Source organism: Chionomys nivalis, chromosome 11, assembly GCF_950005125.1.
Source record: "Chionomys nivalis chromosome 11, mChiNiv1.1, whole genome shotgun sequence".
NCBI classification, from domain to species: domain Eukaryota; kingdom Metazoa; phylum Chordata; class Mammalia; order Rodentia; family Cricetidae; genus Chionomys; species Chionomys nivalis.
In genome coordinates this window covers 16,408,943-16,478,595 of record NC_080096.1, presented here as the reverse complement: position 1 = coordinate 16,478,595, position 69,653 = coordinate 16,408,943, and the positions used below count along the sequence as shown (strand labels likewise).

The window sequence follows — 69,653 nt, the reverse complement described above, 5'->3', positions numbered from 1 at the left end:
AACCCTCTTGCCTCTCCTTCCAGAATACCGGGATATAGGCCTGCTGAGAACGCTAGTTTAGGTGGCACCGGGATGGAGCCAGGGCCTTACCTGCTGGGCAAGCGTTCCACCAGCTGAGTTAGACGGGCCCCGGTTAGGCTTTTATGCTTTACAGAGGAATGTGTTGCTCAACTTCTGTCAGGGTGTGGCACATATTAAGGGACCCAGAAATGGTGAAGTGTTTGAAGTAATCCATACTGCAGAGGGAATGAAAGCCCCACCCCTCAGCCCAGGACCTTTTTTTGGTTTTTCGAGACAGGGTTTCTCTGTGGTTTTGGAGCCTGTCCTGGAACTAGCTCTTGTAGACCAGGCTGGTCTCGAACTCACAGAGATCCGCCTGCCTCTGCCTCCCAAGTGCTGGGATTAAAGGCGTGCGCCGCCACCGCCCGGCGGTTTATTACTTCTTAACTGAAAATCTGTGTAAAGGACAGGGGAAGCATCCTGGCGGGGACAGGTAAACTGAGTCTCAGAGACTACAAGAGTTCCTGCCAGGCAAAGTGCTACGTGGAGACCTGGGACTTTGTGTGTGTGTGTGTGTGTGTGTGTGTGTGTGCGCGCGCGCGCGCACGGTCACTGTGACCTGTGTAGGGATCCAGTGGGAAGGGATAGGGGTGGAGAAACCAAGCCCAACTTGTTTACGCCTATGGTGGGGAGACCGAGTGACAAGCCCAGGATCTTGGAGATTGGAGACAAAGTTTAATTCGGGGGCTCAAATCACGGTTCCCATTTTCCCATCTGTCCAGCGCTCTCTATCCCTGCCCACCTCTCTCTGCTCTTCTCAAGTGGGCTCCCCGCCTGTGGTAGCACGCGTGTCCACAGCTCAGCCATGTGACACCCTGAGGGAGCCACGTAACCCTGGACTCTCTTGGCTGCCTCGAAAGTGATGCCGCAGGGATTGAAAGGCAGGCCTACTTACCCAAGGGACAATCAAGGTGTCCTCCCTCCAAGGGGACTTGCAAGCGGTTCCATGGATCGGTGATACTTTCCCAGCTGGGCAGGGAGGACAGTGCTAGGCTCGGGCTGAGCTTGCTCGCGTGGGTAGCACTACCTGTATATTCAGCATCGTGAGATGGTTTCTCTTCCTCCTCCAGGAGAACCTGCAGATATATCTAAAGAGTACTCAAGGGCCCATTGAAGTCTACCTGTGCCCGGAGGAGGTGCAGGAGCCAGACAGTCCTGCCAAGGAGGCCCTCCCCTCCGCCTCTACCCTCAGCCCCATCCCTGACTTCGCGGAGCCCAGCTGCAGCACTGACCCTGGGATCACAGAGACCACAGCGTCTTCAGGTAGGCCCTCTGTTCCTTGGGAGAGGAGGTGAGCGGAGCAGTGAATCTAATTCTTCCCCGTCCGCACTTGTTGGATACCCAGCATCCCCCGCAGATAAGCCCAGTGTCCCCACATGTGATAACTGTGCTTCTTGCTTTTTTTTTTTTTTTTCTGGTTTTTCGAGACAGGGTTTCTCTGTGGTTTTGGAGCCTGTCCTGGAACTAGCTCTTGTAGACCAGGCTGGTCTCGAACTCACAGAGATTCGCCTGCCTCTGCCTCCCAAGTGCTGAGATTAAAGGCGTGCGCCACCACCGCCCGGCTGCTTCTTGCTTTGTGAAACGTATGTGCATCCCTGTCTCACCAGGAGAGCCCGGGCTGCTCTGGGGTGGCACAGCCATTCATCCCTCTGCTGTGTGCCCTTCGACAGTTTCTGCTTCAGTTTCCTTATCTGTAGGTTCGACAAGAGTAGTTAATGTTTAACTCTCAGGTTATTAAAAGGATTAGTGAACTCAGGTGAGCCGAGTGTTTGACCTGGCAATAGCTGTTACTGTCATTTCTACTGCTACAATTGCTATGTGGTTGGCTCACAGCCAAGCACGTGGCGCTCAATAAGCCACAGTAAGTCATGTCACGTATGTGTTATGAGAGCTGAACCCGGGACATCACGCTTATGCTTCCCAGCACTTCACCCCAAGCCACATCCTCAGCCTCTGGGTGGTTGTTTTTTTTTTTTTTAATTAAAACTTTATCATAAAGAGTTTGTTAATAAAAAACATTATACACTGAAATTAACCAGATCCAAAGTTTATATATCTCAATATACTTTTATACTCTTTTATACTGTTAGAATAGCCAAGGCCACTGAGTGGTGGTGGCACATACCATGCCTTTAATCCCAGCACTCAGGAGGCAAAGGCAACTGGATCTCCGAGTTTGAGGCCAACCAGGGCTACTCAGAGAAACCCTGTCTCATTAAAAAACAAAAAACCCCACAGCAACCAAAACCGGGGGGCTGGGGACTGAGTTGCCAAGACCAAGGGCCAGATTCAGTTCCCAGCACCCGCATGGTAGCTTACAGCCATCCGTAATTGCAGTTCCAGAGGAGCCAATACCTTTCTTGGGCACACCCCAGCACCGTGTGAGCACACATGCGCACGCGTGCACGCACACCCACCCACACCCTCTCCCCATGTGAGGCGTGTACATCCATGCAGGCAAAATATTCATATACATTAACACGAATATAATCTATTTATTTATTTATTTGGTTTTTCGAGACAGGGTTTCTCTGTAGCTGTTGGAGTCTGTCCTGGAACTAGCTCTCATAGACCAGGATGGCCTCGAACTCACAGAGATGCGCCTGCCTCTGCCTCTCGAGTGCTGGGATTAAAGGCGTGCACCACCACCACCCGGCTGAATATAATTTTTTTAAACAGCCATTCTGAAGCTGTGAGCTTCACATCCGATTCCTCACTGAGCCACTGAATGTGTACACTTAGCTACCACCAAAACCAGAGAATTAGAAACAGGATGACCTTTCTAGCTCTGTTCAGTACCTGTAGACTAGGCTGGCCTCAAGCTCACGAGGTCTACCCAGCTCTGTCTCTTGAGTGTTGAGGTTAACAGCAAATGCCACCGTGCCTGGGGGTTTTTGTTTTGTTTCGAGATGGGGTCTTATATAGCCCAGGCTAACCTCGAACTCTCTGTAGCTAAGGATGACCTTAAATTCTCATCCTCTTGCCTTCCCAGTGCTAGACTTACAGGCTTGCACCACTGCACTTCGTGTCTGTGCTGCTGGGCATCAAACCCTGGGGTTTTGTGCCCAGTCCGCAAGCACCTTACCCACTGAACCACATCCCCAACCTGAGTCTTTGTTGGTGTTTTACAAATGTTTTATTTACATACTTACTTTAGATATATTTATTTTTGCATTTACATTATATATTTATTTACATCATTTATTGTCGTATGTGGATGTGTGTATACGTGTGCACATGCATGCCATGACACGTGTGTGGAGGACAGTAGACAACCTGGAGGAGTTGTTTCTCTCCTTCTACCATGTGTGTTCCAGGCACTGGACTCAGATGGTCAGACTTAGTGGCAAGAACCTTTGCCGGGCGGTGGTGGCGCACGCCTTTAATCCCAGCACTTGGGAGGCAGAGGCAGGTGAATCTCTGTGAGTTCGAGACCAGCCTGGTCTGGTCTACAAGAGCTATTTCCAGGACAGGCTCCAAAGCCACAGAGAAACCCTGTCTCGAAAAACCAAAAAAAAAAAAAAAAAAAAAAAAGAACCTTTACCTGCAAAGCCATGTTGCTGGCTCCAGGTCATTTTAATTGTTTGACACAAGGGCTCTAGCCCAAGCTGATCCGGAAGTTGAAGTCCTCTGTCTTCACCTCCCCAAGGATAGGATTACCACACCTGGTTAACTCTGGATTCCCAGAAGGTTCAGCACTTCCTCTGGTAACAGTAGCTAGGGTTTTGTTCTGTTTTGTTTTGCACCAGGACTCCATATTGGGCCCTGGCATCCTATAGCACGTCTTGGAAGGAGTCTCACTCACCTCTATGAGTTTAGTGATGGAAACCCAAGAGGGAGACTAGACTTGATGCAGTTTAGCCAAGGAGGCAGCTGGGAGCAGCACAGTGACTTTACCCTTGGCCCACAGGGGCCCAGGGCTGTGTCCTCAGGCACAGGATCAAGCAGGAAGGGCCCCTGACTGGAGGGCCCACACCTGGCCTGGGGTGGGGGAGCCGGTGGTGGGTGCAGCTAATGAGTCTTGGGGCCAGAAGCCACCTCTGCAGAATGGCCTTGCCTTCTGCTAGGATTCTGCCCCAGGTCACGTGAACAGGTTCTTCAGGGTCTGTAGACTGCATTCCATCTTTGGTTTTTTGGATCCAGATTTCCTTAAGCAGAACCCTGGTAGTTTTTTGTTTGATTTTTTTTTTTTTTAACATTTATTTATTGGTGGTGGTACATGTGCCACCCACAACTTGGAGGAATCGTTTTTCTCCTCCCACCATGTAGGTCCTGGGTTGAACGTGGGTCACTAGGCTCTCCTGCAAGCGCCTTGTCTCAGTGAGCCATCTTGCTAGCCCAAGAACCTTCGTGTCTAAAGAAAGGCAGAACTGGGCTTAGCCCGGTGACAAGGTCTGGTGTGGCTGTTCTACAGGACATAGGTTGCTTCTGTTTCTCTGACATAAAGGTTGACACACTCCAGCCTCGCAGGGCAAATTTGGCTTGTTTTTGTATGGGCAACAAGCTAATAATGGCTTTGAACTCGCGTTTTTCTTTGTCTTTAGTGGTTGTGCTGGGAACTGAGCCCAGGACTTGGCACACCCATCACCGGCTGGTATCTTGGTTTTTACATTTTTCAAGCGTTGGGGAGGGGTCTAGAGAGGAGGCTCAGCTGTGAGGAGCATTTGCTGTTCTTGCAGAGGACATGAGTTCTGTTCCCAGTGCCCTGTGGTGACTTCTTAACTACAGCTTTTGGTGATCTGATGCCCTCTTCTGAACTCTACTGGCACTGCATGCTCGTGGCATACTTGCAGACAAAATACTCAGACACATAAAGCAAATAAATCTAAAAAAAATGCTTTTTAAGACAAGTTGGATAGAGAGCCACAGTGTTACAGAGACCACGTGTGCCCAATAAAACCTAAAACACTGCCCGGCCCTTTACGGAAGTTTATTCATCTTGGGCTCATTCTACAGAATTGAGCTAATGCCCAGAGAGAGAGTGGCTGCTCATGGTCTCACAAGTTGATGGTAGAGCTGGGACCAGAGCCCAGACTCCTCGTTCTTCTCTGGGGACCCCTCCTGTATGTGTCACCCAGGGACCAGAGCTTCTCTGTGTGCCAGCCATCTGTCCCTTTGGGCACCTCCGCAGGCCCTATCTTTGATCCCAGACCTGTGCCCCACCCTGTCGTCCCTCCTGTTACTCTGCCCTCTTCGCTCAGCTGTCAACATGTACGCGACTCTCCAAAGTTAGTACTGCCTGCATGTCAGCGTGTACACGGCTCTCCAAAGTTAGTACTGCCTGCATGTTCGTTGTCCTCTAGGGGAAACAGTAGTAAAGACTTCCCGTCATCTCTCTAGTGTGAGACCTGAAGCCCATAGGCTGGGGTGGAGCTCAGGGGTAGCATTCTGGCTTAAAAAAGAAGGAGGAGGAGGAGGAGGAGGAGGAGGAGGAGGAGGAGGAGGAGGAGGAGGAGGAGGAGGAGGAGGAGGAGAAGGAGAAGAAGAAGATTCTCTCATGAATGTTGCAGGCCCGATTCCCAGGGGATGACACTATCAGACTATGGTTTTTATAAACAATTGATATAGACTGAGCACCTCACCCTTGCAGGGTCTAGTGTAGTTTGGAGCTATTCAGAGTGGACGGAGCAAAAGGTGTTACAAAGGATGGCTCCGGCCTGGCCATGCCCAGCAGCAGGAAGGAGAGCAAGGTTCACCTACCCCGTGGTTTCCACTTCCCCAAATTCTGAGTCATTTCTACTTTAGCCTCCTGGGAAAGCTGGGGCACTGAGTCCACAGCTGATAAAAAGCAGGGCTGGGGTTTGCGGCCACACTCTTCTTCCCACGGTCAGGCCCCTGGCTGTCATCTCAGCAGCGTGCTAAAATTGTGGGCTGCCGGGGGTTGAACCTGGGGCCTATGTGCAGTAGGCAAATACTCTGTTGCCCCAAGCTTTAGTGTTGCCCCAGGTAGTTGTAATTGATGTGTTGTGTGTATGTGTGTTTTGCATGCATATGCATGTGTGGCTATGCATACATGTGCAGAGGCCAGAGCAGGACATCACCCTCTCAGTTGTAGCCATAAGACTGAGTCGCTGGGTCTGATGCTTGCTATTATTTGGCCAGACTGGCTGGCCCGTGAGCTATCAGGATCCACGTGTCTGTCTTCTACTTCTAGGGTTATAGGCACTTGCAACCATGCCTGCCTCTAGGTAGATGCTGGAGATTCGAACTCGGGTCCCCCGGCTTGCAGTGCAAGCCGTCTCAGCCACTAATCTGTCTCCCCAGCCCTTGTTTGTTATTTTGTTTCAGGATTTTGCTCTGTACCCCACACTAGTGATGTGGGCTACAAAACAAACTTAGGATGCCTCCCAAGGGCCAGAATTAGGGGTATAAGCCACTATCCTTGGCACAAAACTTTTGTTCTAGGGTTTTCTGTAAGAATTTAATAGATTGATTGGCTGGAGAAATGGCTTAGTAGCTAACAGCACTGACTACTCTTCTAGAGGACCCAGGTTCAATTCCCAGCACGCATACGGCAGCTCACAACTGCCTGTAACTCCAGTTTCAGGGGACCCAAAGCTTCCCATAGTAAAACACTAATGGACATTTTTTTTAAAGATTTATTTTATTTTTCATTGCTTATTCGCTTATGGGCATGTGCATGCATATGAATACAGGTGCCCACAGAGGCCAGAGGAGGGCATCAGATCTCCTGGATCTAGAGCTACCCACTGTGAGCCGCCAGGTGTAGACACTGGGAAACAAACTCAGGTCTCTGCAAGAACAGCTCACTGAGCCACCTCTTCAGCCTGGGAAGATGCTTTTTTTTTTCCCCCAAAATTTATTTATTATGTATGCAGTGCCTGCATGTATGCCTACATGCCAGAAGAGGGCACCAGATCTCATAGATGGTTGTGAGCCACCATGTGGTAGCTGTGAATTGAACTCAGGACCTCAGAAAGAGCAGCCAGTGCTCTGAACCTCTGAGCCATCTCTTCAGCCCAGAAGGATGCTTTTTTTTTTTTTTTTTTTTGGTTTTTCGAGACAGGGTTTCTCTGTGGCTTTGGAGCCTATCCTGGAACTAGCTCTGTAGACCAGGCTGGTCTCGAACTCACAGAGATCCACCTACCTCTGCCTCCCGAGTGCTGGGATTAAAGGCGTGCGCCACCATCGCCCGGCAGAAGGATGCTTTTTAAAGATAGGAATTGTTGGGGTGTTGTGTGTTGTGTCAGGAAAACTGGAAATGCCGGGATGAGCAAATGGCTTCAGGAACAGGCCACTGCACCCGGCAGAGGAGAGGAGAGAGGAACATGGGATTTCTGTGACTGGTGTCTGAAGAGATAGGGTATCCCCACGCCATCGCATGGACAAGATGGAGGAGGGACTGGCCAGCCAGAGAGCTCAGGGCCACCCATGACTCTTGTCTTTTGTCTCCAAAACCAGTGCTGACGCCCCAGCCGGTCCCACCACCACCAGCGCCATCCCTTGTCCCCTTGGAAACCACTGACAACATGCTGGAACTGTCGCACCCACTGCTGCAACAGACCGAGGACCAGTTCCTGTCCCCGATCCTGACTGCCAACTCCCCTCTGATCAGCTTCTCCCCGCCCTTGGACCAGGACGAATACCTGTGGGGCATGGATGAGGGCGAGGGTATTAGCGACCTCTTTGACTCCTATGACCTTGGGGACCTGTTGATCAATTGAAGAGTCCTGCCCCTGTCTCTACCTCCTCACAGACAGATCAACAGGCTCTCCGCCAGATGGGGGATGCTGGATACTAGGTGTCAGCCCCTGCGTGCGAGTGGCTCCCTTCCAGCCTTCCTTCCGGTGTAGGCCAGCTGGGGAGATGTGGAGGACAGGAGTGAGGAAGTGTGTCGGGGGCTGGGCCCTGATCTTCCTCTTCTGACCTCTGACCCCTTCATGAAGGACAACAGGTGCAGGTGACCATGTTCAGGGAAAGGGTCTGCCGCCTTCTTCTGAGGGGCAGTTGAACCCTGGCTTTTTCAAGAAGCACTTAATGCCTTTGTATTTATTTCAGGTTTGTTTGTTCGTCCGCCCTGAGTTTTGGCAGGGAGATTTGTTCTAGTTTCTCCTCCGACAGGCCCTCCCATGTCTACTGTCTAAGGGAACCCCTGGGCTTCCAGGGGCCCGGGCCAATCCTTGGTCCTTCTTCCACAGTGGTACCTGGGTCTTGAGGAGACTATCCAGTTTGCTTGAATATTAATTGCACTTAGGCCTTGTAATTCTAATAAAGTGCAGGGCCCAGCCAAGGCATCAGCTTAGGGTTCTCCATCTCTTCCCTCCCAGAGAAGGTTCCAATAGCTGTCTTGGGGGAGGTAGCATTGAGGTCCCTCTGGGAGCAGGTAGCCAAGAAGGTTAGCTTCCAGTTGGTTCCCTTGTCTCTCCTGAGCCTCAGAAAGTAAATACAGGCCTTCAGGAACTAGGCCAGAAGAGCCCCTGGGAAAAGCAGGAGGCACAAGTCTTGGCTGCTGGAGGTTACCCTCCTTAGAGCCTCTGCCTCATCCTAGTCAGAGACCTGGGAGGTGGAAGCAGAGACAAGTGTGAGGAGAAACACCCCAGGAGCTGCCCATACTCCCCTGGGGGGATTATTTTGTTTCTTGTTCGCGGTTGTTGGAGGGAGAGATTCCTTAAGGACCAGCCTTCCCAAACCCTCGCTCCATGTCCAATGTCCGAAATGACAGGAACTTGGGGGCAGGTTTGCACCTTCCCGCAATGGAATGCCGAGGGGGTGACCGGTGGGGTGGGGTGGTCTTTACTGCAGACTAGATCTCAGCAGCTCGTGAGGAGATGGCGTGGGGGTCTGGGAGAGCCTTGGGCCTATTTCCCTGTGGGCTGACCATCTAGGGTCCCTGTGGTCCTAATGGGGACAGGAGTCTGCTGTCTCCGTTGCCCTTCCTGGGATGGAGAGTGCTCTGGGCTGAACCAAGGCCATGTGTTCTGGAGAGGTATGCCCAGGAGAAGGAGGATTTTACCCTCTTTCAGGGAGCTCGGGTTTCTCAGGGGCTCAGCAGGGCAGCACTTTTTTTTTTTTTTTTTTTTTTTTTTTTTTTTTTTGTAAGTTTGTAGCATTAAATTGATTTAAAAGATGAAGTTGACTCTGCCAGGTAGCTTCTAGCTGGCTGACTGGCATTTGAAGTTTAGATGCTGGGCTAATATGAACTGATGCCCATTTGGGGATAATTTGTCTTATCCTTCTTAGCTCAACTTTTTGGGCCCCCAAGTGGTCGGCATCTCACAGCTGCCCCACTTGGAATTTGTATACTTTTACATCACGTGTCTAACCTTTCGACCTTGCGATGTGACCTTGTCGTCTATAAAGTTCACAGTCAAGAACCGCACAGTTAAGTTACCAAAAAAGAAATCTCGTGATGTTTTGAGGATGTTTACAGTCTTGTGTTGGGTTGTGTCCGTAGCTATCTGTGGCCCATGCTGCAGGTTGGACATACCTGCTACCAAACACAGGGGCTTAATCGGACACCAGGGAATTCACTGTGCTCTAGACCTGCAGGTGGCCCTCGAGTGGTGAGGGTGCTACCTGGGCTCTAGTTTGATGCTCCTGAGGCTGAACGCAGCTTTGTAGTTCTCAGGTCTCTGCTATTTAGCCATGTGCCAACTCCAAGAACAGAGATGCCTGACCTCTGTGCCTTGGCCTCTGGATGGAGAGCTAAGGTTCTGGGGACAGAAGAGGGCTGTAGTTCCTTTCTGGAGTGAGGCTAATAATACAGCTCTAAGGCCCAGCCCAGAGATGGACAGAGGCCTTGCCACCAGCTGCCTCTTGCTCTCCTGGCTCTCTCTTCAGTCCTGCTTGGTCAAGGGGCTGGATCTCCCAGGACAAGCCCCAGGCTAGTATGGGAAACAGCTCAAGCCTCTTTCTTGCCAATGATACTTGAGACCCCCCAAGTTCCTTAAAGTGCTTTAAAAGAATGGGGTGTACCCCATTTGGAACACCGTTTTGAGCGGTATTTCTTTTAGGCCCCACGGGAACATTCATGCTAGGGTGGGAGAGATGCCAGTCTCTTTTGAGGTGGATGCTTTTCTTCAGGGAGGTTTCCCAGCCTCAGCAGCAAGCCCCCGAGAGCACTTAGCAGAATTAAACTTGTAAATAGCGTTGGAAATGCGCCTATGAAGGTGTCGGGATGAGTCGGTCCCTCCTCCATGGTGACATGGCCAGCCTGGCCAGCCCGTGTGTTGATAAGCCGTGGGAGTTTGTGAGCTTTGAGGAGGTGTGACTTGGTTTCCCCTCCGTGTGTGTTCTCAGCCTCCCTTCTGCACAGGTTAGCGTTGCGGGGAGTTTGCTTCTGCTGACCAGCATCCGCTGTTGTGTGGCTCTGGTGTGTGTGAAGCCCTCGGGGTGTATGAGAATCAGTTTCTTGGTTTCTGTCATTGTGCCCAGAGGCCCCATCTCACCTAGGTACCCTATTCTCCCACAAGGTCCTTTAGGGACCATAGTGGCCACAAGTCTGGCCAGCCTCTGACTGCTGGGAGAGATGAAGTCTTACGATGTTTGTGTTGGGGGTGCCTGGGGGTGGGGGTCTGGGGTCTCTGAGCTGGGACTCCATGTGGGTCACCTACCTCCTTGTTTCACCCAAAGTCTTGCCTTGAACTCCAGCACGTGTTCTTCAGTTGTGATGATTGGGCATTAAACAATGGCAGCTCTAAAGCCTCGTCTCCGTGTCCTTTCTTTTTGTCGTCCTGGGGATCCCACCCAGGCCCTCATACATGTTAAACACGTGTTCACCATTGAACTATACCTCAACCCCATTACGCTTCCTGAGTGACACTTTTTACTGACTGGGGGGTGAGGACCATGTTTGCCCAGCTGATGTACCCAGTCCCCACGTGTCCTTTCCCTGCATTGCTGATCCCATGCTTGGAGCAGTGCCAACCTCTGCAGTGTGACCTGTCTGCCTCCCCTACTTCACATGGGGTGTGTTGCCGCCTCCCAGCTCATACCAGCTCTCTGAGTACCTCGAACACCCCCAAACAGCATGCTTTAAGCAGATGTCTCAAAGGTGTACAGCCCATCAGGGAAGACACAAAAATCGTGTAGGTCACTTCTTTGAAGCATTGAGACAAATCCTAAATAGAAACTGACCAACTAAATATAGCTTTGCAAAATAAGGAAAAGAAGTCACAGCCAGGTAAGATTGAGATAGGGATGCCAAGAATTCGTCAGCATGTTTACTGGAAAACTCCACACATTTCTTGTGTAATGAACAAATGAATTGGGCTGGGGTATATAGTTCAGTGGCAGAGCCCGCACAAGAATAGTACCCTGGGGGGGCTGGAGAGATGGCTCAGCGGTTAAGAGCATCGCCTGCTCTTCCAGAGGTCCTGAGTTCAATTCCCAGCAACCACATGGTGGCTCACAGCCATCTGTAATGAGGTCTGGTGTCCTCTTCTGGCCTGCAGGCATACACACAGACAGAATATTGTATACATAATAAATAAATAAATAAATTAAAAAAAAAAAAGAATAGTACCCTGGGTTCTACTGCCTGCACCTCCCCCTGTGACAAAAGAAGAAAAAACCAGCCAGCATGCCCACGTGGCCTGTGAGATTATCCCCTTTGCTCTCTTGAGCAAGGGTCGTTCATTTATCGGACATTTATGGATGGAGCATCTATGCCGTGCCGGGTGGGGTCAGAAGTCTCCTTCCTGGTCCACGCTGTGCACCTGCTTTCGCCTTTTGCTTCCTCTTTGCAGGGAGGCCACAGCCTGGTCGGTGTGTCAGCCTCAGCTGGGAAGTCCTTAGGTACCTGAAGCTCTGTGTTAAATCAAGGCTGGAAGGCCACAGAGGAGAGGCTGTGTCAGGGCTCAGCAGGGGGACTCTTGTGAAGTCTCTCTATTCAGATGTTTAGTAAATGAAATTGTAAGATACTCAGAACCAGAAAATACAAAACACCAGGCTGGGTGAGGTGGTGCTTATAATCCCAGCCCTTGGAGGGGGGAGGCAGAAGGGTCGTGAGTTCAAGGCCGGAAGCCAGTTTCAAACAAGAACTGGGTGAGATTGTTGCTCCTTTAGCCTAGAGGCTTTTTTCCTCTCTTGCCCCCACCCCGAAACAGCGTTTTTCTGTGTAGCCTTGGCTGTCCTGGAACTCACTTTGTAGACCAGACTGGTCTCAAAATCACAGAGATCTGCCTGCCTTTGTTTCCCAAGTGCTGGGATTAGAGATGTGTGCCACCCCTGTCAGGCAATTTTTTTTTCCAGAATATGGACTCAAACTCAGGGTCTCACATGCTAATCAAACATTTGAGCACTAACTTACAGTCCCAGGCACCCCATCTTTTTTTCCCCCACTGTTTCCAGTCTTGCTAAAAATTGCCCATACTGGCTTTGAATTTGTAATCCTCCTGTCTCAGGTTGCAGAATAGCTGGGATCACAAATCACACCAGACTCACAGACGTTTTCTGCATACCTACTATGTGCCTGCACCTATTAGGTGCCTCCCTTCGTGGTGTTTACAGCCAATTCTAATCCAAACCACACAGTTTGTAGGTTGGCACAGACTTTACGTGGGACGCCATCACTGATTGGAGGCAGCCTCGGTTCTGAACGCAGCCCTCCTACTTTGTACAGCGGCATCTTTTCAGGCCGTTCATGTTAACGACTTCTGTCTGAGACATCTCGCTCGGACGGGAGACTGTGAAAAGGTATTATCTTCAATAAGGCGTGCATTCCTGTGCGTCGATTTTCCCTCCTTACAGAAACGTGACGGCTTAATTACAGAAAACGGACCAAGATGGACGCTCACAGCAGAGTTCAGAGGGCCCCAGCTGAGTGGAAGCAGGAGGGTACCTGCTGGGTCTGTTGGCTGCTGGCTGTGTTGCGCTAGGCAAGGCCACCCATCCTTTCAGAAGTACGTGGTCCCTTCATGAACAGGACCACTAGGAACTAGGTGTGGTTGCAGAGGCTGAGGCAGGAGGATGGAGAGTTATAGGCCACCCTCTGAGGATGTTATCTGGAGATCTTAGTCTGGTTGCTGAGTCAGCAGTTGTTCACCCAGGGTGAGCACTATTGCCACCTAGTGGTCACTGCGAGGGGCAGCCCCTTCTTGGAAGCCAGTTTTAGTTCTTTTTTTTTTTTCGAGACAGGATTTCCCTGTGTAACAGTCCTAGCTGTCCTGGAACTAGCTCTTGTAGACCAGGCTGGCCTCGAACTCACAGGGATTCACCTGCCTCTGCCTCCCGAGTGCTGGGATTAAAGGCGTGCGCCACCCCTGCCCGGCTTTAGTTCATTCTTTCAAAACCCACATAGAAGTGTGATTCTGTCCAGTGAGGCTCAGAAAGGTGAATTTACTTTCCTGAAGTTACACAGCTAGGACAGGATCAGGGGAGTAAGCAAGCTTGATGATCCATCTCCTTCTTTGCCAGGGGAGTTGAAGCTCAGACACTGGCTCTAGTCACAGCCAGGTTGACGGTTTCTTCACTTCCCAGCTAAATAATTTAGGCCGGGCCTTCACCTACCCCAGCATTCTGAGCTGTATTAACCAACCTTTGGATAAATTATCTTTTTGAGGACTCCTAAGCGATGTGTGAAGAGGACCTACACAAAGTAAGGGTCTGTTGTCTGTTTGTGAGCAGAGAGCATCTCTTTCTTTAGCTCTGACTGTCCTAGCCTTTAACTCCACCTGCCTCTGCCTCCCTAGTGCTGGGATTAAAAGCATGTATTACCCCACCTGGCACAAAGTAAGGTTTTGATAAATATCATTTTCATTATTATTTCATGCCCTAGTATACCCACGCCACCCCGATCCCTCTCACCTTCTTTTAAAAACTTATTGTCATCATTATTCCTAATATATATAGGAATTCCATATATATATGAGGTCAGCGGGGTATCAGACCACTTGGAACTGGAGTTACAGGCTGTGATGAACTCCCTAGAATGGGTGTTAGGAAGCAAACTTGGGTACCCTGCAAGAACAGTATTCACTTTTAACCACTGAGCCGGCCCCAGTTTTACCTTTTTAAAGACAGGGTCTCATGTAGCCCAGGCTTGCTTCAAGCTCTCTATAGCAGAGGGTGACCTTGTATTTATGATCCTCCTCCAAACTCCAATGCTGGGTTTACAAACATTATTCTCATTTAAAAAAAAAAAAAAGCACCGCATACTATTCATACTATTTGTTTATTTAGTTTGTTTATGTATTTTTGGTTTTCACTGTGTAGCCTTGGCTGTCCTGGAACTCGCTCTGTAGACCAGGCTGGCCTCAAACTCATAGAGATCTGTCAGCTTCTGCCTCCCCAGTGCTGGGATTAAAAGCAGGCACCACCTCCCAACTCACACATCTCTTTTTTGTGAAATTTCTTCAGTGCTGGGATGGAATTCAGGGCTCTGAGGCAAGCAATCGAGCCTCACCCCCAGTCACTCAATCCCTTTTAAAAGATTAGCTGCTGAGGGCTGGAGAGAGGACTCAGCGGTTAAGAACATTTACTCTTCTTGCAGAGGACCTGGGTTAGGTTCCCAGCATCCACATGGTGACTCCAGTTTCAAGAGATTTATGCCCTCTTACGATTTCCATAGGCCCCAGGCACACATGTGGTGCATGCATACATGCAGGCGAAACACTCCTACGCATAAAATAAATCTTTTTTTTAAATATTTTTTATGGTTTATTTAACTTTATTTTATGTGCATTGGTGTGAAGGTGTCAGATCCCCTGCAACTGGATCTTCAGACAGTTGTGAGCTGCCACGTGGGTGCTGGGATTGAACCCGGGTCCTGTGGAAGGACAGTCATGCTCTTAACCACTGAGCCATTTCTCCAGCCCAAAATAAATCTTTTTTAACAATACAAAAATCATAAACATCTTTCTTTTACAGTTTAGTTATTTGTGTGTGTGTGCGCGCACGTGTACATGTGTGCCACAGTGTGCATGATGTGTGTGGAAGTAAGGAGACAGGCTGTGGAGTCCCATTCTCTCCTTCCAGCTGTACAGGGGTTCTAGGGATCAAACTCCGATCTTCAGGCTTTCATAGCTGTCATTGTTTGTTGGTTTTTCTTGTTTTGTTTGTTTGAGAGCTGGGCTCTCACTATGTAGCCCTGGCTGGCATCGAACTCTATGTAAACAAAGCTGGCCTCCAACTCTCAAGAGACCTGCCTGCTTCTATTTCTCAAGTTTGGCAGAAAGCAAGTGCTTTTCTCCCGCACTGACTCTAAATCCTACATCTTGTTTTTTTTGTTTGTTTGTTTTTGTTTTTTCCAAGACAGGGTTTCTCTGTGTAGCCCTGGCTATCCTGGAACTCACTCTGTAGACCAAGCTGGCCTCGAACTCAGAGATCCACCTGCCTCCTCCCGAGTGCTGGGATTAAAGGCGCATGCCGCTACTGCCTGACTTCTAAGTCCTATTCTTTTTTTTTTTTTGAAGATTTATTTATTATATGCACAGTGTTCTGCCTGTGTGTATTTACACACGCCAGAAGAGGGCACCAGATCTCATTACAGATGGTTGTGATCTGGTGTGTGGTTGCTGGGAATTGAACTCAGGACCTCTGGAAGAGCAGCCAGTGCTCTTCTGCTGAATCACCCTCCTGGCACCCTAAATCTTATTCTTTTTTTTTTTTTTTTTTTTTTGGATTTTCGAGACAGGGTTTCTCTGTAGTTTTTGGTGCCTGTCCTGGAACTAGCTCTTGTAGACCAGGCTGGCCTCGAACTCACAGAGATCCTCCTGCCTCTGCCTCCCGAGTGCTGGGATTAAAGGCGTGTGCCACCACCGCCTGGCCCTAAATCTTATTCTTAAGAACTGTGGTGGTGCCTTACATTTATATATCAGACGTGTTTATGTATTTACCAAACAAGTTTAGAAGGTTCCAAGTGTTCATGGGTTTCCTGACCCTTTGGGAATCTTGATTTTTTAAATTATTTATTGTTATTTTATGTGTTTTGCCTGCACATGTGTCTGTGTGAGGGTGCTGGATCATCTAGAATGGGAATCAGAGGCAATTGTGAGCTGCCATGTGGGTGCTGGGAATTAAACTCAGTTCTTCCAGAAGAGCAGCCAGTGCTCTTAACCTCTAAGCCATTTCTCCAGCCCCGGGAATCTGATTTTTGAAGTAAGAAATCCATTCATACTGTCCTCTGGAAATTTCCCGTGAGTGCACGAAGATTATCGCATCTGCTCTGTGGGGTGTGGGTGACCTTTCTTCTAGGTCTTCTCTACAGAACTCTGGCCCACTCTAGTGGGCACTCAAGGCTACTGTGCTCCGCTTTCCAGCGTGCACTATCCAACGCTAGGTGGCGCCACAGCACCAACTATAGTGCCCAAGTTTCGGCTCGTGCTCTGTCTCTTTCAGGTTGGGAATAGCTAGTTCTCTCTTAAGGGAATTTAAGAACTGAGATTTGAAGATTGGGGTCAGATAATGGCTTGAGCTGAGGACATACAAAGATCACGGGGCCCTGGAAAGTGAATTTTCAGTTTCTTGGACAGAAATCCCACACAACACTTGAGGCCAGGGAATTAGGGAGCAAAGAGAGGCGGGCATCTATCTATGCTTCAGCAGGCAGGGTGTAAAGGAAAAACAAGAAAGCAAAGTGAGAGAATTGTATGGCATGGGCTTGGGAACGTATCAACACAAAGTGCATCTTGGGTAAATGATTTCACTTTCATTATTAGTATTTCATGCCCTGGGAACATGAAAATCCCCTTCTTGGGAACTATGGCCGTGTAAATGGCTTGACATGCATACCCTCTCATTAAGAGATGTTTTTAAAATTATGTGTCTGTGTGTAGTTATGTGCACACGTGTGCAGGTGCCCATGGAGGACAGGAGAGGGTGTTGGATCTCCTGGCATTAGAGTTACAGGCTGTGGCTGTGAGCTGCCTGAAGTGGTTGGTGGGAACCCAACCCTGGTCTCCTGGCAAAGCCTTCTTAACTACTGAGCCAGCTCTCCAGCCCTGACAGACTTTTTTTTTTTTTTTTAAATATTTATTTATTTATTTATTATGTATACAATATTCAGTCTGTGTGTATGCCTGCAGGCCAGAAGAGGGCACCAGACCCCTCTACAGATGGTTGTGAGCCACCATGTGGTTGCTGGGAATTGAACTCAAGACCTTTGGAAGAGCAGGCAATGCTCTTAACCTCTGAGCCATCTCTCCAGCCCCTGACAGACATTTTAAAATTTGGTGCTCTGCGTTTTCTCTGTAGACATTTTCTTTCATGGGTTTGTAGAAGCACAAGGACCTATGGGAAGGGCATCAAAACATCCCAGGACACGAGGGAAGGCTTCTTGGGGGCAGTAAAATGTATGGCATTTGAGCCATGAAGCTGAAAAGAAACTGGAAATAATGCAGGCAGAAGGGACAGGCTGCACAGGAACAGGAGGTGAGAAGGGCAATCAGGGGCAGTCTCCTGCCCTCGGGAGCTACATGGAGGTTTGTTCTTTCCTCCTGAGAGACTGGAGAGGCAGATCACATCGGATCAAGACGATGCTGGGAGTGGTGTGTGTCGTGATATTTCATTTGTATTGTAATAAATAAAGCTGGCCTGAAGTTCAGAGAGTTACAGACCTGGCGGTGGTGACACACATCTCTAATCCCAGGAGCTATACTGGTTTACCAGAGTAACAGGTGATAGTGTGCAGGTTCTTAATCCCAGCACTAGAGAGGAATGTAAGACGGGAGGAGACAGCTCTCACACACGGTTGAGACTCCTGGAGCCAGGATCGCCATTTTGGACTGAGGTTGAGGAAAGAGCCAGTGGCTGGCTGTTTTGCTTTTCTGACCTTCAGGTTGAACCCCAATATCTGTCTCTGGGTTTTTATTAATCGTGCTACAGGTGTGCAAAGGCATAGCTCAGATCATCCGGCTGAGGTGCCTCTTTGCTGCCATTCCTTCCTGAACTCAGTTCTCATTTGCACGAGAGATATGAACTACCTACGGCCTGGAGATGAACCTAGAACATGTTTCCAGAAGGTAAATCACATGACAGCAGAGAGTGACATCAAATAAGCCTGGACTTGAGTTCTGCCGTTTCTGCTCATGGGCCACCTGACCTTGACATGTAAACTAGCACACCGTGTCATGTTCATTGCATACATACCTACTGTGTATCGGCTGCGGGGACAATGGATACACAAGTGAGGGTGTGCTGTGGCTAAACTCTGCATTCTTTGTATCTCCTCATTTTGACCACCCTAGGAGGGAGGGCATCCTCATTCCACCTGGGAGAGGAGAGGCAACTGGGACCCACAGAAACGGAGCTATTTATGTAAGGCAGAGAGAGGCAGATAGCAAAGACAGGATTCAACCCCAGGCCGTCTGTGCCTCTGGACGCTAGCCTGGTTTCCCACAAAGCCCTAACCAAAACAAATCCCTTTTCCTTCCTGACAGAATTTACGTGGTAGTAGAGGGGCAAACAGTAACAGGGAGGCTCATAAGTCAGCAGCATGAGCTAGGCATGGTGGCACATGACTCAATCCCAGAAGAGGCAGGCTGATCTCTTAGGAGGTGGAGGTCAGTCTGGTGTATCTAGTGTGTTCCAGGCCATCCAGGGCTACATAGTAAAACTCTATCTCGAAAGAGAAGAAGAAGGAGGAGGAGGAAGAGGAGGAGGAGGAAGGAGGAGGAGGAGGAGGAGGAGGAGGAGGAGGAGGAGGAGGAGGAGGAGGAGGAGGAGGAGGAGAGGAACGCAAGTAAGCAAGCAGTGTTGTCCTGGACAGGCAGGCCTCGGAGGTGTCATGCAGTTACAGTGCTCGGCAGGAAGCATCAGATAAACCCGGTGTGCAGCACGAGTCTGCAATCCTAGCATTCAGAAGATGGAGGCATGTGAGTCAGGAGTCCAAGGTGACCCACGGCTACACAGTAAGTCTGAGTCTAGAGAAAACCCTGTCTGAAGATAAATAGACACCCACGTGGGAAGGAGAGAGCCAACTCCTGAAAGTTGTCCTCTGACCTCAGGAATTCAGTGTCATGCATGTGTACACATGTGTGTGAGAACACACACACACACACAAATTGTAAATTTTTAAAAATAAAATTAAAGGAACTGGAGAGACAGCTTGGTGGTTAAGGAGCATTTGTTCTTGCAGAGGACCTGAGTTCAATTCCCAGGAGCTATATGGTGGCTCACAACCATCTGTAACTCTAATTCCAGGGGATCTGATACCCTCCTGTGGCTTCCAAGAGCACCCAGCATCATTCACATGGTACCCAGACATACAGACACGCAAAAACATCCATACATATTAATTTAAAAAAAGCAAAAAGCAAACCCATACCCAAAACCTAGCATACTAAAAGTAATGGATCGGGGGGGGGGGGGGGGCGGAAGCAGCAGGATTAAGATGACGGAGAGGTGGAATGTGGAGAGCGGGGTGAGGGAGGCTGCAGGTGGTGAGTTTTAATCAAGATGGCCCGGATAAGCATTATGGTTACATTTGAAACATTCAAGGGGGCTGGAGAGATGGCTCAGAGTTTAAGAGCACTGACTGCTCTTCCAGAGGTCCTGAGTTCAATTCCCAGCAACCATATTGTGGCTCACAACCATTTGTAATGAGACCTGGTGCCTTCTTCTGGCCTGCAGGCAGAATATAGGCAGAATACTGCATACATAATAAATAATAAATCTTTAGAAAAAGAAAACTTTAAAAAAAAAAAAAGAAACGTTCAAGCCTTGAAAAAATCTCAAAATCAAATAAACAAAGAGGAAGGCAACCAGCGGGAAGCGAATTCCATGCTGGGGAAGAGGCTAGTTCTAAGGTCCTGGGGCAGGAGTGTGTGCCTAGTGAGTTCAAGAGACATCGGGGACAGGTGATGAAGGAGGGAGGGGAAGGAGAGGAGGGGGAGCAGCAGTCCCAGGAAGGTCTGCCTCAAAACAAAGGAAAAGCAAGCAAATAAAACTCACCCAGCCGGGCGATGGTGGCGCACGCCTTTAATCCCAGCACTCGGGAGGCAGAGGCAGGCGGATCTCTGTGAGTTCGAGACCAGCCTGGTCTACAGAGCTAGTTCCAGGACAGGCTCCAAAGCCACAGAGAAACCCTGTCTCGAAAAACCAAAAAAAAAAAAAAAACCTCACCAAGAGCTGGGTGTCAGTGTGCACACCTTTAATCCCAGCACTCAGGAGGCTAGAGGCAGGTGGATCTCTGTGAGTTCGAGGCCAGCCTGGTCCAGAAAGAGGCAGCCTAGATAGATAATCAGGAAGGAAATGGAGATGGGAAAGAGTCTCAGAGGCTGAAGGAAAGAGGCACTCAGCATGGGGCAGAGCCTGAAGCAGATGCTGAGGCCACAGGTGTCAGGCGTCAGGCTGGGCGGTGAAGATGGCAAGAAGAAGCCCCTGAAAAAGCCAAGGAGATGGATGAGGAAGGTAGATAGGTGGACGCCAGGCAGTGGGAAGGGCCCCTGGCCACAGGTGGAATTAAGAAACTTTGCCAAAGGAGTGGAGAGATGATGGCTCAGCGGTTAAGAGGACCCCGATTCGGGCCGGGCGGTGGTGGCGCACGCCTTTAATCCCAGCACTCGGGAGGCAGAGGCAGGCGGATCTCTGTGAGTTCGAGACCAGCCTGGTCTACAAGAGCTAGTTCCAGGACAGGCTCCAAAACCACAGAGAAACCCTGTCTCGAAAAACCAAAAAAAAAAAGAGGACCCCGGTTCAATTCCTGCACCCACATAGCAGCTCACACCTGTCTGTAACTCCAAGATCAGACACCCTCACACAGACATACACGCACGCAAAACACAGATGCACATAAAATAAAAATAATATATCCCTCTCCCATTTCTACTTAAATATACTCTAGAGTATGACACGAGCCCAAACGCACAAATTACTTTTAGAAACCAGAGAGGCAGTTGACTCAGTGGCACATGGATGGGTGACGGCGAAGATCTTCTGTGGCCTGGTGGTGCAGACCTTATCTTTATTGACAGCGTTCAGGCAGAAAGAGAAGCAAACCCGTTCAGCCGCCACGAAGACCGCGGCGGGCGGGGCACAGAGTTAGGGGGCGGGGCTGGAGGATGCAGGGTCGCGAGGGCGGGGTCAGCCAGTCAAGCTGCGGGCATGCGTGCAGCTCTCAGAGGCTGGTAGTCCTTGGGGGCGTGGCTAAGAAGTAAGGGCAGCCGGTTGGGGGCGGGGCCTGGGAGTTGAGAGTTGGGTCCCGGGGAAAGCGCTCCCCCACTGTAGGTCATAGAGACAGGGCGGAGTGGGGCCGATGCGGGGGACTAGGGCGTGGCCAGGGAGTTAGGGGCGCGGCTGGGGTGTGGCCGGAGAGTTAGAGAAGGGCATGGGGGCGTGGTCATGGAGTTAGGGTGAGGAACTGAGTCAGGACCAAGGAGTTAGCCTAGGCATTCGGGGGCGCGGCTAGGGAGTTAGACGAGCGAGTCAGGGGCGTGGCCGAAGAGGAAGGCTAGGAGAACGGGGCGTGGCGGGGAAGTTAGGGGCGGGGCGGGGCGGGCCAGGGGGCAGGGCGTGAGGAGGCCAGGACCGGGACGCTGCGGGTAGTGGGGGCCGGCCCTGCGCGGTGCAGCCAGCCCAGCGCGGTTAAGTGCAGCGTCTCCCGCGCCCGGCTCAGGCAGCTTCGGCGTCTCCGCCCCGCGCCCGCCATGCCCGAGCAGCTCAGTGTCGCGGAGTTCCTGGCCGTCACTGCGGAGGACCTCAGCTCCCCAACCGGGGCAGCCGCTTTCGCGGCCAAGATGCCCCGGTGCCGGGGGGCGGCGCTGGCACGGGAGGAGGTGAGGGGCCCAGGCGGGAGGGAGCTCAAGTCAATTCGGGGCCTGGGTTTGACCTTTGCCGGAGTACTCGGAGCTACGATGGCTCTTTGCTGCACTCCAGAAACTCGCCCCTCCTGGATCTGTGGGAACCTAGCTCATCTCAAACATCTGCCTCCTCACGGAGGAACCTGGAAGAGAGGACCAGAGGGTCACCTCGACAGAGACTCCTACATGTCGAGGCACATCTCTCAAATACTTTGGGCGACCTGCCCATCATATCATATGTGTATTTGCTCGTTTGCTTATAGCTCTGTGTTTTCGTTTTTGGAGTCCCACAAATATGCAATCCCCCAGGTCAGTCCCTTTCCGAGAAGCAGGCTCAGTCCTGAAACTACCTCTCCCTGACTTTAGGAGAGAGGTGGCCCCCTCCTCTTGGCTGCTTGTTCAGAGACTTGGCTCGCCTTGTGGAATGAATGCGAATGGGAAGGCGCCAGGAGCCGGGGTTCACCTTGGCTGTCGCGGGCAAGTTTATAGACTCCTCTCCCCTCCCTTCTCCTCTTTGTGTTTCCAGGCAGAGTGTCCCAGGCCCTTTCTTTCGCCCTTGTGGGCTGCCCCACCCCATTCCCATGCTCACTGGAGTTCGTTCCTCTTCTCTGAACTCCTTTCAGCTTTGCATCCGTAAGGAATATGCTGGAGCAGACAGTCTGTGGTCTGCAGCCAGAAGAGGATAATGTGCCACAGCTGTGTTCGAGAGGATGCTCCAAACTGGGGTGGCATCTTGGACTTCAGCGGTACTCTGGACCCCCAACCCTTCACCATAAGTATGCCGCCCCTTCTGTGTGGCAGACACAAAGCTACACGGAAGTACTCAGAGCTGAGGTCTTAGGAAATCTCCCTTCTTCCTTTCCCGGGTCTGGCTGGACCACTGTCTCAACTCTTTCCTCCTTGGTAAGGAAGGCAGAGAATTGTACAGACTGTCAATTTCAAGCGATGCTAACCTGTGTTCAGACCCTGGCCCTGCAGTTTGCAAGATGTGTGGGACCGGTCATGTGACCTGGCCTGTAACGTGGGGCTAATTGTTACTGTCGAGGTCATTGACATCTCTTTAGGAAGTGACCAGATCTCTTGGAGCTTCATTTCTTGTGCACACAGTAGGAATACTTGGTTTTTGTTGCTGTTTAAGACCGTCTCACTAGATAGTCCAAGCTGGCCTCAAGCCTGTGATCCTCCTGCCATGGCCTTTCCAGAGCTGGTGTTACAGGGGTGCACACCATACCTGGGTCAGGAGTATATGTCTTTATGAAAATGACAGCCAGTGAGGCTAAGATCACTTGAGCAGAAGCATTACCACAAATAGGGGTGTCTTACTGGCTATTCCCGGGGAAATGCTACCCTGTAGCCTTAGCCTTGTCTTCAGGAGTGCCTCCTCCACGTTTCGGGACATCTTCAGGGATTTTACCTGTCATCCTCTTCTCCAGGTTGTCCACTAGAGTGTTGAGTCAGAGGCGCAGGACTGCTCCGACTGTGTGCCTGTGCAGCTGACCCTACTGACTGTCTCAGCACTGGGTCTGGAAACCCAGTGGGCTCTGGTGGGGGCTCAGATTTGCCCCAGCGAAGGGCAGACAAAAGCCAACCTTTTTTGCCTCCAGATCCTTGCACTTGCAAGCTTTTGTTTTGTTTTGTTTATTGTTTGTGCAGCAGAAAAGCTTGAGGCTCCCAAGCACAACTTTTCTCCTCAGCTTTCCAGTGTCCCAGAAGTTAGGAGTCTGACTTTCAAATTATATTTTGCTGGAGTCTTCTGGTTGGTTTTGTGGTCGTGCCTCTCTGTTATTATGATATGCTTACATGCAGTTTGATATTTTTTTTTCTCCCTCCAGTACCGGGCATGACTAACCTCCCTCCAGGCTTGCTTCTCCTATTGCTTCTTAAATCAAGACTTCTAGGTCTAGGCGGTTTCCTGGAAGTAACTCGGGACTCTGTTCTAGAATTGCAAGCCTTTTTTTGTCAATCCTACTGGGAAGGACCCTGGGAGAGGTCATAGGAGCCAAGAGTGTGCGGGCTGGAGGACCCTGTGAGAGAGAAGTCAGCTACAATTCCTCTCATTTGAGATGGAGAAACAGATACCACCGAGAGGGCCAGACACTGCCTGAGCTCCCAGAGCAAGGGAGTGGGGGCAGCTGGTGTTTCTCCCTCATTGTCTTAACCTCTGGTTCTACTCTCTCTTTGCAACATTCACCTGCCTGGCCTCCCTCTAGACCTAGAAGTCTTGATTTAAGACTCAATTATTTCATCTTGAAACCGAGTCTCCTAATTCCTCTCTGCCTAACCTCACTGGATTGCTAAAGGTGATTTGTTTTCCCCTGTGAATCTCTGTGCGACATGAAGGAGTATTGAAATAATCCCTGCATCAGATGGCCCCTTCCATCCTTGACCCTCCTGCAGCCATCATCCTGTTGATTATCACAGGGAAAACAAGGCAGTTGCCATGTGTGTCACGGCAGGTCCGGCTGGCTGCTGTTTTTTTTGTTGTTGTTGTTTTGTTTTGTTTTTTTGGTTTTTCAAGACAGGGTTTCTCTGTGGTTTTGGAGCCTATCCTGGAACTAGCTCTTGTAGACCAGGCTGTTCTCGAACTCACAGAGATCCGCCTGCCTCTGCCTCCCAAGTGCTGGGATTAAAGGCGTGCGCCACCGCCACCCGGCTGGCTGCTGTTTTTGTATGGTTCTCTCTGCGATTTCTCTGCTGGGCACTGAGGACATAGTGATCCTTCTTTGGTTTGCTGACTGGATGGGGACACACAGCACGTATTAGGGTAATAAGCAGGAATGCCAGGAGCTGTCCTGAGTGTCCAGCAAAAGACACAGTGTTGTCAGAGGCTAAAGGAGCGACTAGGGAGTGAGCCAGTGAGGATCAGAGCAACACGGGAACTTCCTGGAGGAAGTTCTACTTCCAGGTAGATAGAGATGAACCCAGGTTAGCAGAGAACACGAGTAAATTCAGGGACTGGCTGAAAGGAAGCAGATGGAGAAGCCAGGAGACCATTTTGACCTGCGCTCTGCAAGAGGCAGTCTCTGTGGACATGTGCATGCTCCCCGTGTTTGTCTTCAGAGCTGATAGATGGGGGAAGGGTCATGGCTAGGAGAATGTTTACCTAAAATCTCTATCATGTCTTACAGTGCATAGTTGAAATTCTGATGGGGTCAAAATTACCTTTTCCTTGGTGTGTGTGTGCATGTACATGTGTTTATTTTGAGACAGAGTCTAGCCAAGGGTGGCCTGAAATTCATGACTTCCCATTCGCCCCCCTCTTCCAGCCTGTTTCTGTGGAAAGGAAGCTTGTTTTAAAGTATTAGAGGTGCCTCTTGGAACTGAACAGCGAGGCCAGGTATATGCAGCATGGTCTGGGAGTTGAGGCTTGGGAGGAGTCAGGGGCTCAGGCAGCTGTTCCATCTACATTCGAGTAGCAGTGATTAGCGCTTCTGCTCCCTTCTTATTACATAGGCCCCACACGGTCACATGACCTCACTGGTCCAGTGTCTAAAGGTAACCCAGCCAGTCTCTCATGTCCCACTTCCAAGTTCCCAGCAGCCCAGCCCAGCTTTTGGACTGATTACAGAAGCTGGGTCTCCACCCCTCGTTTCATCAACAGAGGTCACCGAGGGATAGACTCAGGCAGGGTAAACATGGCCACAGTTTTGTCCTGGGGGAGGAGGACACTTCTTAAAGAAGGAGGACAGGGTCCAGAGACTCCTCCCAGGAATGTTCACGAAGCTTCTCTCTATTTGGTGTAGTCTGGCCTCTGCGGAGAGGCCCATGCTGCCAGGAGCCTCCTGTTTAGAACAGTTACACATTATCCCATTGGAATGTTTGGGATGCTTAGCATCTTGGACTTTGTGCTGGGCATAGGGGATCAAAAACCCTTGACCAAGTAAGTACTAGAGGAGGCAGCCTTACCAAGGCTGGGTAGTAGGTGCTGGGAAAGCTCTTCTCTCCACAAGAGAGATGTAGTCTCTGCCTTAGGCGCAGTCTCTTCTGGAAAACTCATTCAGGGAACAGTTGAGCAAATTCAGCAGCAATTGCATATGATAGCAGGTGGCAGGAAGTTCATCCCCTTATCCAGGCCTTCCTTAAGGCTGGGCCCTGGGTCACCATCTCTCTTCCTGCTGTCTCTCCGGACTGTCTAGCTCATGACTTCAGTCACCTCCGGCCCCTCAGTGACTCACCCAGCCCAGACTCTCATGTCCAGCGGTTTTGCAGTGGTTTTCCTTAGACCACACTCACAACTCCTCAGGCTGGCCGCCAGGTTCTGTTGCACAAGCTGGGAGGCTCATTTCACCAAGGGCCATGAATTTTACCTGCTGTGTATCTGCAGTCTGCCTGCTTTTCCTTATTGCTTCCTGGTCCACAGCTGTCCCCTAGAACACTGTGGTGACCTCCAGCTGGCTTGACTGCTCAGCTTTCTTATATTTCCCAGGTCCCACACATAAAACATATTTATTTTGTTTGTTTTTTTTTGGTTTTTATTTTGTTTTGTTTTATGTTTTTTTAACACAGAGTTTCTCTGTGTAGCCCTAGTTGTCCTAGGACTCGCTCTGTAGACCAGGCTGGCCTCAAACTTACAGAGATCTACCTGCTTCTGCCTTTCAAGTGCTGGGGATAAAAAGCATGTACCACTACTGCTTGGCTAAAATTTATACTTATTTATATAACTATTTCATTAATATTTGGGTGGGTTTTTTTGTTTGTTTGTTTGGTTGGTTGGTTTTTCAAGGTAGGGTTTGAACTCGCTTGTAGACCAAGTTGGTCTTGAACTCACAGAGGTCCACCAGCCCCTGGCCTGGCCCCTATGCACTGGGATTAAAGATGCCACCACCATCCGACAACATCTGGTTTCTTTATAGAATATATTTTCTCCTCCTGGAGACTAGACTCTTTTTTTTTTTTTTTTTTTTTTTTGGTTTTTCGAGACAGGGTTTCTCTGTGGTTTTGTAGCCTGTCCTGGAACTAGCTCTTGTAGACCAGGCTGGTCTCGAACTCACAGAGATCCGCCTACCTCTGCCTCCCAAGTGCTAGGATTAAAGGCATGCGCCACCACCGCCCTGCACGAGACTAGACTCTTAAGTTTGGTATTATAGTCCCGGTTTTGCTGTTTTCAGTGTGGCCAGCGTTTGAATTTAGGGTGTCGTGTGTACCAAACAGTCCTCTACTGTGACCTCTACATCCAGACCCCTTCGTAGCACTACAGCGGATACCTAGAAAGGATTGGCTGAGTAACAAATAAATAAAACATGAAGCCTAAGAAGAGAATAATGGTCTGGGGATGTTGCAGTTGGAGGGAGCAGCTTCAACAGAGGCCCTTGCCAGTAAAGGACCTGAAGTGTGTGTGGCATTGAAAAGAGGCCGAAGGAAGAGAAGCCTAGTGTGGGGTCATTGCCTTCCAGATGAGTTAGGAGGGTAGGCAGAGGCAGTCCCAGGGAAGCTTGTAGGCAATACTAGTGACTTATATTTTGCTGTAGTGTGTGTGTGTCTGTGTGTGTGTGTGTGTGGCTTTTATTATTATTGTTGCCATCGTTATTTATTATTATTTTAAGACAGGATCTCATTTATGTAGCCCTGGTTCTTGAACTCACAGAGATCCACTTGCCTCTGCCTCCTGAGTGCTGGGATTAGAGCATACCACCATTACCTAGCTTGAGTTGTTGTTGTTGTTGTTTCTGAGACAGGGTTTCTCTGTGTAGCCCTGGTTGTCCTAGAACTTGCTCTGTAGACCAAGCTGGCCTCGAACTCAGAGATCTGCCTGCCTTTGCCTCCCAAGTGCTGGAACTAAAGACGTGCGCTACCACACCCAGTTTATTTTGCTTTTTGGAGACAAGTCTTGCTTACTTAGCACTCGTGGGGCAGAGACAGTAAGACCATAACTTTTGAGGCCAGCCTGTTTTACATAACTAGTTAAGAGGCCAGCCTCGACTACAGAATCAGACCCTGTGTCAACAGAACGAGGCACACAGAGACCTCTATCAACAAGTTAGGGGACTGGGGAGATGGCTCCGTGGGTAAAGTGCTTGCTGCACAAGCAGCAATGGTATCCTGAATTTGGATACCATGCCTGCCAGTGCATGCCTGTAATCCCAGGGCTGGGGAGGGAGAGACAGGAGGGTTCCTGGGGTTTGCTGGACAGCCAGGCTATTAAATCAGTGAACTCCAGGTTCAGTGAGATCCTGTCTCAAACGCTAAGGAGGGGAAGCTGGGCAGTGGTGGCTCATGTCTCAAGTCCTAGCATCCTCCAGAGGCAGAGGCAAGTTGATCTCTTATGTCTCAGGCTCTTTTAAACAGAATAGGAACTCACTTGATGGGAAACTCAGTAATTTCCAGAAGTTCCCCCAAGCTAGAGAACCGGGGATGAGCAGCAGGCAAGAGGTCAGCCAAAATGACATCACAGAGCCAAGTTGGCAGGACATTGCCCCATGCACTAAATGCCACAGCTTGAGGTGCCACTGTTCCTAGGATACTGTTACTACTGTTGCTTATCAGCGCCACAGTGGACTTTCCGTGTTGTGTTCTCCTGGTTCAGACCCACAATGAGAGTCTCTTATTAACTGCGCCTAGGTGCAGGGGAGCCTAGAAAAGCAAGAATTCGGCCTCTTTGGCTTTTATGAGACGTGGCCTGCTAAGACTTGTGTCATGTCAGATGTCCCTGGCACAGGTTTACCAGTGTGTAGGGTGTCCGGGAGTCTATAACCCGGTACTCCAAAAGTCCCTGAATCTGTGCATCTCATTTACATCCATCCTGGCGGTGAGATCACCGCTGGGAGAGGAATGCGGGATTCCAGGCCCTTGCTCTGGGGAGCTGAAGTCCGGAGAGCTAGCAGGACCGAGAAGAATGGAGGAGACCAAAAGGAGCTTCCAAGGAAGTAGGGAGAGATCTGGAGACTGCAGGACCTCAGAACGGCCAGATTGTTTGGAGGAGGGAGGGGTGGCCAGCTCCAGGGTGCCTTTATAGCAAAATAAGCAGACAGCAAAACCACCAATGGCTTCGGCACTGCGGGGGTCAGCGGCGAGTGTGTTGGGGTCCTGTTCTGTCTGCTGGAGAGGTGTGGACAGGCTATGGGAGATTTATCCACTACTTTGAAGAGAAGACCTGAGAGCCCAGCCCTGCCCCTCCCAGTCGTCCCTGTCTGGAGTGAGGGTCAGCCTCAGCCTGGTCTCAAAGTCTGTCCTCCTGCACACAGTTCAGCCTTAAGTGTATGCCTTTCTTGGCTGATGCCAGCTGTTTCTGGTCATTGGAGTGACAAGGCAGATCTGGAATAGAAACTGAAACTTTGGAAGGAAGAAGCACTTTCAAAGTCAATTTGATCACCTAGTTTTGCTTTTGTTAATGTTTTAAATTTTAGCGCGCGCACACATGTGTGTGCATGCATGCACGTGTGTGATATGTATGAGGGTGGTGAGCGGGGTGGTGGGTAGGTGGCATATGTTGGTGTGGGTGTGTGAATGTGTTTGCTGGTGATCTTGTATATATGTGTGTGGGAGACTAGAGGCTAACCTCAGACAGCTATGCTTAATTGCTCTTGCCCTTTGTGTTTTGAGATAGGGTCTTTCGTTGCTTCCTGGCCAGTGACCTCCAGGGATTTGCCTTTCTCTTCCTCACAGTGCTGGACTTACAGAAGTACCGTGTGCCTGGCTATTTCTGTGAGCACCGGGGATCAGGATTCAGGTCCTCATGCCTGTGCGTGGCAAGCGCCTTACTGACTGAGCCGTCTCCCCACTTTGCTATTTTTTTTTCCTGAGACAGAATCTCCTGTAGCTCAGGCTGACCTTGAGCTTGCTATGGAGCTGAGGATGATTTTGAACTCGTGGTCTTCCTGCCTTTCAACCTCCAGGTGCTGGGACTGCAAACATGTTCCGTCCAATTTGTACAGTGTTAGGGAATAAACCCGGGGCTTCACGCGTGCGAGGCAATCCCTCTACCACCTGAACTACATCGTTCCTTTAGAGGCGTTTTCAGGAGAGCATACAGGGTTTCTCTGGCTTCAGGGCAGGCCCCAGGAATGTCATGTCAGCCTCTCCAGCCACCAGAGGCTCTGTGGAGGACTGAGCTGGCTGGTCTAGTAGCAGCTGTTGAAGGTTCCTCTATGCTAGTTCTACACCTGACAGGAGCTTGAAGAACCTCTCACACCTCGGGCTCCATCTTGACCCTATGGAATCAGAGTCCCCTAAGGACGAGACCTGAGGCGCTTGGAAATTCTCGAGATGGCTGAGCAGTCAATGTGCAAGTAGATCAGAAAGCTTTGAATGCCTACTAGAGGTTAGTGACCCGTTCAACCGTATTTGCAGAACACCCGTGGGTACAAAGGCAGTTTCTGAGGTCATAGAGGTCTCCATCTGGTAGGGGAAGGACTCCCTCCTTGAAAGCATGGTCAACCTGTGATGGCCACAGTATTCATTTGCCAGGCTGAGTCAGTAGCAAGCAGTCGGTGAGGTCAGACTGGTTTTGAATTGGTATTGGCTGTTCAGTAGCAAGCAGTCGGTGAGGTCAGACTAGCTTTGAATTGTTATTGGCTGTGTGACCCAGACAAATAGCTTTACCTTTCAGAATCTGGCTCCCCATGTGTAAGTCAGAGAGGATTCCATTGTATTCCATCGCAGACCTGGCGCATACAGACACGTAAAGATGTCTGTGCCAGGCATGATGCAGCCGCCGCGAGTGACCAGTTCATGCTGTCCTGGTACCAGGTCAGAAAGAGCTTCGTGATTTAGAAGACAGTGAACAAAGTTCCAAACCTGTTGGTTTGTTACCATCTTTCTATTAGGCTTTTTGAGACAGGGTCTTCATTTGTAGCCCAGGCTGGCCTTGGACTTGTAATGATCTCTCTGCTTTGGCCTCTCAGGTGCTGGGATTATAGGTATGCACTGCCCGGCCTGGCTTGGAGCCTTGTTTTTGTTTTTGTTTTTTTGAGACAGGGTTTCTCTGTGTAGCTCTGACTGTCCTGGAACTCGCTCTGTAGACCAGGCTGGCCTCAAACTCATAGAGATCCACCCGTCTCTGCCTCCTGAGTGCTGGGAGTAAAGGCGTGCACCACAGCGCCCAGTTCTCTGGAGCCTGGTTTTAAAGAGGCGGGGTCTTCCTCTGCTCTGCCCTCTGCTCTCCCGTTCACCTGTTTCAGGCCCGGCTGCCTATTACAGTCTCGGTGGTGCCGCTAGGTAGTTTTATCTAAAGAGGTGATAAAAATTTACATTACGTAAAATTCACCATTTTTAACTTTCCCTTTTTCCCTCCCTCCCTCTGCTTTCTTCTCTTTCTATCTTTTCTGCTGAGAACTGGACTCAGGGTCTTGCACATTTTTTGCACTAATAGTTTACTACTGAGCTACATACATCTCCACTTCAAAAATTATGTCTTAAGGGGATGGAGAGTTAAAAGAGTGTACTGCAGCCAGACAATGTGGCACATAGCTCTGACCCCAGCTCTCAAGAGGCAGAGGCAGACGGCTCTGAGTTCAAGGCCAGCCTGGTCTACAAAGAGAGCTCCAGGGCAGTCAGGGCGATCCAGGGAAACCCTGTCTGGAAAAATTGAAGAGAGAGAGAGAGAGAGAGAGAGAGAGAGAGAGAGAGAGAGAGAGAGAGAGAGAGAGAATGAATATGTACTGTTCTTCCAAAGGAACCTGCATTTGGTTCCCAGCACCCACGTCAAGGGTCTCACAACTGCTGACAGCTACACTCATGTGCACATACTCACACTCACACACACACATAATTTTAAATGTACTTTTTAATTCATTCTTTATTCTGTATAGAACTGGAAGATTGAATGAAGACCTTACACGTTAGGCAGACACTCTACCATTAGGCTATATCCCCATTTCAAAGCCTATAATTTGGTGATCTTCAGTAAATTCAGTGTTGTACAGACATCACCACTATCTAATTCTCGAGAACATCACTGCAGTAAGGAGCCCTGTACTGAGTAGCGATCATCCCCACCCCTACCCCGGTCACTTTGTGCTTCTGGATTCGCCTGTTTTTGACCTTTTTCAAAGATAGACCCCTATAGTATATGTCCTTCTGTCTGGCTTCTTACAGTTAGCATTGATTGCACTTTTAAAGCCTGTCCCATTGCCTGGCTTAGCAGACAGATCAGGCGGTGTGGAAAGTGTTGTCCACGGACTCACTTGTGTGATTCCCCAAGGAAGGAACCTTCTAGAGCTGGGGGTGGGGGTGGGGGTAGAGTACCCTAGCAAGCGTGTTGCCAGGTAACATGCAGGATGTCCTTGCAGTACCTGAGCCGCACTTCACCCCACCAAGTTGCTCATCAGTTGTCTGACATGGGGATCCAGCGGAGTGTGGTGGATTTATTTATCTTTGCTAAATCTGGCTACTCTACCAGCAGGAAGTGGCAGAGCCAGGATCTGCACCTGGGAAGCTGGCCCAGAGCTGAGCTCCTGCTCGCTCTGCTGGGGAGGCCTGGCTCCTCGTGCTGTCCCCAGGGTCTTTGGGGCCTCAAGGGAGACTCCAGTGTTTGCTTGTTTTGCTGTTTTTGTTTTGTTTCGTTTAGTGCTCTAGGTGGTTTTCCAGGGAAGCCTGGAGATATTGAAAAAGCAGCTACTGGACAATAATAGCCGTTAGGAAACCCTCCCTATGGACAGCACCCCAGGGCATTCGCTTAAATGCTGAAGGGGTTCAGTGCCCTGAGAGAAGGACCATTATTATCTCCCTTGACAACAGGGGAAATGGAGGCTCAGGGAGGTTACATCACACGGCTAAGAAGACTGGACCCTGAACTTGGACATCATACTGTCACAGTTGGAGTTCTCAGTCCCTGCTGCCTTTGTGTGTTCCTATGGGGCCTTGATAATGTTAACTAACTAATTAATTCAGTCACTCATTTATTCCATAAGTATTAATGGACATCCCTGTGGTGGGTGATGCATATACGAAAGCAATGGAGGGGGCTAGAAAGATGGCTCAGTGGGTAAGAGCGGTTGCTGCACAAGCGTGAGGACCCGAGTTCAAATCCCAGAGGCCAGATAAAAAGCTGAGCGTGATCACTCCAGTGCCTGTCACGCAGCACTGCGGGAATCAGAGACAGGGACCTTGCCCAGACTTACTGGCTGCCAGCCTCCCTCCAGGTTCAGTGAGAGGCCCTGTCTCAAAGAAATACGGCAGAGAGTGAGAGAATGGGGCATCTGGTGCCCTTCCCTGGCTTCCACCTGTGCACACACTCCCTTCCACACGTGTCCAGTCTCACCCCCAAGGTCACATATATGAACACAGGACGGTAAGGACTCTGTTAGAAGCCTGTAGCTGGCACTGAATGGCCAAAGCCGGGGCAGGTCAGTTTTGCCGTGGTGGGCATTGGGGTGACCCTCCTCCTGACTCAGGAAGGATGATTGTTTCCAGAAGGAGGAAGAGTCCTCCAGGCAGAGGGAGCAGCTGAGGTGACTGGATACAGCTCAGTATGGTCAGGAAACTGCCAGGGACTTCATAGCTGGTGCCAGAGGGGCTCATGGTGAAGAGCGGGCGGTGGGTGTTGTCCTGGCTACCAGTCGAGGCCAGAGGGCTCCAGGCTCCAGACCTCTTGCTTTTCTGTCCAGCAGACCAGGCTTTCTCTCTCGGCTGGGTGGAATCCAGGGCTGGCAGCCAGGGGTCGGCTGGGAATCTTCGGGAATCTTCAGCCATCAGTCCAGCAAAGTTCTTGCTCTCTTAGCTCATCGCTGCCGAGAAGTCTCCTGAGGAAAATCCCAGCCAGGAAACTTGGGGTTTGTTGAGGCCTCCATGTGGGGGAGGGTGTGGCTCCCTTCCTGTAGCCCCTCTTCCTCTCCGCCTCCAGCTACCCCTCAAGGGGCAGTGGAGGGACTGAGCTGGCCAGGCTGGCCTGCTGCCCAGGCTGGGAACCATCCACAGAGGCCCCACCTGGGGTGCACAGGGGCACACAGCAGCCAGCTGGGGCTCCAGGCTCCGTTCTTGCAGGAAGGAAGGCAACCAGAATCCTGAAATAATAAATGGCAGAGCCAGCAGGAGTCTTCCCTGTCACCGCCCAGCTTCTTCATTCCAGATGAGGGGCTCCGAAGTGGGAGGCCCAGGCATGGGGGAGACTGGGCAAAACCACTCTACCGGCCAGGGCTGTGCGAGGCAGGGGGTTGGACCCTGCTCTCCTTGAGCACCTTCTGACTGCTCAGCAGGACACTCAGGCCCAGGACACAGGAACACTGGGTGAAGTCCCTGGTGGGCGTGTGTGTCTGAGGCTGGCCAGCCTGGAGCAGCCTTGCAGGACATCACAAACTCAGCTCTGAGTTACAGACATCCCTTGGAGTGGGCTTAAGAACTCCCACCTGTCAGATCTAAACTGTAGATGAGGAAACTGAAGTTCAGGAGGAGAAGGAGCTTTCTCGGGGTACACAGAGGGGGCAGGCTAGAACCTCAGTGCCTCACCCCACCCCTCCAGCCTCCAATCCGAGTCACTGGGTCAGGTGGTGTTGAACATGTATGTGTTCTGGGAGGCTGGTCGCTCTGCGCTCCTGTGTTGCCCCTGAAGACATCTCTGATAGAAGAGTTGATGCTCTTTAGAAAAGATGATCGGGAAATCAACTGTGGGAGTTTGGTGGCACATGCTTATAATCGCAGAATGTGAAGGGCTGAGGCAGGAGGATTGCTATGAGTGTGCAGCTAGTCTGGGTTCTAGAATAAGAAAGACTCTGACTCAAAAGAGACAGCAAGAAGGGGAGGACCTGGAGGGGAGGATAGAGGATAGGGCTAGAGAGAAGGCCCAGTAGGGTCCTTTCCTCCCATGCATGAAACCTTGGTTCACTCTGGAGGTAAAGTTCAAGGTCACCCCTAAGCTACAAAAGGCCTTCCTCCCACCCCCCAAAAGGAGATGGAAGGAAGAAGAGAAAAAGAAAGATGGCAGGGATTCTTACCCCTTGGGTTTGCCTCATGCTTTGCTGGCGCAGGGAAGCAAGAGATCTTGAGCTCACTGTCTCCCTCCGTGCTCTGTGAAACGGGGAGGCTAATGACGACCTACAGACCTACAGCGAGATGGAGCCTGCGAGGCCCTGCCCCGAAGCCAGCAACCCTCGAGTGGGGCAGCAGGCGGTTTTACAGTGGTGCAGGCTCTGGAGCTAGTTTGGAATTTGCGTCCTTCCTGTTGGGTAATCTGCTCCAGGCCAGCGCTGGCTGTACTCCTGTCACCCTGTACTGCCCCAGGGACCCGGCTGACCTCCCCGTCTCCTACCTGGACGTCGGCTGCAGCTGCCCTCTAGGCCTCCATGATTTGTAGGGTAAAACCCAGGGTTTTGGTAAAGCTTGGCCCCCGAATCTGCCTGTCTGCCTGGAATCTAGCCCTTCTTTGGGCACATGCCGTAACTTCCAGCTTGACCATAGTTTCCTCATCTATAAAACCTGCATTTGGCGAAAGGTCTCGATAGGAGATACAGAGTGGCCTTGGTGCTGGGAATAAAGGCTGGCTTGTCACTCATTGCCATACAGCGCATCCTCCCAGCGGTCTTCACTGTGCAGCTCAGCTCTGGGGCCTGACTGCTCACGCTCCCTCCCTGGCCCTGTGAGTGCTGGGAACCTCAGGCTGTTGCTCAGGTGTACCTGGCAGGGGTGCCCCACCCTCCATAGAATCATCTTCTCTTGTTTTGCTCAGCCTGTGGCTTCTCATTTCAGGGTCTCAAGATGCATCCCTTTCTTGGGAGGGTCCAGGGCTGCTCTGTGCTCTGACCCTGAGTTTGCCAAGCATCCTAAGCCCTCAGCAGGCACCTCCTCACTGGTGTTTGGTCTTTACCTAAGCTGCAAGCACCAGAGACAGGGAGAGACTCATCCTCCCTCCCCAGATGTTCTGTCTTTACACCCGAGTATCCAAAGAAGGGATAGTCTCATCCTCCATCACTAGCAGCAGGCACTCATCACGACTGAGGTGCCCCCGGTCAGTTTTCCAGGGGCCCTCAGTCAGCCCTTGGTGGTGGAGCTAAGCTGGGGTTACCCCAGAAGTAGGAGGCTGGCCAAGTTTCTAGGCCCACCCTTTCCATCTCTGCTGTGCCAGCCACCCAGGCAGGGTCTCATTAGGTTCTCAGTTTCTCTTGAGATCTGCTGGATCAGGAGCGAAATTAGTACCCAATATGGCCGGCCTAGATCACTCATACACAAACCACAGGTGCAGCTTTCCACGGTTAGTTCCATCTTCAGTGAGAAGGGAGTGGTTGAGATCATTGTGTGGGGGAGCTGGCAGCCCAGAGGGACTAGGGACTTGCTGAGAGTCGCCAGGCCTGAGAAGAGTTAGGCCAGGAATAAAGCAATCTCTTGGCTCTGCCTTGCACTCTGTGACTTACTGTCTCCTCTATCAAGGGCTACCTCTTTGCCTCCCTGTCTCCCCTGGGACCCTCCCACCAGGCCTGGGCCCCAGAGTCTCCCAGACTCCATTCTGTCTTATTGAAAGCTGAAATGGGCAGGCTCATTGCACAGCGCTGAAGTGGCCTAGCCAGTTTCCGGTTACTCCCGCAGCAGCGCTCAGCTTTGCTGCTGCTGCGAGAACCCTTTTGTCTTCTTTAACTTATTTGCTTTGTAGAACTCCCCCAGCCTACTCTTAGCTTACTCACCGATTTCAGCGAGTGTCTCATTCTTTCACCTTTCAGCCCCCAATTTTCCCTTCTCTTAAAATTTATTTTTAGTGCATTGGTGTTTTGCCTGCATGTATGTCTGTATGAAGGAGGGTGTCGGGTCCCCTAGAATTGGAGTTATAGACAGCTATGAACTGCCATTTAGGTGCTGGGAATTGAACCTGCGTCCTTTGGGAGAGCAGCCAGTCCTCTTAACTGCTGAACCATCTCTCCAGCCCCCAAACTTTTCCTTTTCAGGGGAAACTTAAAACATTCACAGAAGCATCAAGTTGCCAAACTCCATCCACCCCTTGCTGCTCCTCTCGGGCCCACATCTCCTGCCTCCCCTTTCTCTCTCTAAGACAGGGTCTCATATGTATTCCTGGGTGACCTGGAACTTGCTGTGTAGACCATGCTGCTGCTGCTTCACAAGGGCTGCAATCAGCGATGTGTGGCTCCAGCTCTCATTTATTTTGGTTTGTCTTCTGTTTTCTTTGGTTCGTTTTTCTTGAGACAGGGTCTCATGTAGCCCAGCCTGGCCTCAATGTCACTACATACTCCACAATGACTTTGGATTTCTGATCCGAGTGCTGCTATTTTTCAGTTCTGGGAGTCCAGATGCCGCCATGCCAGGATCTCTCTTATTCTGAAACAAACCCCATCTTATCATTTTAATCCTTCAGTAGTTGCGTATGCCTCCCTAAGCAGTAAGGATGCTATTTCTGTAACTACATTACTGTCTTTGCTCCCCAAATATTAGCAGTATTATCCCTAAATTATCAACTACTCGGTGTTCTAGTAAATGTCCTAAGATCAGATGCCCCCTTATATACTGCTTGCGAATGGTGATCAGGCAAAACGTCCATATACACAGGAAATACATCTTTTTTTTTTTTTTTTTTTTTTTTTTGGTTTTTTCGAGACAGGGTTTCTCTGTGGTTTTTTGGAGCCTGTCCTGGAACTAGCTCTTGTAGACCAGGCTGGTCTTGAAGGAAATACATCTTTAGAATTATCAGAGCTCAAATAAAGTTCATGTAATGTCATTTGTTGATACGTATTTTAAAGACTCTTGAGATGTCCTCTCTAGGAGTGAGGGTGTAGCTCAGGGTAAAACACTTCCTTAGCATGCTCAAGACCTTGGTTGGATCCCCAGCACCGAAAAAAAAAAAAAAAAAAAAGTTTAAAATTTCCCCTCATCTCAAGTCCAGGCAGTGGTGGCGCACACTTTTAATCCCAGCATTTAGGAGGCAGAGGCAGGTGGATCACTGAGTTTAGGGCTAGCCTGGTCCACAGAGTGAGTTCTAGGACAGCCAGGGCTACCCAGAGAAGAAACTCTGTCTCAAAACAAACACAAACAAACAAAAATCCTTTTTTCTATTCCTTCCTCTTTCTCTCTCTCTTTAGAGACTCACTTCGGCTGGGACTGTTTGCCTGGAGTTTCTACATTATTTACTCAATGTGTTTAGTGTAATTTGGTTTGGGCATTCAAATAACCTACTCTAATGACCATGTTTCATACCTGGAACATGTAATTTAATCTTCCCTGTGAACATCAGTCTAAGATCAAAGGAGTCAGAATTCACCCTTCCCAGAGCTCATTTTGAGAGGCAAGGCTTCCATGACCTTCCCCACAACAGTTAGAGATCTGGGAAAGGCTGGGAGGGGCCCAGAACCCAGGAATGCTTGGAAAGAGATCGGGGCTTGTTGCATGAAAGAGCCATACGCAGTTGTAGAGGGAGAGCAAATGAGATTATGGGACCCTTTTGTTTCCTTCTTTCTAGAGCTTGCTGGCAGCATATGAGAGCTTTTCAAGTTGGTAAGTGTAACTGCAGAGGTGCTGGTCGCAGTCTGTGGACCTGCAGGGTCTAGGTCACCGGGATGAGATGTAGCCGTTGGTGCGACATGAGCTTAGGCAACTTTCCTGACTCATCTGCCAGAAGGAGAGCAGCAAACAAGCACCCTTCTCGATGGCCTCATTAGAATTAGAGTGGTGTCGGGGTAGGGCGCTTACATTCTGTGCCCTGTGCTTTCTTATGAATAGTGAACCAGGCATATCTTTAATCCTATCACTGGGTGGCAGAGGCAGGCGGACCTCTGAGTAAGAGGCCAACCTGGTCTATGGAGTGAGTTTCAGGACAGCCAGGGTTAAACAGAGAAACCCTGTCTTGAAAGAAAAAAAAATCTTTATCTGGTTTTTGTTTTGTTTTGAGACAAAGTGTTATGTGTAGCTCTGGCTGGCCTGGATTAGGATGTCGTCAAATTCACAGGAGGGGGGAAGGGATGGGGGAGTGGGAGTGTAACCTCTGCCACCAGCTGAGGTTAAAGGTGTGCACAACTCATGGCTGATTGCTTTCTTCTTATTTTTAAATTTATATTTATGTATGTTATGTATGCATACATATGCATGTGTGCACACTCACGCATGGCATAGGGCACGTGTGGAGGTCAGAGGTCAACTTGACTGAATCGGTTCTCTCTTCACACAGGTCCTAGGCTCAGTTTCATCCGTCTCTATAGCAAATCCCTTTACCCACCGAGTCATCTCCCTAGCTCCTGTGTGGGTTCTGATTCGGATCTCTCCCTTGGTCTGTTTGTATTTTCAGTTAGAACTAGAGAAGAAAAGTCTCTGGGCTTTATATTTTTTCAGTCTATAATGTTACAGCTAATGGTTGGCTCTAACATTCTGTGACTTGGTCTCTCCGGAGGCATCCCCATGGTCCAGAGCAAAGCAAGTGGTCCACCTCCTGCTTCAGCTGTACGCTACAGCAGGGGTTTCCAGGTGGAGGGTACCTGCAGGGTCATCTTAACAGAATGACAAATTTAGAGGCAGTGAGAAATTGCTGATGTTGACTGGCGGTAGCCGTAAAAGGTCACCGGAGGTACGAAAATGGTGTCTTGTGATGGTCCAAAGGAGGGAGTGTCTAATAGTGAAATATGATCTGCAGTTCCCATGGCCTTACTGCTAGTAGTTCTGCCCCTTTGCTGGGTTGCCATGGTGACCACAGCTGGCACTGCAGAGCCACCAGGATGAAGAATGGGTACTATTGATGCATCCTGACCCAAGAAGAGGTGCAGGCAGAAAGCCTTCCTAGACAGGGCGTCTGGGCATGGCCTGGTACTGCCATCTATGGTCTTTTGCATAGGCAGAAAGCATAGGCAAATAGCCAGAGTGGTATATTTGTGTGTGTGGGTTGGGTGGGTGAGGGGCACAAAGGACATAGCCAATGGTTGGAATTCAGGCCTTTTCTTGGGCTGGACAGGCCAGGCTGCCTGAAGGACTCCCCTGGGCTTCCCAAGTTCAGAAACATCTCTTTTGCGCTGGGTTTCTTCCATCTTTGCCCAGTTTGTATTTAGGTTTTTGCATAGAAGCACTGACTCTTAGTGTCAAAAGAAATCCAGATGTCCACCAGTTTTTTTTTTTTTTTTAAATATTTATTTATTATGTGTACAACATTCCTTCCATGTATGCTTGCAGGCCGGAAGAGGGCACCAGATCTCATTACAGATGGCTGTGAGCCACCATGTGGTTGCTGGGAATTGAACTCAGGACCTCAGGAAGAGCAGTCAGTGTTCTCAACCTCTGAGCCATCTCTCCAGCCCCGTCCACCAGTTCTTAAATTTCATTTATATGTTTATTCCAGTGTGTCTGCAAGTGTGTGCATGCATGCGTGTGCACAGTCATGAAAATGCACGTATTTCAGCACACATGTAGAGGTCAGAGGACCACTCTGTCACCTTGTGGAAGGGACTCTGGGATCTAACTCCGGTCATCTGGCCTGTGCACAGGGACCTTTACCATTTTGCCAGCGCCTGCCCATAAGGTTCTGATTTGTGATCCAGGGCCTTAGCCTCCTTGGCACTGAAGTCCTCGAATGTGTCCAGTGGTAGAGCATTCTTTCCCTTTGGAAGAAAGGCTTCCTGGGTTGGTAATGTCCTGCTTGCACTGAAGTCTGTGTCTCCCTTACTTCCACCTCCCTGTCCTGGAATCTGCTCCACGGTCCTCCAGACCCTTCTATTCCCTTTTCTGTAGAACAGACTTGGGGGTGTTAGGAATTGGGGATCCAAGAAAGCCACCAACTTTGCTTTCTTTTTTTCAAAATTAATTAATTTTTATTTTATATACATCGTTGTTTCACCTGCATGAATGTCTCTGTAGGGCGTTGGATCCCCAAGAACTGCAGTTACAGAGATTGTGAGCTGCCATGTGGGCTGGAATTGAACCCTGGTCCTCTGGAAGAGCAACCAGTGCTCTTAACCACTGAGCCATCTGTCTCTTCAACCCCAAATTGGCTTTCTTTAGCCAGGTCCTCTCTTTCCTTTCTGGTTCCTCCCCTGCATTCAAGGAGACAGAGAAAAGAGTGGTGGGGATGGTGGAATTTGGTTCAGAGGTGGTTTTGGTCCATGAGTCAAAGCTGTGCCCTTGACTCTGGTGGGTGAGCTTGATGTAGGCTTTTGGATTATGTGGATTTGGCCCATCCTGGACCACGTTCTGACTCTGCCCGTTTGTGACTGCATAATCTGACATCCTTCTGTTTCAACTGTACAATGGTCATGGTGATGTCCACCGACCTCTGTGTGTGTGGCCTGAAGCATGAAATCAGGGGAGCACTGAGCACGCATGGTAACCTGTGTAGCAGATGCTGGATGCTAGAACCTCAGGTCCTGATTCACTACTGTCATTACAGGGTCCTGGAAGGCCCTCTGCCTTTCTCCAGAACCTTCCCTTCTCAGGCTGCTCTCAGAAATCCCCCGTAATATTTTCTTTTTCTATTTTTTTAAAAAGATTTATTTATTTATTGTGTATATAATATTCTACCTGCATGCATGCATGCATGCCTGCAGGCCAGAAGAAAACACCAGATCTCATTACAGATGGTTATAAGCCACCATGTGGTTGCTGGGAGTTGAACTCAGAACCTTTAGAAAAGTAGGCAGTTCTCTTAACCACTGAGCCATCTCTCCAGCCCCTTGTTTTGTTTTTCAAAACAGGCTTTCTCTGTCTAATTCTGGCTGTCCTGGAACTATCTCTGTAAATCAGGCTGGCCTCAAATTCTCAGAGATCCGCCTGCCTCTGCCTCCCAAGTGCTGGGATTGTAGGTATAGGCCACCATGCCCAGCCCAAGATGCTATTTTGTTTTCATTTATGTATATGTGGATGTGTGCATCTACCACATGTGAGAGGGTACCTGTGGAGGCCAGAAGAGGGTACTGGATACCCTGGAGCTGGAGTTAGATAGTTGGCTGGGAGCCTCCCAGTATGAATGCTGAGAGTTGAGCTTGGGTGCTCCGTGAGAGCGCTGTGTGCTCGTAACTACTGAGCCATCTCTCCAGGTCCCAGACAGGACTAATTTGATCCATGCTGAGGAATAATTGGAGAATATTTCGTCTCTGTTTCTTATAATCAAACAGCTGTGTTTCTGTAAGAACAGAAAGCTTTGTATATACAACAAAAATCCTGCAGTTCCTAACATACAGGAGTCTCAAGCGTACACCAAGGTGTTCGGGGCTGCACTTGCTAATACTGTGTGGTGGTATGGCAAACAGTGTAAGGGCTGCAGTGAAGTTGCTTTGTACAGCGTGAGTGAGCCCTGCCAGAGGCAACTCAGGCTCATTGTGTTTGATTTTGAATTAATGTTTGGTGATCACATCTTTAGAATAATTTTACTGTTGCCAAATCACTTGTGGTCCTCACACTCAGTTATATGATCCATAGCTTAAGAAGCCTTGGTGGGGATGACTCAGAGATTAAAAGCACTGACGGTTCTTCCAGAGGTCCTGAATTCAATTCCAGCAATCACATGGTGGCTCACAACCATCTATAATGAGATCTGGTGCCTCTTCAGGCCTGCAGGCACACATGCAGGTAGAAAGAACACTGTATACATAATAAATAAATCCTAAAAGGGGGGGGTGGCTGGAGAGATGGCTCAGAGGTTAAGAGCACTGGCTGCTCTTCCAGAGTTCCTGAGCTCAATTCCTAGCAACCACATGGTGGTTCATAATCATCTATAATGGAATCTGATGCCCCCTTCTGGCATGAAGGCATACATGCAGGCGGAATACTGTATACTTAGTAAATAAATAAAATCTTTAAAAAAATTTTTTAAAAAAGGAGCCTTGGTTAGGTTGAGTCAAAGTTCCAACCCTAATCTGGTGGCTCCCCTGTGTCATGCATCCTTGAATCTCTAGGTTTATGTGGCTCTAAGTTGGGTGAGAAAGTCTGTAGTCTTCTTGAGTGGCTTCTGTGTGGTCAGGCAGAAGAAGGTGGCCACCTTATGCTTAGAATGGGGGAGCCCAGGGAGGAGTTCAGAGGACAGCAAAACTTGTCTGTGTGTGTCTGGAGGGTGGAATTCTGAAGCCAAGGCCCTCTTACTTGGCCCCACTGAACCTTGTACACCTTGCCTTTAGGTCCTGGAAGGAGACCAGGCTATCTTGCAGAGGATCAAGAAGGCTGTGCGGGCCATCCACAGCTCTGGCCTTGGTGAGTGAGCCTGCCTGGGGTCTGGGGCCTAGGGCCCAGCCAGGCCTACAACCAGCTCTGAGAGCCTTTCCTTGTCTGCAGGCCATGTGGAGAATGAGGAACATTACCGAGAGGCTGTGGAGGCCTTGGGGAATAGTCACCTGTCCCAGAACAGCCACGAGCTGTCCACGGGCTTCCTGAACTTGGCTGTGTTCACCCGTGAGGTGGCTGCGCTCTTCAAGAACCTGGTGAGGCTCCTGCTTCTTTTTGGCGGACTCAGGGCAAATCCAGCAACTTGTTTCTGGGAACTGAACCCAGGGTCTTCTGCAAGAGCAGCCAGTGCCCTTAGCCGCAGAGCCATCTCCCCAGCCTGAATCCAGCCTCTGTCTTCAGAGCTGACCAGTTGTGCCTCTTGGTCTCTGACCACCCCTGCGCTGAAGCTTCTCTACAGATCTGGCGCATCGTTCCCGCTTTGTTTTGAGGCTGGTCCCACTCCCGCCTTGGCCTTCTGAACGCTGGGCTCACAGTCTTCCCCCCGCCCTGCCCCAGTTTTGTCGGATTTCTAGTCTCGCTTTCCTTCAGCACCCCCAGTCCTCCTCTGGCTCTTCATCTCATGCTCTCCCTGTCTCTTCCACTCCCGCGGCTCTCCTTTGCCTCCTGATAGGTACCTCCCTGGACCCTGATCCCCTTGGGGCGGGGTCTCAACTTTTTGCAGGTGCAGAACCTGAACAACATCGTCTCCTTCCCGCTGGACAGTCTGATGAAGGGGCAGCTAAGGGACGGGCGGCACGTGAGTGTCTGTTTGGGGGAGAAGGAGCTGCTGAGGGTAGAGCGGATGTAGGGCTGGGCGGAAGGGGAGGGGCTGACACCGTGGGAGTCCTGCCTCATACTGCCCCTGGGTCGCCTGGAGGCCTGGCGTCTATGCCAGGCGCAGAGTTTGGCCTACAGTTTTGACTCTTCACCTCTACTCTCGGACTAAAGGATAGGTGAGCCCCACTTGCTTCCCAGTACTGGGACATGGAAGTTGAGGGTGCAGGCCCAGGGTCCCCAATGCCCCTTTGCTGTTCCTCCTGTACCTAGCAGCTCTGGATTCATCAGAGAGGTCCTGCGAATGGAGGGTGGCAGTGTCACCTCCCTGGGCAGTCTGCCCCACAACACATGGGGCCGGAACTGCCCTCATCTCAAAGTGACACCAGCGTGGGCACCTCCCAAACCAGACTGGTGACTTTTTTCCTCAGAAGATGTTGAGGCTGTCTAGAAGGGTGTGGCTAGCTGGGCTGGCTCAGGCTCAGGCATCTGGCCCAGGCTAGGCAGGCCAGGAGTCAGCTGTGTCTTACTGGTTTGCTGTGTGACCTTAGGGAGACTTCTCAACCAGTTTGTGTGTGTGTGTGTTCTCCCTGGTAAGAGGGTGGCCTCGTATCCAGCGGGGTAAATTGGTAGGATAAAATAGGGGTGGTGTTTGACCTTAACCTCCCTGCCTCATCTTCCTTGGCCCAAGACAAAACTCAGAGCAGAGCCCAGAGGTCGACTGCGCCCCAGGCTAGAACCCACCACATCTGGCTGGTTCTTGGCAACTCTGGGGAGAAGTTGGGGCGGGCTGAGCTCAGGAAGGGTTGGTTGAGTGTGTGCTAGTGGGTGTCAATTGGAGAACAGCTCTGGACAGCATTACTTAAGAGAGGGGGTCCCTCTAAAGGTACAAAGCGTACTGTTTATTACAGGGCTGACGGTTCCCTTTGGGCAACTTGTTCTTTTTTCAACCCCAGGACTCGAAAAAGCACCTGGAGAAGGCGTGGAAAGACTATGAAGCCAAAGTGTAAGTGACCTTGGAAGGGTGGATGTAAGGAAAGGGTGCTTGTGTTGAGGAAGTGACCTTGGAAGGATGGACAGAAGGAGAGGGTGCTTGTGTTGAGAATGTGCCACTCAGGATCTCTGGCTCCTGGGCCAGGCCTGGCTGGCTGCTGGGAGCTCTGCTGCAGGACAGTCCCATGGGAAAGGACCATGGGATGCCCCCCCCCCCCACCAGTGACCTTCTAGCCTTGCGGTACCCATGTGGACAGGGGCATTGCATCATCAAGATCACTCAGCCCTGAGAAGGAGGTGTTAGTGTCCAGAGGCTCAAAGTGACTGAGTTGTTAGCTCAGGACCACACAGCTGGGCAGCAGATGGTAGCTGAGGACACTGGGTTGGCCATAGAAGGAGAGAGGAGAGGCAGTGGCACGCCGCCCAGGCTTCCTGTGTGCCATACTACAGTTCTGCCACCAGCTGTGGGCCATCCCCGGGACAGAGGCCAGCCTTCCTAAGCAGCCTGCTTGGGCTCTCCCAGGTTCCTGTTTCAGAACCTGTATTCTTCCTTGTAAAAATGATCTTGCTTATATTTTGCTAATATATAATTTAGAAAAAATGGTGAAGCTAAAAAAAAAAAAAAAGAGAGAGGGAAAGAGAGAGAAAATTTGCTCAGTATGAATTTACATACATACAGTCCCAGAAACTCTGGAGGCACGGAAGGAGGATGACTTGATCCCAGGAGTTTCAGGCCAGCCTGAACAGTATAGTGAGATCCTGTCCCATTACCCACACACACAGAAAAATAAGAAAAAAGTTTAATCATCTTTAGGAGAGTATTAGGGTCACTTTGTAGGGAGTGTCTGAAAGTTCTCCGTTAGAAATTTAATTTATTTATTTATTTATTTATTTATTTATTTATTTATTTATGTTTTTTTTTGAGACAGTGTTTCTCTGTGTAGCTTTGGAGCCTCTCCTGGCACTTGCTCTGTAGACCAGGCTGGCCTCAGACTCGCAGAGATCCGCCTGCCTCTGCCTCCCAAGTGCTGGGATTAAAGATGTGCACCAGTGCCACCACCTGGCCAATTTATTTATTTATTTATTTTTACAAAACTCTAATTTCATAACTTAAAAAACAAGGCTGGGGGCTGGGGAGATGGCTCAGTTGTGTTCACCTTGCAAGCCTGAGGGCCTGAGTTCCATCCCCAGAAGCCATGTTAAACCGAACAACAAGCAAGGTGGCGGCTCCCTCCCGTAATTCCTGCAGCATATAAGTGGAGGCAGCATGTAAGTGGAGCTTCAAAGCCAGCTTCTGCTGCATAGCTAGCTTGAGGCCAGCTTGGGATACATGAGACTCTATCTCAGAAAAATAAAAAATAAAAAAACAAGATGAAGTGGGGAGAACCTACTAAAGCGTAGGAGAAAAACCCTTTCCTCCCCAGAAATGAGACAGTAATATTGTTTCACCTTTTTATTGTATATTCAGTGAACTATGTTGATAAGACTGAGATCAAAAATAACCATATTGTTGTGTAATCTGCTATTTTTCTTTAGAAAATATCCTGTCGGACTGGGTGTGGTTATGTATACCTATCATACTTGATTTGGGAGGGTGAGGCAGGAGGATTGCAAGTTTGAAGCCAGCCTGGTACATAGAGAGATGCTGCCTCAAAAACAGTAGCTGGGCCGGGCAGTGGTGGCGCACGCCTTTAATCCCAGCACTTGGGAGGCAGAGACAGGTGGATCTCTGGGAGTTCGAGGCCAGCCTGGCCTACAAGAGCTAGTTCCGGGACAGGCACCAAAGCTACAGAGAAACCCTGTCTCGAAAAACCAAAAAAAAAAAAAAAAAAAAAAAACAGTAGCTGGGCTTGGTGGCACACGCCTTTAATCCCAGCATTTAGGAGGCAGAGGCAGGCAGATCTTTGTGAGTTCGAGGCCAGTGTCACCTATAAAGCTAGGTCCAGGACAGCCAGTGCTATTCAGAAAAAACCCTGTTTCTGAGAAAACAAAAACAAAGCAAACAAACAAAAACAAAAGAGAGAATTAAAAAAAGAAGAAGAAAATACTTGCCTATTGCACCCTGGATCCAATACCCAGTGTAAATGGGTGTGGCCGTGGTATAGACCCGTAATTCCAGGAAGAGAAGGCAGAAGGGTGAGAAGTTCAACGTTACCTACCCCTAGTATAGAGTTTGAGGCTAGTCTGGGATGCATGAGACCCTGTCAAAAAAAAAAAGAAGAAGAAGAAGAAGCCAAAATTATGACCCATTTTCTGCATTAGTACGTGTTTCCAGACAGCACTAGTTAACTGGGGCAGGGCGTGCCAACACGGACATTCTGCACTGTGTGTTTAATCTTCCCTGTCATGAAGGACGCATCCTGAGAGCTAATATTTGCTCCTGTGCACAATGACCACTGCGGGACAGGTTCCAAAAAGCAGGTGTTGGAGCATTTATTGCCCCTCCGCCCCCTAGAGCCATGCACACCTGTCCAGGTCCAGACTGAAAGGTCATCCCTCCTCCTCTTATAGCTGTGAGCACAGGACCTCATCCTGCCTGGGATGGGGTGTGGCCATCTGCTCACGTTAGAGGTCCAAAAATGGGCAGTGGAGACCCAGGCTAGCCTTATCTGTCTGAGTTGCTGAGGGAACCACGTGACTCTTCTTCCCTTAGCCTTGAGAGCCACGTCTGCCAAAGTGGACAGAATCGCCTTTCCCTACAGACCTTTCCCAACCAACTCTGTCTTTACTAACTTTTTAGTAAAATTTTTTGTAAGATTTCAAAGGTGTGGTGGCATGCAGCTTTGATCCCAGCACTTGGGAGGCAGAGAGAGGCTGATCTCTATGAGCTTGAAGCCAACCTGGTCTACATAACGAGTTCCAGGACAGCCAGGGCTGCACAGGAGACCCTGGTTCAAACAAAACAAAAACATTTGTGTAAAGAAAATACTATTCCGTTGACAAGACATGGGCTGCCTAGGGTTAGTGATGCTCTGTTGATGTGGCCCTGACTAGGACCGTATTTGAGTGGAACATCATAGTGACTATGCACTCCTTTCTATGGGGGTTCCAGGTGTTGCCAGATGTTAGCAAACTGTAAGATACTGCATGGTTCAACCTACATGCAAGCCAGTCCAGGCATTAGGATGGCCTAGGTTCCCAACACCATCTGAATCCCTCTGGAGCCCATGGAAAGAAGGCACTGTCTCTACCTTGGATCTGATGCCCTCTTCTCAGATACCAGGCACACACATGGTACGCATGCATATACACAGGCAAAGCACTTATACACTTACAATTAAATAAATCTAAAATCAAAAGTATCCCATCTCTCTGTGCCAGATCTGGGATCAGAATAATGGGGAAAGGGCCCGAGAAACAGAACCCCAGACCCCTGTCCTTCTTAGCATTGCTCCAACAAGATTTTTTTCTTTCTTAATATTTATTTTTATTTTATATGTATGTGTCTGGGTGAGTGTCTCTGCGCCGTGTCCATGCAGTGCCTATGGAGACCATCAGATGCCCCTGGAACTGGAATCACAGATGGTTGTGAGCCTCCATGTGGTTGCTGGGACTTGAACCCAGGACCTCTGGAAGAGCACCCAGTGCTCTTAATCACTGAGCCATCTCTCCAGCCCCAACCTGTGATTGTGAACAACTTACTTTTCCTGGGTTTCAGCTTTATCACCCTGACTGTAGATTCTAACAGAGACAGTGTGGCTGTTTGTGGATGGTGGGAACCAAGATGGTGGAGTGGAGCTGAGCCACTGTGTTGCCCAAGACAGTGCCGCCCTCTGGGTGCTACATTAGATAGATATGGGTTCAAATCCCACCTCTGCCAGTTGACTTGGACAAGCCTTAAGTTTCTCATCTTACAGTGGAACAGCGTCCTGCCTCATATGCTTATCACTTTAGTGTGTGAAGCCCTGATACAGAATCAGTGTGTAAAGATAACAGTTAGGATGGGGATGTAGCTCAGTTGGTAGAGTGATTGCCAAGCACACACAGAGACCTGGGCTCATTCCCTGGTGTAATGCACACTTATGCTCTCAGCATTTGGGAGGTGGATGCTGGAAGGTCAGAAGGTCAAGATGATCTTCTGAGACATAGTGAGGCCAGGCTGGGTTATGTAAGACCCCGTTTCTGAGAAGAATAAATTAGCAAGAATCACCCTTAACGCTTCGGAAGAGCTTCCTTGGTGCCAGGAGCTGGGAAAACTCCTTACGCCATCACCAGGTTTGCTCTCCCGGCAGGAGAAGGCACAGCTGTGTCCTGTCCCCCCCCATAGATAGTAAATAAATGGATAAGCCACCCCAGGTCCAGGGCCCTGCCTTCTTTATATGACAAGAAGAGAAGTGACTCAATAAATACGGAAACAGAGTGGCCATGGTGTGGTAGCATCCACACAGAGGGCAGGGCGTGCAGGCAGTTTGATTTGACGAAGAGGGGGGCATTGGGGAGGTGTGCAGGAGACTTGGCATCGTCACCTAGCTCAGGGCCTTCAGGTTGGCATGTACATGATGTGCCTTGAGTCTTATTTCCCTCTCCTTCCTCACTGTACTTGGATATCTGCCTTTACCTCTCAGAGTAACATTGTGTCCCTCCCTCCTCATCTCTCCTGCTTGCTCAGTCTCCTATTTGTCTATCATCTGGGTATAAAGAGCCCCCCATTTTCCATATTTGAAGACTGAGGCTCAGAGGTGAAGCTGTATAACTCATTGGCTGCAGAGCTGGGATTAGTCCCACCCCATGTGCCAGCTCTGCTCAGGGTTCACATTTTCTGGGACGCAGAACTGTTAAGCAAGTGTCCCCTGTACTGGGGATTCATGGATGCCAGCCCCCAGCCTGCAATGCGCAATTACACTTTTGGCCGCTGTGGGCGGACTTCCTGGAAACAGTCCACAAATGCACCCACCATCCCCAAAGAAGAGAAAGTTACCCCTGGAGATCTGTTTGGGTACAGGGGGGGGAGGCCCTGGTTGTTTCATTCTTTAGTAGGGGAGGTGTGGAGGTTGAACCAGAGATTCATGATTGTTAGGCTAGCTCTCTGCCCCAGAGCTGCAGCCCTAGCCTGGGTGCCATAGGCTTTCAGAGCTTCCACTAAGAAGGTCTGTGAGCTCATGAGAACCAAGGCTCTGCTGGCCCTTTATCCTACACATCCTCTAAGTTCCTTAGCTAATCAGAACTCGTCACCCTTGGTCCCACCGGTCTTCATCACCTCTGACATAAAGTCTCAAACCCCTTTCTCTTGTTATAACTTAAAGACCCGGAAGCCTAACTGGTGGGAACCGGTCCCACTGTGGTCCTGCCTCCCCATTGCCATCGCCTCAGGCAATGCCACATCCCTGTCTATCTCTGCACAGCTCCCTGAGCCCTGTACCTCAAGGTATCCCATGCTCTCGCCCTCCTGCCCAGGCCTAGCTTCCTCCAAGCTGGGGTGTCAGGCTTCCAGTCCCAGCATAGACATATCTTTCCAAGTTTTCGTGACAAGGTCTCTCTTTTACTCTCCTGCCTCAGCTTTGATTTGTGTCTTTCTCCTCCATGACCCCCTGGACTCCCCAGATCTACCCCACCCTCTGTTGTTGCCCGTCCTGGCACACAGATGGCACAGGGAAGGGCTCTGTTTGCATGCTCGTGGGCCCATAGCAGGGATGGTGGATGGGATAAGGGTTGGTGACGCTTGTTTCTTTCTTTATGACCTAGGGCCAAGCTGGAGAAGGAGAGGGATCGAGCCAGGGTCACAGGGGGAAGCCATGGGGAGCTGTCCCAGGACACACAGCGAGAGCGGCGAGTCTTCCAGCTGCACATGTGTGAGGTGAGGTGTGACCCTAGTGAGGATGGGTTAAGTGTGTTTCCTGTTTGCCTCTTCCAGACCCTCAAGGCTTCAGTCACAGGCCCTAGGGCTGGCCAGCTGGGCTGTAGGATGTGACCAAGGTTCAGTGGAGGCTAAGAGGATTAGCCCTGGGGTGGGGAACCAAACCCCTGTCACCAGGATCTGGCTTACGTCAAGCTTCTTATCCTGTCTTCTGCCAGTACCTTGTCAAAGCTAGAGAGAGTCAGGTGAAGCAAGGTCCAGACTTCCTTCAGAGCCTCATCAAGTTCTTTCACGCCCAGCACAAGTAAGTATCTCCCCTCCTCAACCTTTAATGCAACCCTCTGAGATTTCAGACCCTCCAGGTCTCTGTATGCCTGGGCCTCATGAGCAACACTTCCATCACACAGATGCTGCTGTATAAAGCATTCACCATGGTTCAGACACTAAGGATTGAGCATAGTGATCCCCCCGGTCCCCCAACACCATTTAAGCATTTATTCATATATATGAATAAATAAATAAATACATGGAATATATATATATATATATATATATATATATATATATATATATATTTTTTTTTTTTTCCAAGACAGGGTTTCTCTGTGTAGTCTTGACTGTCTGGAACTAGTTCTGTAGGTCAGGCTGGCCTCGAACTCAGAGATCTGCCTGCTTCTGACTCCCAAGTGCTGGGATTAAAGATGTGCCCCACCACCGCCCGGCTATTTAGACATATTTTATAGATGAGGAAACTGAGGCCCACTTACTCAGTTGTCAAGGCTAGTCAGAGATCTGAACCCAGAGAGTCTCTCCTCTACAAGCCTGCGCTCACCCTCAGGCTGCATGCCCAGGGGTGCCCTATGGGGACCTTCTCCACCTTCTGGCCTCATCTACATTTCCATCCCTCCCTGGTCTCCTTGTTTGTCCTCTGGCCTTTCTTAGCTTCTTCCAAGATGGCTGGAAAGCAGCTCAGAGCCTGTCCCCCTTCATCGACAAGCTGGCAGCCTCGGTCCATGTGGTAAGTCTAGCCTGTCCCTCAGTTGTGTGCTCAACCCCGTGTCCTTTTGGGAAGCTGTAAGTGTGGAGAGCTGGCTCCCAACATAGAGTGAAACACTGCCCCAGTGTGCTGCATCAGGTCAGGCTCTACCCTGCAACATCCCCTCACTGCCCATGGGTCCTGTCCTCTGCCCATAGCTTCGGCAAGCTCAGGAGGAGGAACTGCACAAGCTGACCCAGCTCCGCGACTCCCTCCGAGGGATGCTGCATCTGGAGAGCAGAGAGGTCAGGCTCTGAATCATTCTAAAAGAGATGCCTGACCCATCCTCCCCACCCTGGCATACAGAGGGAGGGACGGAGGGAGAGAAGCCCCCAAGTGTTCCCCCCCCCCCCCCCCCCGAGGAGCAGTGCAGCACGGGGCTCTTCCCTCCCAGACACCCTGAAGTCTCCTTTGCATGTCTGAGGTGCAGGAGCACCCAAACCGGAAGAATTCAGGGGGCGGCTACAGCATCCACCAGCACCAAGGCAACAAGCAATTCGGGACCGAGAAGGTGGGCTTCCTGTACAAGAAAAGCGATGGGTGAGTGCCTCAGAGAGCTCAGGCAGCTTCCCCAAAGACACACAGGTCGGACATGACGGTTAGAGAAGATGCTCCAGTAACTGTTCTTCCTGTGGACCATTTGCCCAGTCTGATGGTATACGATTATCAAAGGACAACTGGGCATGTGGCTTTTCGCTAAAGGTCACTAAAGGTTGTTTTTCAAAAGTTGCAGCAACAGGGCCATCCCGTGGCACATGCCTTTAATCCCAGCATTTGGGAAGCTGAGGCAGGGATATCTATGAGTTTGATATCTAGCAGTAGTTAAGATTTACTTACCAAACCCTTAAGCCAGGCAGTGGTGGCAGCACACACCTTTAATCCCAGCACTCGAGAGTCAGAGGCAGGTGGATCTCAGTGAGTTTGAGGCCAGCCTGATCTATAAGATCTAGTTCCAGGACAGGTTTCAAAGCTACACAGAGAAACCCTGTCAAAAAAAAGAAAAAGAAAAAAAGAAAAAGACTTACCAAACACTTAATATGCCTTCATTCTTGCCCTCTCTATATACAATATACTGTATATACCTAGAAATATGCCTAGAAATGAAAACATCAGGGCTGCAGAGGTGGCTCAGAGGTTAAGAGCACTGACTGCTCTTCTGGAGGTCCTGAGTTCAATTCCCAGCAACCATATGATGGCTCATAACCATCTGTAATGAGATCTGGTGCCCTCTTCTGGGGTACAGGCAGAACACTGTATACATAATAAATAAATAAATCTTAAGGAAGAAAGAAAGAAAGAAAAAGGAAGGAAGGAAGGAAGGAAGGAAGGAAGGAAGGAAGGAAGGAAGGAAGGAAGGAAGGAAGAACATTGACTATGCCTTGGTTTCTGTGTTAACTTTTTATTTTAGAAAGTAAAAATTTAGGGCTGGAGAAATGGCTCAGAGGTTAAGAGCATTGACTGTTCTTCCAAAGGTCCTGAGTTCAATTCCCAGCAACCACATGGTGGCTCACAACCATCTGTAATGGGGTCTGGTGCCCTCTTCTGGCCTGCAGGCATACACACAGACAGAATATTGTGTACATAATAAATAAATATATATATATATATATATATATATATATATATATATATATATATAAAAAAAGAAAGTAAAAATTTAGAAAGACCAGTAAGATGGGTTAGAGCAGTGGTTCTCAACCTGTGGGTCATGACCCCTTTGGGCAGTGGGTCTCAGCCTTTCTAATTGTGCTTTTCTTTAACACAGTTCCTCAGATTGTGACAATCCAACCATAAAATTATTTCCCTTGCTACTTCATAACTGTAACTTTGCTACTGTTACGCATTGTCATATGTAATATAAATAATCTGGTGTGCAGGTAGTCTTAGATCACCCCTGTAAAAGGGTCATTCAACCCCCAAAGAGTCACAACCCACAGGTTGAGAACTGCTGCTTTTTGGGGTCGAATGACCTTTTCATAGGGGTCACCTAAGACCAACAAAAAAACATATTTATATTGTGATTCATAATAGTAGCAAAAAATTATAATTATGAAGTAACAATCAAAATACTTTTATGGTTGGGGTCACCACAACATGAAGAAGTATTAACGGGTCACAGCACTGGGAAGGTTGGGAGTCACTGGCTTAGAGGGTAAGGGTGTTTACTGTCATGCTTGACCACCTAAGCGCGAGCCCTGGGACCCACACGGTAGAAAGAGAACTGACCATCTTAGTTACTTTTCTGTTGCTGCGAAGAGATGCCGTGACCACGGCAACTTATGGAAGGAAGAGTTCATGGGGGTTTGTGGTTCTAGAGGGAGAGTCCATCGTCATCGCGGCAGGGAGCATGGCAATAGCATCAGACCTCACCACCAAGCACAAGGCACAAGGAGAGCATACAGGGGATGACATGGGTTTACCCCTCATGACACCTCCCAATCCTTCCCAAACACTTCTACCAACTGGGGGCCAGGTATTCAGACATGAACCTATGTGTACTGTTCTCGTTCAGACCACCACCCTGACTCCCTCGGGCTATTCCATGCCTCCTCCATCAGGCTAGAAGTTCTCAGGGTACCAGGGTCAGACCCTCTAGAATAGGAATTCCGAAGCTTGAGGCTTTCCCCTCATACTGGAAGCATCCTGAGGGCCAGAAGCAGTGAAGCACTGTGATGGGAATGGACGAGGTCATAGATTCTGCTCTCTGATGCAGGGGGATGAGGTGTGAGCCACTGGTCACCGTTTCTCTGTCCTTCTGTACTGTAGGATTCGAAGAGTCTGGCAGAAGAGGAAGTGTGGGGTCAAGTATGGCTGCCTGACCATCTCACACAGCATGGTGAGGCCTCTGGGGGTTCTGAGATCCAGTGTTGGAGATCCCTGCTAGGAGCAAGGACGGTATCCAAAGAGCCTACTTAGAATCCTTATCCCCTCCCCTGGAGGAACGGGACTTTCTTGATTATTTAATAGACAAAGAAACAAAGGACTCAGAGGCCCAGGGGGTAACATATGTGTCCTCCATGCTCAAATCCCCACAGATCAACCGGCCCCCAGTAAAGCTGACCTTGCTGACGTGCCAAGTGAGGCCAAATCCTGAGGAGAAAACGTGCTTCGACCTGGTGACCCGTGAGTAGTCTGTGCCAACCCCACACTGCCCAGTGCTTCCCCCTGAGAGGCTGTAGCCAAAGGCTACCACCGCAGACTCAGGACTCCAAGGGCCGGAGACTTTCAGGGTTTCACCTCCCATCCCTCTGAACATGAAAAGACATGTTGGGAAGGAGCTGACCTTTCAGGCCAGGAATGTGGTTGACACTGCCTGGCATGTGTGGAGCTCTGACTCCCGTGCTGAGAACCACATAAAACTAGGCTCAGTGGTGCCCACCTGCAGTTCCAGCATGGAGGATCAGAAGTCTAAGGGAATCCTCAGTTACATGGGGAGTTTAGGCTAACCTGGACTACGTGAGACCCTGCCTCATTTTTTTTTTAAGCCTCTTGTTTTCAGGGAACCCTCTTGGAAGGAATGGGACCCAAGGCTCTAAGACGAGGGACTGGTTGTCCAGAGGAGAGAGGCACAGATAGAGACCCTCAGAAGCCCCGACCTGCTGTAGGGAATCTAGGGCCGTGGGAGGAGAGTGTTTGCATTTAGCCTTGAGAGACCCAGATTGTAGCATTTATGAGACGGGTTAACAGGGTGGGAAGCGTGGAAACAGAACACAGACTCCCCCCATCAGTCTTACAAGGGAACTTCACATAGAAGTGAGAGAGAAGGCCTGGAGCTGCCTCTTCTAGGTCTGGACCTTGTTCCCCATAGTCGGGACCGTGGGGGTCTGAAAGCAGGGTGCTGTATAGTTGAAGCCGTAGACAAACCAGCTTGGGATCCGGTAGGGCTAGGTGAAGGGGGAGAGGCAGGAAGCAAAGAAACTAGAATGGGGTGGTAGCTGGAGGTAAGGGCCGTGTTGTGCTTGAGCGGGGCGTAAGGGGCAGGCTGAGCACTGACCCTGGATCCACGGCCTCATGCAGAAAGCCTTGCTGGGGTCCTACTTCGGAGATGACTTCTGGAGGTGGTGACGCTTAGGGTCTGGTCTCGGGCACACAGGTGTTTGTCCTGGGGAAGGCCTGCAGGATCGGTGGCTGATGGCCTTTTCTGTCCCCCACAGACAACCGCACATACCACTTCCACGCAGAGGACGAGCTGGAGTGTGAGGCGTAAGTGCCGGCTCTGGGCCAGCAGTGGTGGGGGCAGCGCATGGGGTAGGGAGCTCCGTCCACACCCGGTCTCCTGTCCTCAATACACCTATTCTGTCTGCACAGGTGGGTGTCGGTGCTGCAGAACAGCAAGGATGAAGCACTGAGTAGCGCCTTTAATGGGGAGCCCAGTGGCGGCCAGTGGTCTTGGGGTAGTGCCAGATTGGATTCCGAGCCCCAGGACCTCACCAAGATGCTGGTCGCTGAGGTGAAAAGCAGGCCGGGGAACGACCATTGTTGCGACTGTGGGGCTTCAGGTCAGTGGCGGGGAAGGTTTGGTGGGAGGTATGGAGAAGGGGCTCTGGGTTGGAGACTTTAGCTGCGCTCCTCGTTCCCCCGCAGACCCCACGTGGCTCAGCACCAACCTGGGTGTGCTCACCTGCATCCAGTGCTCCGGTGTCCACCGCGAGCTGGGCGTGCGCTTTTCTCGCATACAGTCCCTCACCTTGGACCTCCTGGGCCCCTCAGAGCTGCTGGTGAGAGCAGGGTCAGGGGTCAGAGAGAATGAATCTAAAGTAACCAGAGTGGGGTTGGTGGGGCAGCACCTGGGGAACTATGGGGAAGGGCTGGACCTCCGAGACTGGACCTTGTCAGGGGCTCTGTCCTAACACCTGATTTTACCTGCTGACTTCGATACCCTGTGCTGTGCCTCCAGCTGGCCTTGAACATTGGAAACTCCCACTTCAATGAAATCATGGAGGCCCGTCTGCCCTCCCACGGCAGCCCTAAACCCTCTGCTGAGAGTGACATGTAAGGACAGTCTCAGAAGGTTGGGGGGTTGCTAGCTCCCCAGTTCCCAGGGTCAGAAGGTTGGAGAGAAGGGTGCCCCCTGACCTGGAAGTCGCCAGGACACTAGATTCTCCTGGAGGGTGGTTCCAGAAGTTACTATGTGGACAAGCTTCTGAGGACCCGCGGTTGTCTGTTGTCTGGGTAGGAGCAGCCGCAGGAACTACATTGTGGCCAAGTATGTGGAACACAGGTTTGCACGCCAGTCCACACCTGATCCCCAGAGACTAAGGACAGCCATCTGCAGCAGGGACCTCCTGTCTGTACTGGAGGCCTTTGCCAATGGGCAGGACTTCGGACAGCTGCTACCAGGGCCTGATGGGCAGGTGAGAGCCCCCTCCCAGGGCCATTTCTGACCCACCTGCACTCACATGCCCCTCAGCCCTCTAAGACCAGATGTCACGGTTTCCTACCATCTGCTCAGATCTCACACATGAAGTGGGAAAGACAATAATAACTCCAGCCAAGCAGACCTAGGTCGGAATCCCTGCTGTATCTTTTCTTAGCTCTGCGACCCAGGGCAGTTACTTCCCTGAGTCCTATTTCCTCATCCATAACGTGCATTAACAATCGCCTTGGAAGTGGAAACGGGCAGGTCTGCTTACAGTGAAAGCCCCTGCATTTTGGAGATCCGTTCATGAGGGAGGAAGGATTTCAGAATGATCCCGTCAGCTGGAGTGACTGATTGGTCAGTTAAAAACTGACACTGGAGAGATGGCTCAGTGGTTAAGAGCACTGGCTGCTCTTCCAGAGGACCCGGGTTCAAATCCCAGTATTCACATGGCGGCTCACAACTGTCTGTAACTCCAGTGCCCCCTTCTGGTCTTCATGGGTACTGTATGCATGTGGTACACAGATATGCAGGCAAAACATTCATGCCCGTGAAACTGGGGTGAGGGGGGGATGTAGGTAATCTTTTAAAAACTAAACAACTGGATGTCTCCGGCTGAGGGTGTAGCTCTGTGATGGAGCGCAGTGAACCTAACCTGTGAGGCCCTGAGTTAGCCCCCTGCACGGGAGGAGGTACAGCAGGATGTTTCTGAACTGTGTGTCCGAAATCGTCACAGGCCACCTAGTGGATAGTAAGGGCATAGCACTTGAGTGAGGTGGGAAGTAGGACCTGGGTAAGGTGGGCAGCATGTGCACCCTAGAGTAGCAGGAGACCTCCCAAAGAGACCTCGGAGAGGAAGTAGGAGAAAAGCAGAACCCCAGCCCGATGAGGATTTGGGAACACCTTCTCCTTGGGCCAAGGAGGAACCACTGACTGCCTGGGCTTTCTCAGGCTTCCCTAATGTGAGGATCTGTCCGTATGGTCTCGTCTCTTGGGATTTCTGACCCCTTCATAATCAGAGATGCTGGGGCAACAAGAGTTCAGGGGGGCAGCACCAGGTTGAGGGCAGGTGACAGGGGAAACTCGGGCTTGTGTGTGTGTATGTTCAGGCACCCGGAGAGCTCGCCCTGCACTTGGCCATCAGAGTCGCCAGCCAGGCTTCCCTGCCCCTAGTGGACTTCCTCATTCAGAATGGGTGAGAGCCCGTCTGCCATCAGCAGCCTCCCTGTTCCCCGACTCCCTCCTTGTCCCTCCTGCTTTCCCTGGGACTCTGACCCCCTTACCTGCTTGTTTCCCTCCCCAAACCTCCCTGCTACGCCCTCCTTCTAGTGGCCACTTGGATGCCAAGGCCACGGATGGAAACACTGCCCTGCACTGCGCGGTGCTCCACGGCCAGCTGGACTGTCTGAAGCTGCTGCTGAAAGGGAGAGCTCCAGTGGGGGCAGGTGCGGCCCGAGGCCCCCTCCAGACTCCTCCACAGACCCAAGTACTGGCAGCAGGCACATTCCTACTCCTGGCTTGCTTCTGCGCTCCTCTGTGGCCTCAGGGGTGGGGCTGTCGTTTGTTTCTAAAGCCTCAGCTTCCTCTCCTGTCCAAATGGGAGTGTCACAGAACTAGTGAGCCCCCTGAAATCTGAATCTGGGTACAGTGATGGAATGGTTCCCTGCTTACCATACAACACCTGGCTGGTCCCATGATGTGGGAGCCATACTGCTAACCGGTGAATCCTCACAGCCTGATCAGATAGTTTCAAGTATCATATTCATTTTATAGATGAGACAGTTAAGACCCAGAGAGGTTAAGTAGGTCACCTGAGTCCGCACAGCTAGGAATTCAGAGAGCCAGTTTTCACATACCCAGACAGTCCGATTCCAAGGCCCCATACAGACCTCAAAGCTGCCTTGATTCTGACTATGGTCCCTGGATTTCCCCTTCACAGTAAATGATGCTGGAGAAACAGCTCTGGACATAGCCAGGAAGAAACAGCACAAGGGATGCGAAGAACTGGTGAGTCTGAGGGCAGCGGCCACCCTCTAACCCCTTCTTCACCCCTGCTGGCCCTCTGACATGGTGAGCCTTTGCTTTTGGCAGCTGGAGCAGGCACAAGCAGGGACCCTCGCCTTCCATCTCCACGTGGACTACCCATGGGGACATTCCATGGGACATGGCTTTGACAGCGAGGAGGAGGAGGAAGAAAAGGTAGGCCCAGCCCTTCCACTCTGGGTGGCATCAGGCAAGAGCCTTACCGGGCCTGCTTTGGGAAGGGGCAAGCTGAGCTGTGGAAACCAAGATGGCCTTGTCCCCACAGCACTGTCCTGTGAAGCCCCCAGCTCAGGCCTGCTGGGGCAGTGGGAGGCTGGACATCAGCAACAAGACGTATGAGGCCTTGGCTAGCCCAGGACCAGCCACCTCTCAGAGCCAGAGCGAGGACAGTCCCCCACCCCTGCCCATGAAAAACTCTTCTAGGGCCATACACCCAGGGCGAGCCGGACATTCCAATGGAGGTATGGTTGTCTGCCCGGAAGTATTGTGAGCCTGCCATTTATTGAGAGACTGCTGCCTGGGGTACTGTGCTGGGCATGCATGCTGCATGCCAGAGCTAAGAGTGGTTGTGCCTGCCTGTAATCCCAGCTCTGAGGAGATGGGAGCAGGAAGATCAGGAGTTCAAGGCCAGCTAGGCTCCGTGAGAACCTGTCTGAAAACAACAGAGCGAAAGGCAGCAAGCCCATTCCACCACCCAGGTTCCCTTAGGTCATCCTCTCCTTCAGGCAAAGGGAGCGATGTTAAGTGACATGCTTAAGCTGCCACCATTTGTGAAGCTTCTGTTGTGCGATTCCAGCCCAGGTTGGGCTTGCTCGGATTCTTCAGTGCTTCACTTAACCGAAAAGACACGTGTTTGTGGAACATGCCCTGTGGGAGCCCAGTGAAGGGATAGAGCCTCGGGAGCAGTCAGTCATAACGTGAGGCTCCACACACTGTAAAGTGCTAATACCGGGAGACCCAGGCTTGGTCCTCTGCAGAGTGCTCTCAGAGCACTGAGCAGAGCCTGGCTGTGCTCTTGGACTTGTGTGTTGGATGAATGAAGCTTGCTGCAGGAGGCCAGGAGAGAGATAATGGAGAGGGTGGATCCTGCTGGAGCAGGCAGTGGGTTGGGAGGGCTCCCTGAAGGAGCTATGCCTAATCTGAGCTTGGGGGGCTGGGCAGGAATGCCCGGGCTGAGGAGAGCGGGTGGACAGGAACAGCACGCTCATCACGACCCTACTAAATGAGAGTGCCGGGTGGCGCAGGGGCTGGGGAGCCGCGAGACAGCCATGATGGAGCCAAGAAGCCAAAGTCAGCTTTGGCGCTGAACAAAGAGGAAAGCATTTCTTTTTTAAAAGATTTATTTATGTATATGATTGACATATTCCAGTGCTCTTAACCACTGAGCCATCTCTCCAGCCCCACATTTCTATGTTCTTATCACAGGGGAGCAATTAAAAAACAAATGTCACTTTGTGGTTCTAGATCACTCTGACACCCCCATTCTGAGGTCAGAGTCTCCTGAGGCCTCAGAGAACCCAAGCAGCCCAGCCTCTTCCTTATCCAGCCTCACCAGCGGCTCTGTGGAACCTGGGGGGTTGAGCCAAGCCCCGCCTAGCCCTGAAGAAGGCCTCCAGGAGACACCAGGCACCTCCCGGCCTGGGCCAGCATCTGGGACCACCCCTCCTGAGCTGTACCTTCCCGTCAAGTTCAGGTTGGTATGGGCCTAGCTGTGCCGCTCAGTATGCCTCCTGACCTCTCTGAGCATGCTTTGGCTTCTCTGCCTTTGAACAGTACCTGTCTGCAGTCTGGGTCAGTCTCACTCTAGGACCCAAGGTGTAAGCTGCACCTTGGTGGAGCCTTACCTCCTCCTCTTCCTACCACCTGCTTTTTAGTTTTGGTTTGTTTTGGTTTTCTTTTTTTCTGAGACAGGGTTTCTCTACGTAACAGCCTTGGTTGTTCTGAAACTCGCTCTTTAGACCAGGCTGGCCTTGAACTCAGAGCTCCACCCGTCTCTGCCCCCTGAGTGCTGGGATCTACCACCTGCTTTTAAGTTGAGCCAGGAGAGCCAAGGAGCAGCCCGGGTTGGTGGGAGGACCCTTCTTAAGCCCTCATGAAATCTTCACCTGTCAATCCAACTGCCTCGCTTCTCTGCAAACCCTTTTTGTCTAGACTTGAGTCTGGGAAGTAGACTTGGGCGCATCCTCAGAGCCCTTTGCGGAGAGATCGGTTCCAGACCTCCAGGGCCTGTGATGACCCAGCCTTGGGACCTGGTGGACTCCAGGTCCCCTTTCCCACCACCTCAGCCTTTTTTGTCTACCCAGGTCCCTCTGAGGGGCTCTGGGCAGCTGGGTGACATTGGCCGTCCCTGCCTTCCAGCTCAGAGAGCACTCGATCCTACAGAAGGGGAGGTCGGATTCTGGAAGACGGTCCCTCTGCCCGGCATCCTCTGTCTAGAAGGAACATTCCGGTAGGAGCGCTGGGTGTGTGGTTTGAAGCGTAGGTTCCCGTGTTGTAGAACTGGTCAAGAGCAGGCACAGAGGGGAGGGAGCCCTCCCTCGCTGGTGGCAACACTATGGACCGAGATGGCCACTGTTAAGCTGGTGCCACCTCCCTGCTTTAGCCCAGGACTGCGTGAACCTGAGTGAAGCCCACCTAGAGCTATTTCCCAGAGGAGATGCAAAAGGCTCTTTAACAGTGTCCGCTTCATCCTTCTTTTCCCAGGTCGTCCTCATGGAAGGAGATGGCTCAAAGACCGGGGCTCTCGCGGCAAATTCTCTGCAGCTTTTGCACGACTAGCTCCTTGCTGACCCCTCTGCATGGCCCACACTGGACCCCAACATTCAAAGCGGGGACTTGAGCCCACAGAACTGGACCATGCCCCTGCCAAGGACACTGGCCCTTCTGTGTTGGCGCTGATATCCTGGGCCAGGCAGTCCTGAAGTTAGATCTGAGGATGAGGATGACTGGGCTGGGTTCAGTTATACAGTCACTCAGTCCTTACCGGACCAGAACTGTTTCCCCTACAAGGATGGGACCCACTTGCTATCTTTCACATCCGGGCACTGTCTTGTGGTCTAGTATTTTCGTAATGACTCCAGCTCTATGTCCAGACCTTTGCTAGGTACTATGGATGCCACATGAATAAGACAAGCATCCCACAGGTATGGTCCCTTGCTGGAGAGCTGGTCTCAAGAACTGACTTGGAATGAGCAGATCCTAAAGAAGGAAGATTGCTTCTGAGCCCCCAGGGTCAGCTTTTGCTCATCTCAGAGCTATTCTTTTATTCATCTCTAATAAAGGATTCTCGGGGGAGGGGCAGATCCTGCTGGTTCATTTATGGGTTCTAAAGAGTATCAGGGAAATGAAGGACTCTTGGGACTTGGGGTTCTTTCCCTGGCCCTGGTGAGGGACATGGCTGGTAAAGAGGAGTGGTCACAGTATAAGCAGGGAGTTTTTGCCCCAGGAGACGTTTGGTATGGCAAACATTTCCAACTGGAGCGTGCATCCCCGAGGTCAGGGATAACATCCCCCAGCACACTCTCTTTTGTCTGTTTGTGCTGCTGTTTAATAGAATGCTGGAGGCTGGGCACTTTCTACAGCAAAAGGTTTTATTTGGCAATTAGAAAGTCCAAACGGCGTGTCATGAACAGCCGGTAAAAGGCCCCCCGACTGTCACAACATCGCAGAGAGGTGGGAAGCAAACACTATGCGTAGTGGTCTCAATTCGCTTTATAGCAACTCACTTTTGTCAAAACTGCTGAGAGACAGGCCTCAACCCCTCCCCCACTGGTTACCTCCCATTAGGCTCCACCCCTTAAAGGCTCAGTCTTCATTCAGCATTGCCGCATCAGGCAGGAATCAAGCCTCTGGCCTGTAAGAAAACACACTCAAACCATAGCCTCATGGTAAGGGTCATCCCTCTGGCAATGAATTAGCCAATCCAAAATGTCAGCACTAAGCCTGAGAACCCCTGGTGTGCGGGAAAGCACCCTGGGCTGGAGTGTGAGGATCTCATGTTTGGACGCTTCCGGTGGTTCCTTGATTGCCTCCAGATGATGAATTGGCCAAGTTAGTGTGTGAGGTGACCCCCAGGAGCGTTACGAGGGTAGAGAAGCGAAACGGGAGGTCACCAAAAGGAGGACCAGGAGAAAGCTGTGGAGAATCTGCTTGCCACCCAAGCACGAGGACGTGAGTTCAGATCCCCAGAACTCATGCAAAAAATCAGGCGTGTAGTGCACCCCCATACTCCTAGCTCTGTGGAAGCAGATTCTAGGGGATCCCTGCGGCTTACTGACCAGCCCCAAGTTCAGTGAGAGACGCTGCCTCAAAAGATAAAGTGGCTAGCATTTGAGAAAAGCACCCATCAATGTCTGATCACCACATGCACCCATACACACGCACACAAAAGCATAAAGGATGCTGGCACAGTGGCACACATCTGTAATCCCAGCATCTGGAGGCTGAGGCAAGAGCATAGTGAGTTAGGAAATACCTTCAGTCTGTCCCTCTGAGAGTAAAGAATGGGGTACTTACCACCAATGCTGGGCCCCTCTTGGGGTATTAATACCCTGCCTGCCCCCAAACCTTAAAGGGAGATATGCCAAGTAGCAGCTGTGTGTCATGATTGCGTGCAGGTTTGCTCCCAGGTGGTCAGAGGGGGTATAATGGGTACCAGCAGTGCTGGCTACACCCCGGGAGAATAACCTCCTGAGATTCTATTTGCATAGTAAGGTTGGACGTGTTTTCTTAGGGTCTTTCATACTTGTGTTGGCCAAGAAGCCTCCCAGGAGCTCCAATCAAGAAAAACCTGGCTTTGGCAACTAGATGCTACCCACCCCCTCCTATCCCCCACCTTCCTTCTCCACATCCCCATGCTGCAGCCACTGACTTCTCAGTTCCTCCACCGCTGACATGCCAGGGACCCTCCCATCCCTAAGCTTTGCACATTGAGTTCTCCAGAGGGCTGGCTGTATTGCTCCCGTCTGGATTCCAGAACCACCTGGAACACACTAGGTGCTCAGTAAATAGAATAAACATGCATCGCCTCCTCAGTGGCACAGATCCCCTCTTCCACCAAATTCCCACCCTGCCCCTTACTGCAATAGATTTCACTTCTTGAGAGGGGATGGCACCCAGCTGGGAATTTAAAGTGCCCTCTTCCGCTCCTGCCCCACCGCAGCTGTGGCGAATGCAGTCCTCCTTTTCAATCCTTATTTTGCCCAGCCTGCTGCAGTGAGGTCTTTCTTGCTAGTTGATTGGACAAGTTTGTTGGGGGAAAAAAAAAAAAAAAAAAAAAACCACCCTTGATCGTCATCACACAAGAGCAGTTGGGAGACAGGTGTCCACAACAGGCTACCTCTGGTCCAGACCTGGTTCTCTGAGGTTATCTCAGAAAGCTGGGGGATTTCACAGTTTCCCCGACCCTCACACACTGTGGGCCCTCCTCTGCTCTGCATCCAGATCAGAGACCCTGGCAAAAAAGTCATTTTCTAGGTCTGCAGAGGACTCTCGTAAGACCTTTTCACCGGAGAGCAGATGTTTGCACAGCTGAGTGGGAGGCACACTTACTCCGTTCACCCAAAATTTCTCTTCCAAGCCCACCTCTTGCACACTGCCGTAAGAATCAACCAAAGCTTAGCTTCTCTGAGCATGACTGCGCTCCAGTACTTCAGAGTTTGTTAGAAACACATTAAAGTATATTGCGGCCGGCCGGCCGGCAAACAGCTCTAAGCATACCTCCCGAAAAAAAGCTGGAGACGGAAGCACCCACAGGCCTTGGGTACACGAAGGAGCCTAAGTTAGGGCAGGGCTGACTTCAGGATCTGCACCAAGATGCGATGAATGTACCAACTTCTCTCGGTTTGGGCATAGCCACGGAACTAAGTTCTTCTGGGAGATGCTAAGAGCCGGGAGCTCAGAACTTCCCTCAGCTGCACTCACACCCCAGTCGAAGCCTCATGCCCAAATGTCCCTGCAGCCCGGGGGCACCCCTACGAGGGTCGGAAGGGAAGAGCCCCTTCTCCCAGCCTGGTTCTTCCCCCAAAGGTGAGACCCGCCTGGCACATGCAATCTTTGCCCGGGCAGTCCTTGAAGTCTATATTTAGTGCCCGCCACCCCTCCCCCAGCGCTGGGAGGGGCATGCCCCGCCCCCGCCGGGCTTGAGTGGAGTGTTGCGGCCCGGGCCGCTTGCGCTCCGCGCTTTGGCGCTCGCTGCTGCTCTGCGCCCCTAACCCCGCGCGGCGTCGTGGACCAACATGGGCCTGGAAGAGGAGCTACTGAGGATCGCCAAAAAGCTGGAGAAGATGGTGGCCCGGAAGAAGACGGTGAGGCTGCGAAGTTTGCAACGCAACCGGCGGGCCACGGAGGAGCGACCCCGCCAGCCACTGGCTTGGTGGGCGTGCCGGCCGTGTGCCCGAAGGGAGCGTTCGGGACTCCGGACTGGAGCGGGTGGCAGGCTGCCAGGCAGGGGAGTGCTGCGCTACTTGCTGGGCACTTAGGGTGTGTGTATGCGTGCGTGGCCAGGTCTGGAGAGGATCGTGCAACCCCCTCCTTCCTCCGTGGAGCAACTGGTGCAAATCAGTGTGGACAAATCGGGTGCATTCGTGGGCTACCTGCGCTGTGCAGTGAGAGCGTGAGGAGAGACACGAACCGGGGCGAGGATTTTGAGAGTGCAAGGCCGGGGAGCTGCAGGCACGGCGGGATTTGGAGAGACAAATTCTGGGTGACTTGAAAAAGATCAGAGAAATTCGGGCTGAGAAGGGGCCGCCGAGCTGCATTTGCATCCCGCCGCCCGGGAGTGGGCCTGCAAGACCAGAGCGAAGGGCCTTAGCTGGGGTGCCAGGAGTCTGTTTGCAACTTTTTCCTTGGCCATGGGATGGGGCCCTGGCGGGCGGAGGTGAACAGGTGCGGGGCGGGGGGCGGGGGAGGAGAGGAGGAGGCCTGGGCTGCCCCAGCGGGGGAGGAGCGCGAAAGGGAACTGTGCCGGGAGGAGGGTCCGCAGCCCTGCGCGAGGGTCCCTGATCTCTCAGTCCCAACCCCGCTCAGCGAGAGCCAAATGGAAAGTTAATGTTTGATCTATCTATCTAGCGATCTTTGCCTCAGGCTGGTGGCTGGCGCCTGTGCCAATTCTGGAGGGCGTGAACGAGGAGGGAGGGAGGACAATGCCTGAGGGAGCAGACAGGGGACCCGGTGGATAAGGCCCTCCACGCTGACTCGCCGCGGGGTCCTTTTCTTCTCGTAGTGTCTAGCAATGTGTTACACCAGGACCTACATTGCGCCAGTACATTCCAGGAAAGCTGAAAAACGCTGGGGTCCCCCAGGAGAGGTTTCAGAGCTAGGAAGAGCGACTGAGGCCTGAGGAGCCAAGAGGTTATCAGGCATCCTGGAATAGTTGCAGGGCAACAATGAGATGGTGGCGTTGGCCCAATGTTGAGAGCTGCCGTTTCCTCGTCTGTACGATGATTGAATTCCTGGGGAAGAGCATCTCGGGGCAGTAGGGAGGGGTGAGGAGTGAGACGTGTACAAAGCCAATAGCAGGTCTGAGGCAGGTGACTGAGGTGGGCGAGGCTTGCTTTTGCATGGCTGGAGGGGGGGGGATGCAGAAAGATGCCTCTCACCTGCACAGCCCAGGCTGCAGTTCCTCCCTCAGCTCCCATTCTCCGCTGAGGTGCGCTGGGCCACCCCCAAAGTCGCCAGCAAAACCTAACCTCAAATCACGGGACACTTCCCCAGCTGGAGATGGCAGAGCCCAACTAAGAAACTGAGTGGCACTTCAGGTAGACAGGCTGTCTAAGCCTAACCCCTTGCTCACCCCAGACACTCGGATGAGCAAAGGAAGTCTGGACTTCCAGGTGAGAAGGATTAGGGGGAGGAGGAAACCCAGGAGGCTCCAGGGAAGACAGCCCGGTTGGAAAGCTTAAGGGGCCTCCTATGACTTCCCTCTCAATCCTTTTACAATCCTAAGCCAGCTCTTCTTTGAACCTCAGTTTCCTCTTCTGTGAAATGGGAAGAGGTAGTGGTGCCTCTTGGGAATGAGGGCCCGTGGAAGTGACAGGGCTGTCGCCAGGAAAGCAGTATGTCTGGCCACAGGGTCCTTACAGGACAGAACCAGTGTAGAGCCGCATCTGTGCCTGGAGTCTGTGCCTGGACTCTAGCAGGGTTTGGGTAGGCACAGAGCTCTGGGCTTCCGCCTGGGAGAGAGTGAACGTGGGCCCGCCTAGTGGTGGTTAGTCCAAGAGGGAACTGCTTCCTGCAATAAGCGTCCACGTTGCAGCTCAGGGCTGGAATTTATTTATTCAGCGACTTGGGGCTTTGTCAGATACTGTGAGCACACACCAGCGAAAACAGCATGGAAGAGACAAGCACCTGTGTACAGCTATACCTACACACAATGCCACATCAACAGAGCCACACACATGCCACCTCGCAAGCCACTTCTACTTGCCTGTGTGTGAGATGCGGCTCCTGATGCTGTCTATCAGGACAGGTCTAGTACACTCTGATAGTTTGAGTTAAATCAGAATGCCCCGAAAGTCGACAGCAGGACTTCACCGGGAAATGCAAAGCCAACATCCTCATTTACACCTTCAGACATCCTCACATAGGGACAAAGAAACACGGGGGAGGGGGGGGTCTCAGGCTGCATCCGCGCGGGACTCCACAACTATACCAGACAGACTGTTCGCCATAGGACAAGCGAGGCACATCCCGGAACCTGCCTACAAGGCAAGCCCGTGGGCGTTACTCATCAGTATGACCCAGTCATACAGAAACAGGTACTCGGTGGTGAGCTGCAAATGATTGAGCCCTGGTTACGGGATTTTCAGGTAGTTCGCAAACTGTTAAACATAGACATTTGAAAAACATTAATATGCTTATAATGAAAAGAACTCCTCACACAAGGCCTCCCCTGCCAGTTCTGCCCCACACCAGGGACCAGGGGTTCGGAAAAAAGAACAACAAACCTTGAACTAGCAAGATGACTCAGTGGGTAAAGGTGCTTGCCACTAAGCCTGGTGAGCTGAGTTCATAACATGTGGTAAGCTGGGCATGGCGGTGCACACCTTTAATCCCAGTACTCAGGAGGCAGAGGCAGGTGGATTGCTGAGTTTTAGGACAGCCAGGAGAAACCCTGTTTCCAAAAAGAAAAAGAAAAAACAAGAATGAAACACCATGTGGTGAGAGACAGCTGATGACATTGGACCGTCTGTGGCATGTGCATGTATGCACACACATGCTATAAACGCAAAAGAAAACCCGGTTCAGAAACAGCATGTTGGTAGCTTGAGAGTCATCGCTAGAGGAATATTTACACCACAGAAACTAGCAAATGCTACGAGTCAGGGTTTTCTCCTGGGAACTGGCTGTCAGAATGCACCATCATGTGATAACCCATGTTGGTATTCTACGACTGCTTGTATTGGCAGATCTGTGCCTCAGTATAGTATGTGAAGCTCCAAGGCCATGTTCATTCCAGCATAGGTTTGTTTTATGTTTGTTTGTTTTCCTGAGACAGGGTTTCTCTGTGTAGCTCTGGCTGTCCTGAAACTCACTTTGTAGACCAGGCTGGCCTTGAACTCGGAGATCCGCCTGCCTCTGGGATTAAAGGTGCACGCCACCACTGCCCGGTCCAGCCCAGTCTTTACAAAGCTTCTTGGTTTCCTCTTCTATAAATGGCTTAATAGTTCTGTAAAAGTAGAATAGTAAATAGGACCCACTTGCCAGGGGCCTTCTGAGAGGTGGTGGGTGGTTTGTATGTTTTTTTTTTGTTTTTTTTTTTTTGTTTTTAAATATTTATTTATTATGTATACAATGGTCTATCTGTATGTATGCCGAAGGCCAGAAGAGGGCGCCAGACCCTATTACAGATGGTTGTGAGCCACCATGTGGTTGCTGGGAATTGAACTCAGGACCTTTGGAAGAGCAGGCAATGCTCTTAACCACTGAGCCATCTCTCCAGCCTGGTTTGTATGTTTTTGAGACAAGATCTTATATAGAAGGCCTGCCTCAAACTTGGTATGTGACTGAGAATGGCCTTGAACTTCCGCTCTTCCTGCATCCACCTCCCAAGAGCTGAGATTCTAGTTGTGAACCACCACCCTGGTGTTACACAGTGCTGGCTCTAGGCTTGTGTATAAGCAAGCACTCTCCCGACTGAACTACCTTCCCACCTCCTCCTTGTGAGAAGTCAGTGGACATATAGGACTTAAGTGTTCCAGCACCATGGAGTTGTGGTCCTCCGAGTTCATAGACATGCCCGTCTGCAGGTCATTCTGGAAACACTGAACCTCAGCGCTAAGGGAGGCTAAGGACTAACAGAGGACAGCTCATAGGATGTGGTCCAGGTCCTGGCAAGGGACATACAGGACATAGTTAGTTCGTGTTCCTCAGGGGACTAATCTGAAGATAGCCAGGGCTGGCCTCTAGACACTGAACTTGCTCTTAGCCAAAAAGCTGAGAGGCGACAGGGCCGGCTTCTGGGATGCAGGTGCCAGGAAGGAGAAGGCTAAAATGGGCTGAAGGTGTGTTTAGGACCTGGCAGACAGGTTTTCAACTCCAAGATTCCTTCTTTCTCTCCTCCTGCTTTCTACTCTGTTTGATCTTTAAAAAATATTTATTTTTATTCTATGTATTTGGAAAAATTTCCGGCATGCATGTTTATCTGGGCACCGTATCCTGCAGTGCCCATGGAGACCAGAAGAGGGTGGTGAGTTGTGAGCCACCCTGTGAGTGCTGGGAACTGAGTCCTCTTAAAGAGCAGCAAGGGCTTCAGCCACTGAGCCGACTCTCCAGCCCCTGTCTCGTTCCGTCTTGTGTTTCTATACTCAGAGAGCGGCTGAAATGACTCAACGGTTTCATCCACTGGATCCTTACTAT

The 69,653-nt window shown here is 50.8% G+C and overlaps 3 protein-coding genes across 3 annotated transcripts in view; all 3 read left to right on the top strand.

The window, feature by feature from the left end:
- Window positions 1-9,071, top strand: part of E2f2 (E2F transcription factor 2) — a 23,444-nt gene extending 14,373 nt beyond the window's left edge. Inside the window, exons 6-7 of the mRNA XM_057783463.1 lie at window positions 1,131-1,323; window positions 7,483-9,071. Of these exons, the coding sequence (XP_057639446.1) occupies window positions 1,131-1,323; window positions 7,483-7,745 (456 nt within the window). The 3' untranslated portion in view covers window positions 7,746-9,071. The remainder of the gene's footprint in view (window positions 1-1,130; window positions 1,324-7,482) is intronic.
- Window positions 9,072-21,486: 12,415 nt separating this feature from the next.
- On the top strand, window positions 21,487-62,096 carry Asap3 (ArfGAP with SH3 domain, ankyrin repeat and PH domain 3). The gene is made up of 25 exons (XM_057784252.1): window positions 21,487-21,734; window positions 42,713-42,785; window positions 42,867-43,012; window positions 43,480-43,554; window positions 44,528-44,577; window positions 50,247-50,358; window positions 50,577-50,662; window positions 51,301-51,376; window positions 51,553-51,639; window positions 51,825-51,934; window positions 54,161-54,230; window positions 54,430-54,517; window positions 55,549-55,597; window positions 55,703-55,893; window positions 55,979-56,112; window positions 56,292-56,386; window positions 56,571-56,748; window positions 57,863-57,948; window positions 58,083-58,198; window positions 58,693-58,760; window positions 58,845-58,952; window positions 59,062-59,257; window positions 60,261-60,489; window positions 61,155-61,245; window positions 61,500-62,096. Exons 1-25 carry the CDS (start codon window positions 21,606-21,608, stop codon window positions 61,572-61,574), a joined length of 2,718 nt encoding a protein of 905 aa, XP_057640235.1. The 5' UTR covers window positions 21,487-21,605; the 3' UTR covers window positions 61,575-62,096.
- Window positions 62,097-64,950: 2,854 nt separating this feature from the next.
- Tcea3 (transcription elongation factor A3) overlaps window positions 64,951-69,653 on the top strand; it is a 25,229-nt gene continuing 20,526 nt past the window's right edge. The window contains exon 1 of the mRNA XM_057784719.1: window positions 64,951-65,101. Coding sequence (XP_057640702.1) covers window positions 65,033-65,101 — 69 coding nt within the window. The 5' untranslated portion in view covers window positions 64,951-65,032. The remainder of the gene's footprint in view (window positions 65,102-69,653) is intronic.

Bases quoted from the DNA above. Each gene is read 5' to 3' on its own strand.
- Asap3 (XM_057784252.1), top strand. From the start codon at position 21,606: ATGCCCGAGCAGCTCAGTGTCGCGGAGTTCCTGGCCGTCACTGCGGAG. The intron at 50,663-51,300 runs GTAAGTATCTCC...GGCCTTTCTTAG, and splicing joins TTCTTTCACGCCCAGCACAA to CTTCTTCCAAGATGGCTGGA. The intron at 51,377-51,552 runs GTAAGTCTAGCC...CTCTGCCCATAG, and splicing joins TGGCAGCCTCGGTCCATGTG to CTTCGGCAAGCTCAGGAGGA.